Source organism: Taudactylus pleione, unplaced genomic scaffold (assembly GCF_031769625.1).
Source record: "Taudactylus pleione unplaced genomic scaffold, aTauple2 ptg000006l, whole genome shotgun sequence".
In the NCBI taxonomy this organism is placed as follows: Eukaryota; Metazoa; Chordata; class Amphibia; order Anura; family Myobatrachidae; genus Taudactylus; species Taudactylus pleione.
Genome location: NW_028284409.1, coordinates 21,310,001 through 21,381,353, shown reverse-complemented (window position 1 = coordinate 21,381,353; position 71,353 = coordinate 21,310,001). Strand labels below are relative to the sequence as shown.

The 71,353-nt window shown below is 44.0% G+C and overlaps 1 protein-coding gene across 1 annotated transcript; it reads left to right on the top strand.

The window, feature by feature from the left end:
- The first annotated feature begins 47,722 nt into the window (after nt 1–47,722).
- LTV1 (LTV1 ribosome biogenesis factor) lies at nt 47,723–67,084 on the top strand. Its single transcript, XM_088454543.1, has 11 exons — nt 47,723–48,077; nt 52,277–52,408; nt 53,682–53,870; nt 55,040–55,127; nt 56,039–56,168; nt 61,547–61,799; nt 62,557–62,684; nt 64,647–64,777; nt 65,406–65,458; nt 65,667–65,867; nt 66,611–67,084. Exons 1-11 carry the CDS (start codon nt 48,075–48,077, stop codon nt 66,722–66,724), a joined length of 1,422 nt encoding a protein of 473 aa, XP_088310669.1. The 5' UTR covers nt 47,723–48,074; the 3' UTR covers nt 66,725–67,084.
- Nucleotides 67,085–71,353: the final 4,269 nt, after the last annotated feature.

Below are 71,353 nucleotides of genomic sequence, written 5' to 3'. Positions count from 1 at the left end.
TCATTCTCCTCGTGCAATTCCACAGAAGCATCCTCGATTTCTACGTCAGAAGGCACACAAATGGTGGAAGGATGATCCTCTTCAAGTACAGTTTTAGAAAGGTCAGGCTCACACATGGCAACCGCGGACACACTTGGACTCTCCTCGGGGATTTCTGATTTTTCCGAGGACACAGTTGGTTCTGGTGTCTTACTCGTTTTTTTTAAATTTTTTATTTTTTTTTGTACCTCTCCTGCAAGCAGAGGGGCTTAAATTATCACTAGCACCACCAGTCATAAATAATAAAGGCCTTATCCTTTCCTTGCCACTTTATGTAGTGAATGGCATATTGCCAATTTTTTGTTTTTCTACAGCTGACTTAGCTTTAAAAATTTTTTTTGCATTAACAGGGTAAAATTTGATAGTTTTAGCCTGACTTTTTGGCATGACTTAAGCCCTGGTCATGACTGCTGCCAGCAGCTACAAGACTGGTATGTGGAGCTTGCTCTCTGGTCATGTGCCTGTCCTCCACCTCCATACTCACTACGCACACAACCACACACACAAAAAAAAAAAACTATTTTTTTGGGGGAAGCAGCCCTTGACAGACAGCAGCACAGCACCCCTGCTCAGTTACACCAATGACAGTGACAGGTGTGGCTAACATGCACACAAAAAAGAAAATTAGGTTTTTACTTTTTTTATTTATTTTTTGGGTAGCAGCCCTTGACAGACAGCAGCACAGCACCCCTGTGCAGCTACGCCGATGAAAGTGACAGGTGTGGCTAACATGCACACACAAAATATTTTTTTTTTCTTTTTCTTTGGGAAGCAGCCCCAGCACAGCACCCCTGTGCAGCTATGCCAATAACAGTGACAGGTGTGGCTAACATGCACACAAAAAAAATTGTTGGTTGTTACTTTTTTTTATAGATTTTTTTTTATGCAGCGGCCCTTGACAGACTGCAGCACAGCACTCCTGTACAGCTACACCGATGACAGTGACAGGTGTGGCTAACACGCACACAAAAAAAATGTTTGTTTTTATTTTTTTCGGTGAGCAGCCTTTGACAGACAGCAGCACAGCACCCCTGCGCAGCTACGCGATGACAGTGACAGGTGTGGCTAACACGCACACACACAAAAAAAAAAAATATATATTTATTTTCACACTGGAGGTGGATGAAGACGAGCAACCCTGAAGGACAGAGCACCCCCCTGGACAACACAGCACCACAGTCAGCCCCTATGGACTGGACAACAGCCAGCCCCTCTATAGACAACAGCCCTCATGGACAGGACAACAGCCAGTCTTTATGGATAGGACAACAGCCAGCCCCTATATGGACAACAGTAGCCAGCCAGCCCCTATATTGACAACAGTGGCCAGCCAGCCCCTATAGTCAGCGTCAGCAACAGATCCCAGCTCCCTCCCTGTGCATGCTCTACAGCCGGAAAGAAAAATGGCGGCAATCGCAGGACCTTTTATAGAATACAAAACCCACGAGAATCTGACAGCGGGATGATGACGTTATGCCTTGTTCTCAGATCCGAGCCAAGCGGGAAAACCCGAGCTGGCTCGGATCTGACTCGGATCCCCGATGTTCGGATCTCTGAGATCCGAACCCGCTCATGTTTAGTATTTCAGATTTACCTATTGGGTGGCTGCCTTATATAGTCTTATTTGTTTGATAGCATTCTTATGTACATTATTGCGTATTATTGCGTCTAGTATTGATTATTTTTATATAGTGACACAGAAAGGGTCGATAGGAATGAAAGAGCATGAAGTGGGTTAGGATTAGAGCTGGAAGGCCTTGTTGAAGTAGTGGGTCTTGAGAGCCTGTTTGAAGATTTGTATAGAGGTGGAGAGTCATAGGGAGAGTGAGAGAGTTCCATATACAATAAATGCACACATCCAGCCCATATAGCAGTGTTTCTTAACTCCATGCATCCACAACAGCTCATGTTTTCTTTAATCATGCACAGGTGAATTAGACTGGATCGGTACTTTCCTATTTTCAAAGACTGAAATCCTGAAAATGTGAGCTGTAGTTAGGAAACACTGCTATATAGCGTTATTGTATGATCCTCTAATTCCCAGTGTCTGGCTAAAAATGAAGCCATTATTTCAATTTACTCAAGTAATCTATTATTAAGTTTTGATGCTTCTATTCATTTCCTAGCACACATGGCAATTATTCTATATAATAATACCTCAAATTTAGCCAAAGCGAATGATAAAAACACGAGCTCATAACAGAGCACAGAATACAATAAAAAACAGATGTACTCACACCAGAATTAGGATGTAAAGCAGCATCAAATACTAGAAGATGGCTCTGGAATCTCTCTCCTTAGGACTTTGCTATAAGGTAACACAGGTACTGTAGGAGAACAATAAATTAAAGATGATGTAGCCCATGACTGCCAAAGCGTTTAGAGTTTTATGGCTAAAAAAAAATTTGTTTTCAGGGTTATACTCTATCCCTTGATTTTTCCTTTGTTTTTTTTTTTTACTCTCTTTGGAGCTGAATTGACATCCAACAGCCAAAACAATAAAACCACCTGCCCAATATTGTGTAGGTGCCCCTCGTGCCACCAAAACAGCTCTGACCCATCGATGCATGGACTCCACAAGACCTCTGGTATTCTGTGGTATCTGGCACCAAGTTGTTAGCAGAAGTTCCTTTAAGTCCTGTAAGTTGCACTGTGGCGCTTCCATGGCTCGGACTTGTTTTTTAGCATATTACACCGATGCACGATCAAATTAAAAACTGGGAAATTTAGAGGCCACAGGCCTGATTCAGAGATGGATGGTATGCACAGCCACAAGGAAGTGGCTGTGCAATACCGTCCAACTAAAATGCAAATAAAGCAGGTGTCTGTAGGATATAGACATCTCCTACCTGCATCTGAGATCCATGTGCAGTTCCATAGACGCTGCCTCAGATCACCATCACAACCTAGTCACGATGGTTACTCCTTTGGCCAGGCTGCATAAGCTGAGACTTACTGGCTCGTTCCTGGCAACTTGTGAGGCCAGTAGATCTGCGCCCACCGAAGCAGACCCTGGTCTCATTCTACCCAGAAAACAGGGGCAACATGTCCAGGAACACTGGCCAGCTGTGCCCTTGCTCCGCCCCCTAAATGCTACAGCATGTCAAACATGCTGCGGCTTGTCGGAACTGTGATCGAGATCGCAGTATCCCTTCTGCACATGCGCAGAAGGGGTTCAGCGCATGTGCAGACCCCAAATTATCATAGATGGACGCTAATCATTGGGTTTGCATATATCTCTGAATCAGGCCCAAAGTCAACACCTTGAACTCTTGGTCATGTTCCTCAAACCATTCCTGAACAATTTTGCAGTGTGGCAGGACACATTATATTGCTGAGTATCAATGGCATGAAGGGGAGTACTTGGATTGCAACAATGTGTAGGTAGGTGGTACATTTCAAAGTAACATCCACAAGAATATCAGGACTCAAGGTATCCCAGCAGAACATTGCCCAGACCATCACAGTGCCTCCGCCAGCTTGTTTTGTTCCCATAGTGCATCCTGATGCCATCTCTTCTCCAGGTAAATGACACAGAAGCACCCAGCCTTCCTCATGATGTAAAAGAAAACGGGATTTATCAGACCGGGCCACCTTATTCCAGTACTGACTCTCACATGCCCATTGTAGGTACTTTCAGCATGGTCACTCTGACTGGTCTGCGGCTACACAGCAGCTGAGATGCACTGTGTGTTCTGTAACCTTTCTATCATAGCCAGCATTAACTTTTTCTGCAATTTGTGCTATAATAGCTTTTCTGTGGGTTCAGACCAGATGGGTTAGCCATCACTCCTTATCCTGTCGACTGTTCATTGGTTGTTTTTTCTTGGACCAAAATTGGTACAGACTACTGCATACAGGGAATACAGCACAAGACCTGCCATTTTGGAGATACTTTAGCCATCATAATATTGTCCTTGTCAAAGTCGCTCAGATCCTTACACTTGCCCATTTATTATGCTTCCAACACAAACTTCAAGAACTGACTATTCACTTGCTGCCTAATATAGCCTATCCTTTCGCAGATGGCATTATAATGAGATAATCGCTGTTATTCACGTCACCTGTCAGTGAATTTAATGTTATGGCTGATGTGTAAAAGTCGTTATCATTAGATGTGATTTCATATTTTTGTTGTTGTTTTGTTTTGGATCTGGGTCTATCTCTCATTCTCATTACCACTACCTACTATTCTCACTACCTCCCATTCTCCTTACCACTACCTCCTATTCTCCTTACCACTACCTCCCATTCTCATTACCAATAGTAGTGTTAATGAGAATGGGAGGTAGTGTTAATGAGAATGGGAGATATTGGTAATGAGAATGGGAGGTAGTGGTAATGAGAATGGGAGGTAGTGAGAATAGGAGGTAGTGGCACTACCTCCTATTCTCACTACCTCCCATGCTCATTCTCATTAATAATACCTCCTATTCTCACTACCTCCCATTCTCATTACCACTACCTACCATTCTCACTAACACTACCTCCCATTCTCATTAACACTACCTCCTATTCTCATTACCATCACCTCCTATTCTCAATACCTCCCAATATCATTACTACTACCTCCCATTCTCATTACCACTACCTCCTATTCTCATTAATACTACTGTACATCCTATTCTCACTACCTCCCATTCTCATTAATACTACCTCCTATTTTTACTAACTTCCATTCTCATTACCAGTACCTCCTATTGTCAATACCTCCCAATATCATTACCACTACCTCCCATTCTCATTCTCACTACCTCCCATTCTCATTACCACTACCTCCTATTCTCACTACCTCCCATTCTCATTAATACTACTGTACCTCCTATTCTCACTACCTCCCATTCTCATTAATACTACCTCCCATTCTCATTAATACTACCTCCTATTTTCACTAACTCCCATTCTCATTAATACTACCTCCTATTCTCACTACCTCCCATTCTCATTACCACTACCTCCTATTCTCACTACCTCCCATTCTCATTACCACTACCTCCCATTCTCATTACCACTACCTCCCATTCTCACTACCACTACCTCCTATTCTCACTACCTCCCATTCTCATTAATACTACCTCCTATTCTCACTACCTCCCATTCTCATTAATACTACCTCCTATTCTCACTACCTCCCATTCTCATTACCACTACCTCCTATTCTCACTACCTCCCATTCTCATTACCACTACCTCCCATTCTCATTACCACTACCTCCCATTCTCACTACCACTACCTCCTATTCTCACTACCTCCCATTCTCATTAATACTACCTCCTATTCTCACTACCTCCCATTCTCATTAATACTACCTCCTATTCTCACTACCTCCCATTCTCATTACCACTACCTCCTATTCTCACTACCTCCCATTCTCATTACCACTACCTCCCATTCTCATTACCACTACCTCCTATTCTCACTACCTCCCATTCTCATTACCACTACCTCCCATTCTCATTACCACTACCTCCCATTCTCACTACCACTACCTCCTATTCTCACTACCTCCCATTCTCATTACCACTACCTCCTATTCTCACTACCTCCCATTCTCATTACCACTACCTCCTATTCTCACTACCTCCCATTCTCATTACCACTACCTCCCATTCTCATTACCACTACCTCCCATTCTCATTACCACTACCTCCTATTCTCACTACCTCCCATTCTCATTACCACTACCTCCCATTCTCATTACCACTACCTCCCATTCTCACTACCACTAGCTCCTATTCTCACTCCCTCCCATTCTCACTACCACTACCTCCTATTCTCACTACCTCCCATTCTCATTAATACTACCTCCTATTCTCACTACCTCCCATTCTCATTAATACTACCTCCTATTCTCACTACCTCACATTCTCATTAACACTACCTCCTATTCTCACTACCGCCCATTCTCATTAATACTACCTCCTATTCTCACTACCTCCTATTCTCACTACATCCCATTCTCACTACCTCCCATTCTCATTACCACTACCTCCCATTCACACTACCTCCCATTCTCACTACCTCCCATTCTCACTACCACTAGCTCCTATTCTCACTACATCCCATTCTCATTAATACTACCTCCTATTCTCACTACCTCCCATTCTCATTACCACTACCTCCCATTCACACTACCTCCCATTCTCACTACCACTAGCTCCTATTCTCACTCCCTCCCATTCTCACTACCACTACCTCCTATTCTCACTACCTCCCATTCTCATTAATACTACCTCCTATTCTCACTACCTCCCATTCTCATTAATACTACCTCCTATTCTCACTACCTCACATTCTCATTAACACTACCTCCTATTCTCACTACCGCCCATTCTCATTAATACTACCTCCTATTCTCACTACCTCCTATTCTCACTACATCCCATTCTCATTAATACAACCTCCTATTCTCACTACCTCCCATTCTCATTACCACTACCTCCCATTCACACTACCTCCCATTCTCACTACCTCCCATTCTCACTACCACTAGCTCCTATTCTCACTACATCCCATTCTCATTAATACTACCTCCTATTCTCACTACCTCCCATTCTCATTACCACTACCTCCCATTCACACTACCTCCCATTCTCACTACCACTAGCTCCTATTCTCACTCCCTCCCATTCTCATTAACACTACCTCCTATTCTCACTACCTTCCATTCTCATTAACACTACCTCCTGTTCTCACTACCTTCCATTCTCATTAACACTACCTCCTGTTCTCACTACCTCCCATTCTCATTAATACTACCTCCTATTCTCACTACCTCCCATTCTCATTACCACTACCTCCCATTCACACTACCTCCTATTCTCATTAACACTACCTCCTATTCTCACTACCTCCCATTCTCATTAATACTACCTCCCATTCTCATTAATACTACCTCCTATTCTCATTAGCACTAAATCCTCTTCTCACTGCCTCCCATTCTCATTAATACTACCTCCTATTCTCACTACCTCCCATTCTCATTACCACTACCTCCCAGTCTCATTCTCACTACCTCCCATTCTCACTACCTTCCATTCTCATTACCACTACCTCCTATTCTAACTACGTTGATATTGGTCTGGACTATGATGTTCTTTCCCTTGTGTACAAAATTTATGATGTCGCACTTATTTCAATTGTTTAATAAAAAAAAATAGTCTTGAAGAAACAGCAGACAAGCCTTATTGCAGTCATATTAAAATAACCATATTACCAACGGTGGCTAGTTACCCAGAACACCAACAATATATTTTATCATTCTGTGGAAAATATTAAAATATGCTTTGTTATAATTGGATGTAGTCAAAATCTCAGCTGTCAGGATGCCGGCACCAGAATTCGGACACCTGTCAGAATCCCGGCGACAGCATCCCAATGGTTAGTAGTCGGGTTAGGGGGAGGGTTAGGGTTAGGCAGCGCGAAGGAAGGGTTAGTGTAGGCGAGGGTAGGTTAGGATACTTACCGACAGGTGTCGGTATCCTAACCCTCTTGGGATGCCGGTGTCGGAACTCTGACCACCGGAATCCCGAGCACTGGCATCCTGTACCCAACCCATTATAACATATGTTTTAAGATATTTGAGGGTATCATATAATTAATTGTGAGCTTTCGCCATCTGCATAGCCACAATTTAATAAGGAAAGTGTTATTTCTTTTCAATATGGGCCTGATTCTCAGGGAGAGGCTGCAGCGTCCATGTCTGCCTGTTTTGCCAGTATTATTATGTAAATACCACTACAAGCCCTTCCCTGGTGTACAGCCGCACATCTGACTGTGCAAGGTCTGATATGCCCACTTTCAGCGTCCGTACACACAGCAATACTGATTGGTGCAGACACCACCGAAACTTGCACCAGCCTCCTATATGAGCAGTTGAGCACCTGTGTACGTACAACCACTTTCACCGACACACCTGCAACATGCCCATAGGATGGACCACCCACGAACACACACTACATTATCAATAAACTTCTCATCCCTGTGGCCGCCTGAAATTAGATCACAATAGCCCCTCCCCCACCGCGATGTGCCCAAGATCAATACAGTGCTGCTTCCCCACGATCACACGTGCCCGATTATCACAGCAGCTACAAACTGCAGGTAGGTGCTGACACTTTAACCCCCTTACAGTGCTTAGTTATGTGTGTGTGTATATATATATATATATATATATATTATATATTTCGATAGTAAAAAAGGAGCCAGCACATCCATTTAAAGGCTCCATTTTTAGCGAGTAACCAATTTTTATTCCTTATGGGCCCTTAAATTGACCGCTTAAACACTGTTGTACCCAACGGGCTTAATGAGGGACAATACTTGAATTGCTTTCTTTAAAATAACCTATGCGGTGATATATGGTTCTAGATTTCTCCCATCATTATTTGTATATGTGCACATTTTCTATGCCACATTTATGTTCTATGTTTGTTTGTCTGTATTATCATGTGCTTATCGTGGCATCATCTATATCCCACTCATTGACTAACTCACTGAGAGCGTTGTTTGTTATAATATTCTCAATGGTTAATATGTATGCGGCTGTGCTTCTGGTTGCAGCGCATTTTCTGACGTATTCTTTGTTTATACAACGCTGGTTGCTATTGTATTTGGTTGTCATGACACCCGTGACGTCACTTCCTGTTATGACGTCCGGTGTTCCGGTTGTTTACACACGACATGTTGCACGTGTATTAAGCCGCACTTCCGGATTGTGTGGAGAAGGCTGTGGGTGCGCGCCTCTCCGCAGGTGAGTGAGATTGTCATATATGAGGTTGGGTATATATGCTGCCGCCATATGTCAGTTATGATGTCCTTGATGAAGGCGCTGGTTGCGCCGAAACAGCTGTTGGACGGCTAACTGAGTTCATGTTCCCATGCACCATGACGGCTTTGGCAAGTGTATTTGACCACCCTGGCTTCTTTTTCTTGGTACCTGACCGTCTATATGTACATGTGCTATTATGGTGAACTTCATCATGTCTTTTACTGCTATTGAACATTAATAAATTTTGTTGCATTTAAATGGATGTGCTGGCTCCTTTTTTACTATCAATACCAATGCTTATGTGCCAAGCACTCCAGCCTGTGGAGAGTTTGTTTATGGAGTGCGACCAGGACTTGTGTGTGTGTGTGTGTGTGTGTGTGTGTGTGTGTATATATATATATATATATATATACATACACACACAGTATATATATATATATGTGTGTGTGTATATATACACATACATACTGTACATTGAGTCAGGTGTTTGAACCCTTTAGTAGCAATGCCACGATTAAAATGTTTCCACATTTGCTAGATCATGATGCAAAGTGTGTGTGTGTGTATATATATATATGTAATGTGTGTGTATATATATATATGTAATGTGTGTGTGTGTGTATATATATATATATATATATATATACACACACATCTCGTTACCGCTAGGCTGTTTTAGCGGGGCACGGCACCCTGCCCTCACAGCCTACGGGTGCCGTCTTCACCCGCGGGTCGCAGTGTCCCGCGGGTGGAGAAATGTGCGGTGACCCGGTCATCGCCGGAGAATAGATGCCTGCCGCCGGAGCTGGAGTGAACGCTATATATATATTATATATATAGAGCGTGTGTGTGTATGTGTGTGTAAATATATATATAATTATATAAAGCCTGGTGTTTAAACACTTTAGTTACAATGCCATGATTAAATTTAAATTTCTAATTGGAATAATTTGTTGAGTGGTGAGCTTCAGGCTTTAAAGAATCTGGCTTTATACTCTGATATAATAATTGTTATTCAAGACCTTACAGTCTATAAAGCTGAGATTGAACGCCAGTTACAGGATGTTAATGTGTAGAGATGTTTACCTGAAGATCCTACAGCAGCGTTTTTCAACCGCTGTGCCGCGGCACACTAGTGTGCCACGACCGGTTGTTAAGTGTACCAAGCGGTCAGGTCTGACCGTCAGAGCTGTCGGTCAGATCTGCCGTACTGCAGACCGGGCAGCGCTGAGCTCTTCTGGGAGTCTCAGGCGTGCCCGGGCCACCACCTACAGTATGCAGACGCAGCAGCGTGACATCGCATGTCACGCATGTCGCATTTCCAGTCAGCCCACTCGCCCGCAAGCCAGCTCTGCGGCCTGCCCTGCATGAAGGCCACCAGCACCCCCAAGGCACTCAGCCCCGCAGCCACCAGCACCACCAGCCAGCCAGCCCCGCGGCCACCAGCCAGCCTACCTGTGTCACCAGTCAGCCCTGCAGCCGCCAGCCAGCCTGCCTCAGCATCCAGCTAGCCCTGAAGCCACCATCTCTACCAGCACCCCTAGCCAGCCCTAGGGCCACCAGCCTGCATGCTGCACTCTGCTGACAGGTAGGGGCAGAAAAATGTATATTAATATTTTATGTGGGAGCCAGTGTTCTTTGTTTTTTGGGGGGGAGCAATGTGGTTTCTTTTCTCTTTGAAGACCAGCAATGTCTTTTTTTTTTGTTTCTGTGGGTTTTATTCCTGTGGGGCCATAGTGTGTGGGTTTTACTCCTGTGGGGCCATAGTGTGTGGGTTTTATTCCTGTGGGGCCATAGTGTGTGGGTTTTATTCCTGTGGGGCCATAGTGTGGGTTTTTCTTTGTGCGAGACAATAGGTTTTTTCATACTGCCAGTGTTTTGGCAGCCCTGCTGGGATAACCCATTACCAAATGTCTAGTTTCACCTATGTGTGTAATGGCCATTATGGTGTACGGCATAATATGTAAGGGCCATCACGGTGTGTGGCATAATGTGTAAGGGACACTACTGTGTGCTGTAATGTGACTAAGGAGCATTACTGTGTGGCATAATTTGAATTGAGGATACTATTGTGTGGTCACGCCCTTTCCCAGCGACACTCTACACCCTGTTTATTTTCTAAGCATGCCTATGGTGAGATTTTCCCCTCCTTTAGGTGTGGAGGGGAGCACCAATGCTCTTTATGTACACAGAGCACCACAATGTGTAGTTATGGCTCTGCTTTGGTGTGCACAGGTGTGTCCTCTGTGTTCAGCTACCCTGCCCTAAAAATTCCTACAGTGATCACTATCTAATCCTCTACAACTGCTAACCTAGGGATTGGTCAATTGGGAAGATGCCTTCCCTTATTTTTGTGTGTGACCTACACCAATGAAGTGCCAGCTTTACATATCCGAACCAACCAAATACCAAATGTCTGACTATGGCACATGTTTGTGGCAGCACAGATGGTGTAATGGTTAGCATTACTGCCTCACAGCACTGAGGTCATGGGTTCGATTCCCACCAAGGCCCTACCTGTGCGGAGTTTGTATATTCTCCCTGTGCTTGCGTGGGTTTCCTCCGGGTGCTCCGGTTTCCTCCCACACTCCAAAAATATACTGGTAGGTTAATTGGCTCCCAACACAAATTAACCCTAGTGTGTGTGCGCATGTGATAGGGAATATAGAGTGTAAGCTCCACTGGGGCAGGGACTGATGTGAATGCCAAATATTCTCTGTAAAGCGCTGCAGAATATGTGTGCGCTATATAAATAACTGGTAATAATAATAAAAATAATAATAATGTTTGAATCCCATGCAGGATGAGCTCTGTTGTATGTATTTTAATACAGAGAATGATGTATACTTGTATGTTGTTCTATTATTAATTATATGTGTAAAAGCATAGACTAAGAAGTGGGAGGAGTCAGGAATAGTAAGAGGAGGAATCTATTCCAGGAGCCAGATTTTGATGCCAAGGTGGGCCTGTGTGTTCTTTAAATGTCAGGGCCTATTTTTAGTCCCAGTCCGGCCCTGCCTATTACTGCATACAATGCTTCAATAAAAAAAAAAAAGACTCCACTACGTCCAGCATCAGTTATTCATGCACCTCTGAATCAGGCCCACAAACAACAGCAGAAAACTGAAAAAGTTCAAAAAATGATGTTTGATGTTTGCCTGTATTTGACTTGTAGTATGCCAATGACAATTTATTTTGTCTTTTCAAACATTAATCTGGTCTATTTATTAACATATAAATACAGATGTTGCATGTTATAAAGGATGCTAGCGTGATGATCATTGGTTTTACGTCATTCTGCACTATCTTCAGAGTTTCTATCATGAGGTGGCAAGTGCATGCATCGCCCAACCTCTGCATCTGGGGTTATGGATTGATAGATCTTAAGTAAAAAGTTAGACAATGTCTAGATAGACACCAGATGTTAGACAGGCAATAGGTTGACAGGGACAAAAGGTCGACAGGGACAATAAGTCGACACACTAAGGGTAGACATGTAAGAAGGTCGACAGGTCCAAATGGTCGACAGGGTAAAAAGGTCGACGTGCATATGGTCTACATAAAAATGGTCAACACATGTTTTGTTTTTCTAACCCTAATCTTCACCCTAACCCTCTCATTGGTGTCTAACCCTAACCCTCCCTCCTGGTGCCTAACCCTAACCGTCGTGGTAGGTGCCTGACCCTAACTGTCCCTTCTAGTGCCTAACCCTAACCCTCCAGTAAGTGCCTAAGCCTAAAATTTTTTTAAAAATCATGCGACCATTTTCACGTTGACCATTTGCATGTCGACCTTTTGACCCTATAGACCATTTATACCTGTCGACCTTCTTACATGTCTATCTTTAGTGTGTGGACCTATTATCCCTGTCGACCTATAGCCTGTCTAACATCTGGTGTCTATCTAGACATTGTCTACCTTTTTATTGTAGATCTATAGACCAGATACCGCATCTGGCATCCCAAGGAGGTGACTTGTACATATGAAATGATGAAACAGATCTATAATATATTGAAAGGTGATATTTGTGCACGGTACCCCAGATAGTACACAGTACATGGCCCTCCCCCCTCTCGCCATGCATGCGCCGAGCAGACTCTGATACTGTGCCAGTCTACTGCGCATGCACAAAGCTCTGGCAATTGCTAATACGCCACTATGAGTTTAGGTGAGCAGTTATCCACAGTACAGAAAACATGTATATTAAATATAAACATTATATTATACAAGTAAAGGTTTCTAACTGCAAAAGGTTTCTAACTGTACATAAACTTCTGAATAAGAATAAATGAAAGCTGCATTAGGTTGTATGTATTACAGTAGAGAATGTGTATAAATATCTATCCCACTCTACAACTTTGCTGGCATCCTAAGCAACCTTCTATTGATTGTTTTATTGGAATTTTTTTAAATGTTTTATCTATTGACCTATTAATATAAACTCGTTAATATATATGTGAGCAACTATTATTGATTGGTAATCAAAACTATATTTATTTTACTATGGATTTTTTAGTTACAGATACTTATAAAATAGCGTTTCTTGGAGATCCTTCTCCAAACAAGAAAAAGGAATGACTAAGTGCCAGGTTAGTGACTCAAAGGCATCACAATTATCTTACCCTGGTGCAAAGTATTAGAGGAATGTAACAGAACTGGATAAAGTCAATATAATTATTTGCAATTTATCACATTCATGAATGAGTGCAGGTAATAAAAATAGTTTAAAAAGTTCATTTTTAGGTTAAATGCTAAGGCAGTAACAACCTATTAAAATTCCTAAAATAATGTGAATAGTAAAATATTGAGCAAGAGCTTTGATAATTATCTCTAGATGAGCAGGTTTAAAAGACATACATAAAGAATGTCAAACTGAGTTTACATGTATTAAAAGTGAAGTGAAATCTGCATTAGATTTGTAGTGATGTATTTAATATTTTTTTGCATAGTTTACCTGTTTTAAAGCTCAAACCATAAATATAAATATGTAAAGCTATACATTTTGCTTTATTTTTCACCTGTGATACTCTTTAGGACATTCGTGGGAGAGACGGTGTCTCCCTTCAACCCCAACTCAGAGAGGTGAAATTTCTCAGCCAGCATGACGTCCCAACAGACAGACACTTTGAAAGGAAAGGCTTACAGGGTAGGAGGTAAGAGAGAGTGAGAGCAAGGAGCGATACTTTGGTGGGGAATTTAGATTAAGCCTTTAGCACTATAATGAAGGACATACAAATATAGATTTATTACATGAACATAATGACGTTCTCATGAGTTCTATTAATTTATAGAATCAGTTTTGTTACACTATGACAGGGATGGGGAACCTCAGGCCCAGGGGCCGTATAAGGCCCCCAGAGTCATTTGATCTGGCCCTCTGAGCTTTTTTCTGCTAGCCCTATCTGGATAGCAGGGTGCATATAATGGCACCCTGCATCCAGAATCTATTCAGTAGTGCCAGCTGGAGCGTCCTTAGGACACTTCAGATGGTCACACTGCTGCCCTTACAGCTCCCCGAAGCATCCTCAGGATGCTCTAGGCATTACTGTAATCACTGGCGATTGTGGTCCCATCCTCGTGTGACATCACACGGAGGGGGTGTGGCCTGCACCAGGCCCGCGAATAAGGTTATATATTTCAAAATGGCCCTCGGCAGAAAAAAGGTTCCCCACCCCTGCACTATAAGGAAACCTGTAAATTTACATCTGTAGTCCGCTTTGTGTTACTTATGCTAAATTTATATAAAAAATCATTCTTGTTAAATAAGCCTGATTCATATATGTACAGAAACCCGATGGTTCATGTACATATCCAATGTTTGTGGGTCTGCGCATCTGCAAAACAAGTCTTGCATGTCAGCACGCAGTGCCCCCTAGCTGTAGCATGACTGGCGGCCAGTAGCCAGACAGGGTGAGTAGTGGCATATCTAGTGGGGGGGGCGGTGTGTCGAGCAGGGTACGTGCCCTGGGCGCCATCGGAACGGCAGCATGGGGGGGGCTCCGCCAGCCACGGTCCAGGACCACAGTGAGGCCCTGATTCAGAGCCGGACGCTCTGACCACCCACAGCTATAGCGAGCGGCCAGGAAGATGGTCGCGATGGTCAAGACCATCGCGACCATCGGGCTTGCGACGAGACCCTTGTGGTAGGGTCTCGTTGCCGCAAGCCCTGGAGTGCTTTCGGCTCTATCAGAGCCGAAGGCACTCCCACTGACATCACTTGTGATGTCAGTGGGGCCAGCCCTAGACAGTAGGCGTTCCATAGGAACGCCTCCGTCTGGGCAGCCACGCCCCCAGTACGCCCACCAAGGAGGCGTGCTGTCGATGGTCAGTGACAGCACGCCCCCTTTGGTACGAAACCCATAGCGATGGCTTGGCCGTCGCTATCCGGGTCTCGCGCATGCGCACGATGGAGCCGGGTCCGTCGTGCGCATGCGCACTGGGCCAACATCGACCTGCTTGTGAGAGCTCAGCGCTCGCGAGTGGGTCTGAATCAGGCCCTGAGTGCGGTCTGCACTACACAGCAAACACACCACCACCACCAGAACACTCATACTACGGGTGCAGTGTGTTTGTTTTGGCAGCCAATGAGAGTCAGACTCTCATTGGCTGCTGCGCCCACTGCCGGAGCTACGCCTTCCGGCTACTGCAGTGGGTGATGGGAGAGACATCATGGCAGCACTATATAAGGGGCACTACTGGGGGCACTGTATACGGGGCACTACTACAGGTAGCACTGCTACTGGGGACACTGCATAATGGGCACTACTACAGTGGGCATTGCAAGAGGGGCACAACTAAGGGGGGCATTAAGTTGCATATGGAATGGAATGTTCCCAGAGTGACGAGAAACGGTGGTGTATCATGTTGCCATGCCCCCATTACCCAGTGGTCACGCCCCTTGTGGCATGTGATGACGCCCACTTTTTTGATGCGCGTACATACTTGGGGGGGGGGGGGGGGCGTTTTTTACTTGCCCTGGCCTCCAAATACCCTAGTTACGCCTGAAGAGAATAACTGTAATGATCTCGCACCAATACATACATACATACACATATATATAGATCTCTATATCTCTACTCCAGTGAGTTCCCCTAAAACCCCGAACGTTCCCCTAAAACCCCGAACGTCTCCAAATGTTGTAGGATATAATATAAATGATTATGGAGGTGCTACCAGACTATCTTATGTTTAGCATAATCACAACAACAAAAGAAAAAGATAAGACTTGAGGCTGGTGCACTAACAGGGTGATGCTTCGCATCTAATTATTTCTCCGGATTGATTATTACAATAAAATATAACGTTTATTAAATTATTTAAAAGGTTTCAATTAGATCCAAAAAGGAAAGGCGAAATGTTAATTAAAATATATAGAAATTAAAGAAGAGAGTGTATACATATGTAGAAAATTTATTAAAAGTGATTTGCTAAAAAATGCCACCTGTCATCGATCTATTCCACGTATTATTAACTGATACTCGGTACTGATTGAATGTAGTTTACATACCACGGATTTGTATTAGCATATCACATATAATTATTACTACATTCATCTATAGATGTTATTCAATGGGGATATCTAGTATCGGGTGTTTCAAATGAAATCTATATTTAAATGATCTTTGTATATAAGGGAGAATATTTATTCTCCTTTCAATTTTATTGTTTTTGACCACCCCTCTGAAATGATACACCGTCTCAATAATACTCTTTGGAATCCTACGTTCCCTCTGCAAATATTTGTTGCAGTTTTACAATTGTAACATTATTGAAACAGACTACGTAATAAATGAATTACATTTTAGGGCTATCTCCAGTGTCAGATATCTTGCATATAGTTGTTAATATATTTCCATTGTTAACTATATTATACTTGTAGTTCACTGGGTTCCCTAAATGTTATTGGGTTGGTTGGTAGATATATACAATATGTAATATTAATCTCACTCTCCGCACTGCCTTGAAAAAGCAGCCTACTGGCGAAACGTGCGTCGGCACACCACGCTGCCACGATCTATGGCACAATTGTATGCCAAACACGCTGTATAAAATGTCTGATGTAATATAATATGTGATACCGGACTATTTGGGGAATCGATGTGCAGTGAGCACGAGTTATGTGCACTGCGTGCTGACAGTATAAGATGGAGTATCGCATGCACACGGGGATACCGTGGGAAATGAGACTAACAGTATATATTATACATACCCACGAGTTAACCCGCTAATATTTAGGAGAAACAGTAATCTCTGTATATTTAACAAAGTGCCACACATATATGGGAATATATCTACCAACCAGCCCAATAACATTTAGGGAACCCAGTGAACTACAAGTATAATATAGTTAACAATGGAAATATATTAACAACTATATGCAAGATATCTGACACTGGAGATAGCCCTAAAATGTAATTCATTTATTACGTAGTCTGTTTCAATAATGTTACAATTGTAAAACTGCAACAAATATTTGCAGAGGGAACGTAGGATTCCAAAGAGTATTATTGAGAAGTTGTATCATTTCAGAGGGGTGGCGAAAGACAATAAAATTGAAAGGAGAATAAATATTCTCCCTTATATACAAAGATCATTTAAATATAGATTTCATTTGAAACACCCGATACTAGATATCCCCATTGAATAACATCTATAGATGAATGTAGTAATAATTATATGTGATATGCTAATACAAATCCGTGGTATGTAAACTACATTCAATCAGTACCGAGTATCAGTTAATAATACGTGGAATAGATCGATGACAGGTGGCATTTTTTAGCAAATCACTTTTAATAAATTTTCTACATATGTATACACTTTTCTTTAATTTCTATATATTTTAATAAACATTTCGCCTTTCCTTTTTGGATCTAATTGAAACCTTTTAAATAATTTAATAAAGTTATATTTTATTGTAATAATCAATCCGGAGAAATAATTAGATGCGAAGCATCACCCTGTTAGTGCACCAGACACAAGTCTTATCTTTTTCTTTTGTTGTTGTGATTACCCTAGTTATGCCACTGAGGGTGAGTAAGCTTTGATGGTCACGATGGTGATCCGAAGCAGAGTCTACGGACGCTGCACATGGATCGCAGATGCATGCAGGAGATGTCTATTTCCTATTGCTGTATTTGCCTTTTAGTTGTATGACATTGCACAGCCACTTCCTTCCTCTGAGCCTGATTCTCAGTCGGACGCAATGTTGTAGCTGCACACAGTTGAGTGATCCATTTTCTACTGCATCTAAGTCACAGTGAGCATGCTCCCAAAGTCAGTGTGCATAGAGTTGCAGTTGCGATTGAAACGCCTGGTCTTAGAAATGTCTTGCATTGGGCACTCCCAGGCGGTGACTGGAAGCTGGCAGGGAGAGCATGCACAGAGATGGTCCATCTTATGGGCATGTTGTGGATGTGTCCCAGGCGTGTTGCTGAAGTAGTTGCGAACTCAGATGCATAAATGCCCTATTTGGAGGCCATATGCTGACGGAGAATCTGCACAGAGCATGGGGCTGGTGTAAGTTTGAATGGTACAACTAATGGTGACATCTAAACCGACACCATGTGGTATTTCAGCATCTAAAGTGCTCAAAGTGGGTGCCCCATTCCTTTCACATTCAGGCGTACACTTTTACACCAGGAAAGGGTTTGTAGCAGTATTTGCATAAAGTAGCAAAACAGCAGAAAACGCAGTCATGGATGCTTCAGCCTCTCACTCAGAATAAAGCCCTCTGCTTCTACGTGCCCTATACAGCTTTTTTTGGGTATTTAATAGATCCACTTAGGGATTTCAGTAGTTAAGATTTTAAACCGACACTGGGCGATATTGAGCAGTAGCATGTAATCTCCACCTGTCCAGGGATTGTTTGTGGTAAGTGTAGCATGGTCTGTAGCATACAGTAAGTGAGCAGATGAAATTAGCTGTTTGGCTGGATGTTAGAGCAGACTCCTGTGGTGACCCCATCCCCCGATTCCTGGGGTCCAAATGGTAGACTAGAATACAGTTACGATCACGGCAGGTCTCACCTTGTAGGTGAAAGCTGAAGGTTTCAGTCTTTTGTCCTTACTCTGATGTTTAGCTTCTCCCACTAACGTCTAAGGATTTTCCAATCAATCTCTTTCTAAATGATCTTTTTTCCACTCTTGCTCCCAATTTACTTAATTATTAATATGCTATCACTTATATATGGCATTCTTTATCTATTTTACCCTGACATTCTGGGTTGATGCAAAAAATGGACATAAATTACGTCTTCAGGACGAGTTGAACGCCGGACGAATGTGCATTGAAACTCCTCCTACCTCCTGTCCATCATGCTGAATTAATCCTGATTGGTTCCTGTCTCTACTTCCCCCATGTGTGGACTCTGCTCCGGTGATAGTGTTTCACGTGTTCCCGGTTCTAAGCGTGATCTCCTGTATCCAGTTGAGTTCCCAGTATCCAGTCAGCTTTATTGTTCCTGCCGTTTGTGTCATCTAGGCGGCACGGTCCGCATTTGTACTACCTGCTGTTTGTGTTATCTTGGTGGCACGGTCTGCATTCCTGCCCTCTGCCATGTGTCATCCAGGCGGCACTGACCGCACTCAGTGTCCAGGGGCTTGTGTCAACCCGGCGGCACAGGTCACACTCCAGCATACGCGATTGTGTGTACTGCCGCTAGTGTCATCTCGGTGGCATTAAGCGCACCTCAGCGTCCTGTGTATGCAATCTTGTGTACTGCCGCTAGTGTCATCCCGGCGACACTAAGCTCATCTCAGCGTCATCTTGCCAAGTCTTTCAGCCCTCAAGGCCCAAAGGCTGCTACTCTGCCCAGAGACATATTTTGGGCCAAAGACCGCATCAAGCCAAGGTTTTTCAGCCCTCAAGGCTGCTACTCAGCCCAGAGGCTGCTACCGGCCCAGAGGCCGCACCTCAACTTACTGGCCCTCAGGCCACAGCCAGCCAAGTCACTTCCAGCCCTGAAGGCTGCTGCACGGCCCGAAGGCCACATCACATCCTACAGGCTCACAGGCTTCCGTCACTCTAAATCTTATCAGCTGTTTAAGCTGCTACACGGCCGCATCTAGCCAAGGTATACCAGTCCTCAAGGCTGCTGCGGCACTATACTCCTTGACTAAACCTCCAGATCCTAACAGAAACGCACACTTAAATATATCATATTTTCTCCTAAATACAGAGATGAATATGCATTCCGGTTAGCAATATTAAGCATTCTCAAAAGCACAAGCTACTGTATGTCTGAGCAAATAAAAAAGCACCAGTCATGTCAGGGGAGCATTTGCAAACGGCCAAATCACAATTAGTTTTCTAACATCGGTGACAGTCATCACCATCAACCCTATTAGCACCGCCTCCCTTGACCCACAATATGTCTTAAATGCAGAAACATTTTTTACTGTATTTGGCCTATGCTAGAACGCCTCCATCCTGCATCATTCACTCTCATCCCGGTGTAGGCAAGACTATGGCAGAACCAAGCAAATCTGCAGAGACACCAACTGGCATAGTCCTCACTGTGAGTTATTCTCTCTATGATGGCCTCCTCCTCAATCACTGTTACCTCGCCCTTTCTTTAACTGTACTCTATCTCTCCCTTACCCCTCTGCTCTTCCATTCCTAATGTTTCTCACTAATCTGCTTTCTTGCAAATATTTAGACTGTGTAGTGCAGCTTTGGTTCATTTTTGGGGCGTGGGTCCCCCTGGATTGCTTTTGCTTATCTGTTTCAGGGCACCGCATTATAACACATTTTTCCTTTATAACACATATTAACTCTTCACTGTTTGTTTATTATATATGTATTTCACTTTTTATTTTCATTGTTTATATGCAGCCTAGGCTGCTCTTAACTATCTCTTTTACATTGCACTTTTCTTACTATGGTGGTGCCCTGGGGCGGCTTAGCTGGGCCAGTTTGGGGGTGTCCTGCGCTCTGGATTTGAATCCTAGTATGTTAGGGACCTACCCGACAGAGGTTACCCGGATGCGGTGGGTAGGCCCATAACCTTGGCCAACATTATGCTAAAAACCTCTATTCATTGCAAAAATGTATTCATTGATATACAATTAGTTAATTTGGAGTTGAGCACCTGTACTTCTTTTTTTGTGCCTATGCGAGAATGTCCCATCACACCTGTTCTATTTCTTCAGGTATAAGTATAAATGTGACTGAATTACGTACGATTCTGCATCCTCCATACCTGTATGTGCCCTTTTTCTGATCTTGTGTAGTGCAAATTTACTTTAAGATATGCTCTGGAAAGAGATGTACACCGTATCAGCCTAAAACCCAGTGGTGGAATTACTGAAACTGCAGAGCGTGGCACTACGGAAGGAAGAGGATAGGCCAGCAATGCCTGCTGGGGTCCATTCTTTGCTCTTCTGAGCATGAGAGATGACCGAAGCCTGTGTAGTGTATATCTGTTTGTATATCATATAAAAAAGCACTTGTTATAGGAATCAGTTATGTTTATGGCTGATTATCTGAATACCTGTCAAAATGTTTTGGGGCCCAGGATCATTAATCCTTCTGATCCTGGGCATTCTATAATGGAAATATGATTTTGCTGCAAATAATATTTTCAATGGATTCTTATGAATTAATGGCAAATGACCCTAAATTAAGTATAAAAAAAATGTATAAGCACTCACTCTACAGCTGCTGCAAGTGTGAGATCAGTAAAATGTTGCTCCAGAGATTATTGGCATCTTGTATTGCACAATCAGGCAAGAGCACTGGTTCCTCTGACCCATTCTGCACATGGGCGTGTAGGTGCAAGACACCAAATGCAGGCCAGTTTCCTCATCGCCAGGACAGGCCCCTATTGCGTGGACTGTCCCAGCAGGTAGCTTTATATAAATACAGTGCATAAGAAATCACAAACACTGAAAATTTGTAGCTGAATATCGCCGTTAGTCTTTGGTTAGGTTAACCCAGAAGTTCCCAAACTACGGCATTACAATCCACATTTTAAGGATATCCATGCTGAGCACAGGGAACGATTTTGAAAATAGTTTGGCACAGAGAAAGATCAGTTCAAAAAGAGAAAGGAATACAAAGACTTATTACTGCTCAAACTGGGACTAGTTTTTTTTCTTTTTATAGCAAACTATCAAATAGACTGGCCAAGCTAAGAGGGTTTCCTCAAACAGCTTAGCCCAGAAAATGTTTTCCCAAACATTACCATCTGCCTAGAGCCAAGAACTGTACCTGGGCTGGGGGGTCAGTGTCGCCTACAGAGTGTCTGCTCTCTGTGTGACGGCACCGGTCACCCATAGCAAGTTACGGCCCTGTACGAGAGATTAGTGAGCCAAATTTCAGATCAGCCAATGACTTTCCTGTAGCCAAGAAGCACAGAGTTGCCATCAGTCTCTCCTCAGCAAGAATGGTTCTCCTGAATTTAGTAACTTGCCTCTTTACATGTGGACTACCATATGAAGCAAGTCTTGGAAGGTGATGTCATCCACATGCAGGAAATTTCTGTAGGAATCAGGATTGTTTTCACAAATCTCCAGGAACAAGGTCATGTGAGAGAATGAATCTCTCTGCAGCAGCCACTCCTTGGTCCAGCAGGATCTCCTATGAGTTCTCCTCTTCAGGGTCTTCTGGATAGCAAGGAGCGAAACCAGATTCACACTACATGAAGCCACGGCTTCAAAGAAAAAACATCCATCATCTCAGTAACGAATAATCACTTTGTAAAGCAAAGCAAAGCAAAACAAAGCAGTAAACCAATGTAGAGCATTCAGTTGGTAAACAAACCCAAGAAAATAGCATTTTCACCATTTCCCCTTCACACAGTACAAGCCCAAAGTTTAAATTTGCCAGTAATCTATTTAAATTTGCCAGTGATCTTAAAGTTGGTTGTATAGTGTATAAAAGGAGCAACAATTAATCATATGTGATCCAACGATACAGTATATTGTGCAGTCGTACAGAACATTGCACAGTGTGTATGCTCTATATCATGTGTTCTGGGATGAAGGGAAATTGGAACGATCATCGTGTGTTACGTGTACATGTACCCGGCCTTAGAGACTCTACTGCATTTTCATATCATGCTTCACTTCATCTTCATTCACATGGACAAACAAGCATAAACATGTTGGAGAAAACACATTCTCACAAACTATGTAGAGAAGTCCGAGATCTATGATATGTCAGAAAGACTTAACTATTAGCAGTCGCTTTATCCCATTTAGTCAGACAGATGTAGGTATATTTGCTTTTTCCAACAATGGCTAAGACCCAGAGGTTTATCTTGCATACCTGGACTGGAACAGCTTGGAAAATGGATGTGTGTACAGTAGAGATGAGCGGGTTCGGATATCAGAGATCTGAACCCACCCCAATTTTGCCTATCCGAATCGGATCCAAGCCGGCTCGGGTCTTCCCGCCTGACTCGGATCTCAAAATGAGGCAAAACATCATTATCCCGCTGTCGGAGTCTTGCGGGTTTTGGATTGTATAAAAGGTCCCACGATCGCTGCCATTTTCATTTTGGCTGTGGAGAGTGAAGAGGAAGGAGGGGGCTGTGATCGCTGTGTTGTGCTGCTGCTGTGTGTGCATAGGGGCTGGCTACTGTTGTCACTTGTCATAGGGGCTAGCTGTTGTCCACTAGTCCATACTAGGGCATACTAGTATGCTGTGCTTGGCTCTGCTGTTGTCCATAAGGGCTGGGTTACTCTATACTAGGATCTGTGCTGCAGACAGAAGAGTGGGGCTTCGGTGGCTCCTGTATCACTGCAGTCCATAAGGGGTGCTTCTGTGTTATCCAGGGGGTGTTCTGTCCATCAAGGGTGCTCTTCACCCCCAGTGTGAAAAAAATAAAAAAGAAAGTGTTGTTTTTTTCTGTGTGTGTGTGTACGCATTAGCCACACTTATCAGCAACATAGCTGCGCAGGAGTGCTGCCTGTGTCGTTTATCAAGGGGCTGGTGTCTTGTTCAGGGGTGCTCTCCTTCCCAAGTGCAAAAAAAAAAAAATGTTTTCTCTGTGTGTGTGCACGTTAGCCACACTTATTAGCAACGTAGCTGCGCAGGAGTGCTGCCTGTGTTGTTTATCAAGGGGCTGCTGCCTCGTTGTGTGGTTGTGTGTGTTAGCTGCACTATATTTGCTTGTGAAATGTCACAGATCCCCGAGGAGAGTCCAAGTGTGTCCGTGGTTGCCATGTGTGAGCCTGACCTTTTGAATACTGTACTTGAAGAGAATCCTCCTTCCACCATTTGTGTGCCCTCTGCAAATGTGGGGAAGAGCAGCACAAGTTAACATGCTGATGTAGAAATCGAAGATGCTTCTGTGGAATTGCGCCAGGAGGATATTTATGTAGTTGGCGGTAACAAGGATGAGGAGGCTGTTGATGCCGAGGATGTTTGTGTAAAAACTGTAAATCAGGCAACAGTTGCTGTCCATGGTGGGAAAAATCCCATTGTTGCCATGCCTGCGCAGAGAAAAAAAAAATCCACCTCTCATGTGTGGAATTATTTCCACCCAAATCCGGACAACCTTTGCCAAGCCATTTGTAACCGTTGCCAAGTAACAGTGAGTAGAGGTAAGGATCTTAACCACCTAGGAACCTCCTCCCTGTTACGTCACTTGCAGAGCATTCATCAAATTGGAAAGGGTATATAAAATTCGGAAACTTTGGCGACAAAAAAACGAACAACAATCAGTCCAGTGTCACATAGCTGCTCCCTTCTATCTGGATCCAAGAGCTTGCAATCTCCACCACCAATACCTGCATCATCATCAACATCCTCAATCGTGATCGGAAGTAGACCTGCATCCAATTTCATAAGCATGACTGACTCCTCTCCGTGATTCCTCAGAAGGATCCTTGAGTGCTACACCTGTTGCTGCTGCTGGGGTGGATCTTCATCCCAGAAAGGGACCAAGAAGACTAGTACTAGTAGTAATTTTAAAAAACAATTGACTATTAAACAATCCTTTGATAGAGGAAGTAAGTATAACAGCTGTCACCCAGTTTCTCAGCGGATCACTGACGCCATGACGGCTGTGCTAGTATTAGATGGTGAAATAATAGAAAATAAGGATGATAGTGTGGAGGAAGTGCAAAAGGAGGAAATTTGTGTCCTATTTAACACTAATAAAGATGAGGATGTTGTTTGCGGAAATCAGCCACCAGTGGCAGCAGTTCTTGATCATGATGAAAATAAATCCAGAAAAGCCACGTCTTGGATGTGGAATTATTTTAATCTAAATTCTGACAACAGTTGTGAGGGCATCTGTTCCATTTGTAAAGCCAAAGTTAGCAGAGGAAGGGACGTTAACCATCTAGGCACCTCCTCCCTGTTTTGTTAAACAAATTGCATGAACTCGCTGCAAATGACATAAGTATAATAATTTGTAAATTAATAACAAGCAGTCCAGTGTCAGCTACTAGCAGTTTGGACCAGCACATGCAATCTCCACCACCAACACTCTCATCATCAACCTACTCCTTAATAATTGAAAGTAGTCCTTCCAAAAAGTGTTTTGTGGGGGGCCCATACAAACCAAGGAGTTCAGCCACGAAAGTGTCACTCCTAGTCACTAAAGTGCTTGGATTGTTAAACTGTGCATGTCCTTTTTAATATCCCACATAAGAGTGGGTGGGAGGGACAGTTCCATCTTGCACCTCTTATCTATACAGCACATTTTGGGGCATTGCCGACTGACATTATTATAGTTTATTAAACTGCCATCCTGTCTGCTACTGCTGTGTGGCAATGTTTCATAGATGTCCTATATTTTTTTAAATTGCAATACATTTGTGCCTCTGCTCTGTTGCTTACTTTAGCCAGCCAGCTCGCTGCAGCCTTTGGCCTATATTGGTGAAAAATAGTGAAATCAATATTGTGAGCTGTGAGGTGGTTAAAAAATGCATGGAAATGCCTGAAAATCATTGTTATTAAGGTTAATACTGTAGGAACAAAAACAGGCACAAGGTATGTAATTTTAGCTGTTTATATAATTTTTGGGAAAAAATACAGATCCAAAACCTAAAAACAAAACACCAAGGATAAAGATCCAAAACGAGATCCGGATCCAAAACACAAGGAGATACAGATCCAAAACCAAAACACTGGGGTCGGCGCACATCTCTAGTGTACAGTACATTTAACAAACAATATTTAACAAAATACTGTAAGGTACTTTGCAGGTCTCTACAACAAGTTCCCATTTTACAAATAGTGGACATCAATCATTTTATTTACCTTCTGTATTGTACACCTGCTAACCACTTAAAGCACTGCTTATCCAGTGATGTTATAAGAAATAGCGGATGTCATAAACGATGTCATAAGCAAGCAAGTGCTCTAATATTAGACAATATTTAATAGAATTTTTTTTTTTTTTAGCATGATTGCATCCAATTGTATGGAAAATGTGTACAAATTAACAAATCTATAAATTGTAAGAATACTAAACAATGTTATTAACTTATTTGAATCCTCAAGAAATGTATATTTTTTTCTTAGTTCTCTGACTAGTTAGTTCTCAGTTTTTCTTAGTTCTCTCACTAGTAAACAGTTATATATGGCCTCCTGGTGGCAGCCACAGTGTTGTACATTTAAAAGATAAAATGTGAAGTATCTGGTTTAAACTGAATTAAAAGACAACTGTTGCAAGAGCAATCATGGCAACATTTTGCATGCACTGAATTTGTGTTGAAGATATTTACAGGTTTACCATATGTTTATCAAAACTGATGGAAAAGGGGTAATGAAATAATAATAATGCCTCAAAAAAGTACACAAATTCTGCCTGACAGAGGGCCTGACTCAGCGTTGAACGCTAAAGGTCCCCACACATGGTACGATTTGCTAACGATTCAATCTCGTTTGTGATTTCCCTTGAACTCCTGAACACTCCCAGACAAAAGATATTGACCCTGATTCAGAGCCGGACGCTCTGACCAGAGCGCTTGCTCTGAATCAGGGCCCACCTCCATTAATATGGAGCGTCCTCCTGGACGCTCGTATAGCTGTGGGTCACCACCCACAGCAAATACGAGCGAGCAAAATGATGGTCGCGATGGTGTTGACCATCGCGACCATCGGAACTGCGAGTAAAAGCCTGCGGTTGGGTTTTTCAACTGCAAGGCCAGGAGTGATTTTGGCTCTATCAGAGCCAAAATCACTCCTACTGACATCCAGTGGCGTAACTAGGGCAGGGCGAGCGGGGTTCGTGCCCTGGGCGCCATTGGACCGGCGGCGCGGGGGGGGCGCCGCCGGTCACGGTACTGGCCCGCCCGCCCTAGATAGCCAGTGTAGCGCCGACCGCAATGAGTGCGGTCAGCGCTACACATTTGCACAGGACCGGCGCTAGGCTTCCAGCGCCGGTCCTTTGCTGCACGCCTGAGCCCGTTCCCTCCCCCTGAGCTCTTGCCCAATAGCGCCAGGAGGCGGGCTCAGGCTGTGCATAACACACGCATCGCCGCCAGCGCTGGCGGCGATGCGTGTGTTAAACAGCAGCCAATGAGAGTCAGATAGACTCTCATTGACTGCTGCAGCACCCACTGCAAGAGCCGGACTTCCGTCCGGCTCCTGCAGTGGGTAATGGGACTGACGTCATGACATCAGTCCCATAATGCTGAGCGCGCCAGTCCGGGCGGACTGGAGGGCGGGAGCGGCATCAGCATCGCGGACAGGAGCAGTGTGGAATCAGGTAAGTATATTTTTAGATATATTTATTTATTTTTAAACCTATCTGCACAACGGGGGAGGGGTTGGCTACTACTGGGGGGGACATCTACTGGGGGTGCCATTGGGAGGACCTCTACTGGGGGGGGGGGCTACTCTACTGGGGACTACTACTTGGGGGGGGACTACCACTGGGGGCATTCTAAAAGGGGCCTAGTATTACTAGAGGCACTGCACTCGGGGGACCACTAATGGGGGCAATAATAGGAAGGGCCACTACAGGGACCACTGGATAGGGGGGGGGTCACTACTGGGAGCCTGCATCAGGGGGACCACTACTGGGGGCACTGCATGGGAGGGGGGGACACTACTGCTAGGGGCACTGTGGGGACCACTACAGGGGGCACTAGATAGGGGGGATCACTACAGGGTGCCTGCATAAGGGGACCACTACTGGGAAAACTGCATGGGGGGGACTACTGTTGGGGGCACTATATAAAAGGGCACTGCATAAGGGGATACCGCTACTGGGCGCACTGCATTGTGGGGACTGCTACTGGGGGCACTGCATAAGGGGGAACACTACGTGGGGCACTGCATTTGGGGGGGCCACTACTGGGGGTACTGAGTAAGGGGAACTAATTGGGGGCTGTATAAGAGGGACCACTACTGGGGATACTGTATAAGGGGCACTACTATGGGCCTGCATGAGAGGGACCACAACTGCATACTGGGGTTAAGGTGCATATGGATAGGAATGTTCAGTTTGAAAATAAAGGGGTGTGTCATGTTGACACGCCCCATTTTTAAGTGACCACGCCCATTTTTTTGCCGCGCGCGCCTTTGGCGCGCACACATGGGGGGGGCGGCTCCCTTTTCAAATTTGCCCTGGGCTCCAAATACCCTAGTTACGCCACTGCTGACATCACTAGTGATGTCGGTGGGGCCGGCTTCAGACAGTAGGCGTTCCCTTGGGAACGCCTCCGTCTGGCAGGCACGCCCCCGGCACGCCCACCAAAGGGGGCGTGCTGTCAGTCACCATCGACAGCACACCCCCTTTGATGAGACACTCCGAGCGAAGGAAAGTCCGTCGTGCGCATGCGCAGTGGGGAACATCGACCCACTTGCGAGCGGACTGCCGTTCGCGAGTGGGACTGAATGACCCCCATTGTGCCTACACACGGAACGATTGTACAAACGATATAGATCAGTCGTTAGCAACTGCAGATCGTTAACGAGATTGTTTGTAGCAAACAACCTCATGATGCTGTAATTTAAATAATGGGAGGAAAAGTGACAACATATCGTCCATCGCATCGTTCATCGTGCACACACATGAAACGTTGTGTGACAAATCGTGAAAGGTAGGTCGATATCTATCTGCAGGTTCAACTAATCAGTGACTACGATAAGCAACAGCGGGAGCGCACAACGGCATCGTTATGCCCACACATGGCACTTTTTAAACGATTGTCGTTCCAATCGGTAGAAAATGAGCAAATCATTTTGAAAAAATTGCACAGTGTGTGGGGGCCTTAATACTGCTGCATATGTGCATGCAGAGCATATGCTAATGTCGCAGACACCAGTATTCAGGGGCGGATTGGGAATTGAAAGTGGCCCTGGAAAAATCTGTGAAAGTGGCCCTCGGTGTGCGCGGTGAAGGCGCGCGCCGAAAAAGTGGGTGTGGCCTCGTGAAAAGGGGTGCGGCCTAATGCGAAACACCATGCCCGCAAGCCACTCCCCCTGTTTCAGTCATAGTCATACTGGGGCCATGCCTACCGCTCCAGGAGCTGATGGGTATGCCCAATCCCTCTCTCCAGTGACTAAGAACATCAAGCATGTGAATGAGTATTTTCTTACCTATATGATTTCTCTGCAACGGGGAATCTCTGAAGAAATTGTTCCTCCCTGGACAGGCAGTGTCTTGAGTTGGTATATGCTATTCATGCACGAGATCCCATGGTCTGGAAGCCGTCTATATGTGTCCCAATAAAACCAATGTTATTATCATGCAACAGAGGTTCAACCAGATAATAAATGTGGGTTTCCCATATCAAACAATTTTATATTAATAAAATATATTTGCTCCTTTGGTTCCATTTACATCAGAATATGGTTTCATTAGAATTGTTATCTTACTGAAGATTACTGTGCCCCAGTGTTTTCTTCTAATAGTATCAGCATTCCTACCGTCCTATATGTGTGTCTCCAGCACCACCGCCTTGGTGTGTCTCCAACCTATCCCCTCTCGTTTGTTTATTCAACGCTATCACCCTGTGCCTCTCCAGTGCCACCCCCAATTCGCTCCGGCACCATCCACCCACAGTGCCATCCTCCTGTGTCTCCCGAGCGACATCATCCTGCGTCTCCTCAGTGGCATCCTCCTGCCCTAGCACAGAATAGCCCTTCTTTCTCACACACAGATCATCTCCCCTTAGAACAGAATACCCTCCCTCCCCAGACAGATCAAACCGCCTCGTCTCCACAGACAGATCATCATTTCCCCCGCCCTTAGTGTAGCAGATCCCCCCTCCCCCAGACAGATCATCTCCCCAGCCATTACTATAGCAGACCCCCCTTCCCCCAGGCAGATCATCATCTCCCCTGCCCCTAAAACAGCAGACCCCCCTCCCCCGCAGACAGATCATCATCTCCACCCCTAGTATATCAGACCCCCCCCTCCTCCACAGTCAGATTATCACCCCCTAGACTGCAGCCAAACCCGATTGTCTCCTCTCCACTCTGCCCCCTCCCCAGGCTGTGAAATGAAACTTAAACATGACACTTCACAGCCTGGGGAGGGGAGAGTGGAGAGGATGTGATCAAGCTGACAGACTGCTCTGACCGGCCCCCCATCCCCGCCGCAACTTACCCTCACCGCAGCCACGCTGTCACCCGCGGTCCCACGCCACTTCACCTCACTCCTCCTTGTTGACGCCGACTATACGCTGGCCTCTCTTCTCGCGAGAGAGGCTCAGACGCGCGGCCAGGCAGTACTGGTAGGCAGCCGGGCTCCTTTTGTAAAACACATAGGAGCCGGCTGAGTGACGCGAATCGGGGGGCGGGGCCTCAAATAACAAGCGGCCCCACAACCAATCGGCCACCGGGATTTTCCCCGCAAAATGTAATGCCCAATCCGCCCCTGCCAGTATTGTACAGTTTTGAGATGCCCACAGATGCCATCACAAATCCAAGCAACTCTGTACTAGTACACAGCCGCATACACAGATACTTTGATAATCGGTCTCCGGAGTGACTCTATGGTCGCACAGAATGGCTGCCTGAACTCAGACTTCAGAGCCATGTTTTGTGCTTACAGAATCGCAGACGCAGACAGTGACACCCCGTGAAAAAGGTTGTGACACACCTGCGTGTTTGGTGGCACACCCCATTCCCTCACCTAAATGGTCCTTAACTGTCAGTCTCTCTGCGAATAGAAAGCCGCTACTAGCGACTATGGTAATGGACTTTGATGCATGTGCAGACTACCAATAATCGCTCAATTGCGAAAACATCGGCATAGCGTACAACTCTGACTCAGGCCATAGACCCAAACCATGTGTAATTACACTTACATTTAGCACTGAAATTATGGGCACGACACTGAGCAATGCAATGCCACATACTTCAGTGATTTTTTTGTCACATCACGTGTCCGAAAATCCCTAAAAGCTTGCACGGTGCTTGTGTTACACATGGTGTACGCACAAAGGCGCTGTAGAGAATGATATGGATGGTATCAGGGGCTGGCTGGCAACTTTTAGCCTGGGGGGCAAATGCATGCAGGCGGCCCTGGCAGAGGAGTAGCGTGTAGGCAGGGTGCCAGAAGAATGTGCGTGCTACGGCGCCCCCCTGCCCTCAAGTGTTCTAGGGAGGAGACGGGTTCATATGGGATTAATGTAAGGTAAAAATAAAGATTAGGGGCAGCCCCCTGTCGTAGTGCCCCCGTGTGCCACAGGAGAGAACACCCTTATGCAGGCCTCCAGTAGTGCCCCCAGTAGTGATCCCCCCTATGCAGTGCCCCTTGTGCCCCCAGTAGTAAGCCCCTTATATAGTGCTCCCAGTAGTGGTCCCCTCTGTGCAGTGCCCCTTGTGCCCCCAGTAGTAAGCCCCTTATATAGTGCCCCTAATAGTGGTACCCCCTATGCAGTGCCCCTTATATAGTGCCCCCAGTAGCAGTCCACCCCCCATGCAGTGCCCCCAATAGTGGTAACCCTTATGCAATGCCCCTTAAATAGTGGCCCCAGTTGTAGTCTCCCCCTATGCAGTACCCCCAGTATTGCCCTTTATATAGAGCCCCCAGCAGTGGTCCCTCGATGCAGTGCCCCCAGTGGTAGTCCCCTCCCCCTATGTAGTGCCCCTAGTAGTAGTCCCCTTCCCCCTATGCAGTGCCCCTAGTAGTAGTCCCCTGCCATTGTAGTGCCCCCAGTAGTAGTCCCCCCCCTCAGGGCCGGATTATAGGAGGGGCAAACGGGACGATCGTCCAGGGGCCCCCACACTGACGAAAATAATGACTGGGACCTGGCCACCCACCCTGGCCGGGTTCTGGTCCCGGCAGCATCACAGCAGTCCACTGCCTCAGGCACTGATTCACCCGACAGTGTCTGTCTATGGAAGACCCGCCCCCTTGTTGACAATGCCGTGATTCGTGGGTGCACGGGTAGGGGGCGGGGCTTAATGCAGTGAAGTGCCTGCCCCAGCAGGAGGCTGATGGGTTGCCTGCTGCAGCTGCAAAATGTTAGTGTGTGCGCTCCCTTCCTCCATCTCTCTCTCTCTTCCTCTATTTCCCTCTTTGTCTCTCTCCCTCCCCCTCTCTCCTTCCTTCCCCCTCCCTTTCTCCTTCTCCTAGTTCTCTCTCCCCTTACTCCCTCTGTCTCTCTCTCTCTTCCTCCCTCCCCCTCTCTCATATATATATATATATATATATATATATATCTCCCCACTCTAAATCCTGCATTTTACCTGGCAGTGGCCATTTTTTTTTATGGGGCCCCCACAATCCTTAATCCGGCCCTGCCCCCCCTTGTAGTGCCCTCAGTAGTAGAAGCCCCCCCCTTGTAGTGCCCCCAGTAGTAGTAGTCCCTGGTAGTAGTAGTCCCCCACCCCCCTTGTAGTGCCCCCAGTAGACACACGTAATATAAAAAACAAAATAAAAAAAAACACTTATCTGAATCCCCGCTCCCGCCGCCGCCATCTGCTCCTCCGTCTGTCCTCCCGGGCCGGGCCGCTCTGCATTATGGGAGAGACCTCATATGACGTCATGATGCCTCTCCCAGTACCCACTGCGGGAGCCGGAAGATAGAGCGGCTCCTGCAGTGGGTGCAGCCGCAGCTAATGAGAGTCTGAAAGACTCTCATTGGCTGCTGATCAAAACAAACACACAGCTGCCGAAGCCGGCGGCTGTGTGTTTGTCACTTGTGTAGCGCTGACGGAACTCCGTCCGGTCAGCACTACACACGCGGTGCAGTCTGTGTCACAGTGACGCAGACTGCCCGCGGCCCACATGACGCCCGCCCAGCCCGCCACTGGACGGTATAAGATATGTATTGGAAAAGTAATGGGAGTGTCTGGCCAGTGACTGTGAGGTGGCTTAGTGCACATACGGAGATGGACCGTCTTGCGGGCGTTACAGGTGTGTCGGTGAAAGAGCTTATGTACACAGACGCTCAACCACACACACAAACACACACGAGGCCATACAGGGATGGAGAACTGCACCTGGCGCAAGTTTCGAAGATCTAACCTATGGTGCATCTAAAGACACACCAAATGGTATTTCAGCGACTACCGACGTGAACAGTGGGAGCAGTGGCGGAACTAGAGAGTGGTGGGCCCAGGTGCAAGAATATGCTTTGGGCCCCCAGTAGTGATCCCCCTATGCAGTGCGCCTTATACAGTGCCCCCAGAAGTGGTCCCCCCTACGCAGTTCCCCCAGTAGTAGTCTCCCCTATGCATTTCCCCCAGTAGTAGTCCCCCATATGCAGTGCCCCCAGTAGTAGTCCCCACAATGCATTGCCCCCCAGTTGTAGTCCCCCTTATGCAGTGCTCCCTATGCAGTGCCCCTTGTAGTAATCCCCCCTATGGATCGCCCCCAGTAGTAGTCCCTCCTATGCATTGCCCCCAGTAGTAATCCCCCCTATGCATTACCCCCAGTAGTAGTCCCTCCTATACAGTGCCCCCAGTAGCGGCCACCCCCCCCATACAGTTCCCCCAGTAGCGGCCACTCCCCATACAGTGCCCCTAGTAGCGGCCCCCTATACAGAGCTCCTAGTAGCGGCCACCCCCCCTATGCTGTGCCCCCAGTAGCGCCCCCCCTATGCTGTGCCACTTAACATGCCCCCTTATACACACACAAAAAACCACAACTTAACTGAATCCCCACTCCTGCTGCGACTGCTTCTCCTGGCCCGCTCTTCTGCACGATGGGAGAGACGTCATGATGTCTATCCCATCACCCGCTGCGGGTGAGGGGGGGGGGGAGAGTAGGAAAGGCGGAGCTCATGAGTGAGCTCCAACGGCTCCCTCCGTGGACGCAGCAGCCAATGAGGGTCTATGGGCCCCTGCACCACAGCGGGCCTCGGTGCAAGCCACTGCTAGTTCCGCCACTGAGTGGGAGTCTTATTCCTTGTACAGTTGAACGCAGGGATGTACACCAACGAAGAACTTGTAGCCGCATTTACAAAAAGTCGCAGACAGGCAACTGCCGATTGACGCAAACACAGATGCAGTATCAGGCCATAAATGTGCACTAGTTTTACTAAAAAAAAATGTAACTGAACAGCCCATACTCACAACTACATCCATCACTCCAACTTGTCATATCGCTAAGTCCCTCCCTTGGAAAATGCTCAGCACACTTTAAACTTTTTCTAGTACTTATTTGATTGAAGCTAACTCTATAGAACTTCACATGCTAATCAGGAAATCCCTATTATACAATGAGCTTCAAAAGAGTGAAACAAACTGTCTGTAAATGGGGTCCTTGCTCAGCATGTCTTTTCTGTGCTCTAGATAACTATTGGTTAAAGCATTTATAATAATAATATTGTTATTATTTTTTCAATTAATTGAATTGCTCTGCTGGGTGCCCATTAGTTAAGGGGCCTGATATAAAGAACTGAATCGCCCATGGGCTACATGCAAATGCATCCAGTATTTACCCTGCATACAAAACAAATCAATATATTTGCACTCCTTGCATTGCATCATGTTTTTTTCGAGATACAATGTTACTTTTTTTTGCTTTGCTCTCAACTCAGAATCAGACCCTTTATACCAATTCCTTTGCAACAAAAGTACAAATCTAGGGCCTGATTCAGAGCCACTCGTAAGCGGCAGCTCGTTTGCTCCGAGCGATGTTTGCCCAACTGCGCATGCGTACGGATCGTTATACGCATGCGCGAACCAGTCAGTGCGGCCGAAATTCATGTGCTTGCAAAATAGCGAATGCCTGATAATTTGAGTGACAGAATGAGGCGTATGTGGGTGGTAACAGGGGAAGGTGCTTGAAAACGGGGAGTGGAGATCCGATCGCAGGCGTGCTTAAAGGTCAAAACGGGCGTTTTATGGGTGTGCATAATTAAAACAGCAGCGTCATTGACCACGTCACTGGGTTATTTTATAGCCTGAACTGCTCGCAAAATTGTGGTAGCAAAAACCAACCACAAGAATAGTTAGCAGCTCATACCCTAGTCGATGTACTCGATTAATCTAATAAATAGCGGACATGACATAGGATGCGAGCGGCCAGGGGGCGTAGTTTCCCAAAAAACGACCGCAAGTTTTGTTCGCTTGTTCAGACCTAGAGGCGTGAACAGACCGCAAACAGCGAACGGTTCATTTGAATAGCCACCCCTATTTTCTGGACGAGCGAGCGCTAATTGCGTCCGGCTCTGAATCAGGCCCTGAATCGCCCATGGGCTACATGCAAATGCATCCAGTATTTACCCTGCATACAAAACAAATCAATATATTTGCACTCCTTGCATTGCATCATGGTTTTTTCGAGATACAATGTTACTTTTTTTTGTTTTTACTCTCAACTCAGAATCAGACCCTTTATACCAATTCCTTTGCAACAAAAGTACAAATCTAGGGACTGATTCAGAGCCACTCGTAAGCGGCAGCTCGTTGGCTCCGAGCGATGTTTGCCCAACTGCGCATGTGTACGGATCGTTATACGCATGCGCGAACCAGTCAGTGTGGCCGAAATTCATGTGCTCGCAAAATAGCGAATGCCTGATAATTTGAGTGACAGAATGAGGCGTATGTGGGTGTTAACAGGGGAAGGTGCTTGAAAACGGGGAGTGGAGATTCGATCGCAGGCATGCTTAAAGGTCAAAACGGGCATTTTATGGGTGTGCATAATTAAAACAGCAGCGTCATTGACCACCTCACTGGGTTATTTTATAGCCTGAACTGCTCGCAAAATTGTGGTAGCAAAAACCAACCACAAGAATAGCGAGCAGCTCATACCCTGGTCGATGTACTCGATTAATCTAATAAATAGCGGACATGACGTAGGATGCGAGCGGCCAGGGGGCGTAGTTTCCCAAAAAACGACTGCAAGTTTTGTTCGCTCATTCAGACCTAGAGATGTGAACAGACCGCAAACAGCGAACGGTTCATTAGAATAACCACCCCTATTTTCTGGACGAGCGAGCGCTAATTGCTTCCGGCTCTGAATCAGGCCCCTAGTGTCCCCGGTACACTAGAATAAGTACTTTAAGTTCCCATTAGTACAATGGTCCTTTACTGTGTCTAAAGGGGCCTATCCATTACCCGACTTTGTGAACAATCCGACCAAAACCAAGAGGTTTTGGTCACATTGTTCACAAAGTTGTGTAATGGATAGCCGGCAAGGACCAGCGATGCGGGTGCACGCTGTTTCCTTGTCATCCCCGACTTTCTACTGAGCATGCCCGTCAACCTGACGACGCTTGTCAGGTTCGGCATGTTCAGAGATAGGAGGTCGGGCTCCTTCACTGAGTGATGTTCAGTGAACGCCGTTCAGTGCGGACACCACACCACGGCGACCTGAAGGTCTGAACGCTAGACGTTCAGACTTTTAGGTCACCTAATGGATAGGCACCTTAACTGTTATTCCGCTAGTCTCATTAACTTTTTTTATTCACAGCACACACATAAACAAACATTTAGAGGATTGTGTCTGGGTACACAGTGGAGAAAAAGGCTGATGTGCATTCGCTGTTACCCTGCTTTGTCAAAACATTATAAACTAATGAATGATCATTTTTCTAGTGCATAACTGCAGAATTAGAGGAACCCCGGAAAATACTGTGTCAACAAGCAGTTCTTGGAGCTCTACTAAAAGGAAGCAAAAAATTAGAGTTCTGGTAGACTTACCTAGAAAATTCCTTTTCTTCGAGGTCCATAGGGTCCACAGGGAATATTATGGTTAGAGACCAGGCAATAAAAGGTTCAAAGCGCTAATCAACATATGAAAAATATGACAGTGATGATATATAAACATATTGTTAATACCACTGTGTATGTTTATAGCTTGTCCCTGTATGTGGATTTAACCCCTATACGAAATGGGGAGTCACAATTACTGACTGTATAGCCTGCATAGTTCATTCCATTCCAACAGGAACAAGCTATAAACATACACAGTAGCATTAACAATATGCTCAATGGACATTATGGTCTTTTATGCTGTAGTTGATATGATTTATTGTTTCTAGATCGGAATATCTGCAATTGTACTCAATCACGTTTTATAGATATATGTTTTATTAAATTTATTATTTTTAATTAACTAATATATCATCACTGTTGTATTTTTCATATGTTGATTAGCGCTGTAATTCTTTTGGTATTGTTATCTCAGTTGGGAGAAGACTACTCCCTCATTTTTTAGCAGCAGCTCTTAGAACAACATCCCTATTTGCGCCTAATCATTTACCTTGGTAAATATTTTCTTGCTACCAAACAGTTAAAGCTTCAGTTCCCAGGATGCCTCGGGTCCTCCTTCATATATACCCCACCCCTAGCCATAGGATTTCAGTTTAGTTAACAAGCCTCAAGGCAGAAGGAAAGAGGAGAAGGAAGAGCAACCGTACACCAGAAACACTTTTACACAAAATGAGGGAATCTGTGACCGAAATAATATATTACCCATGCAGCCAGGTGCGTCTGGGTGGGTACCCTGTGGGCCTCAAAGAAAAAGGAGTTACAGTATCTGGTAAGTCTGCCATAACTCTACTTTTCTTCTTCAGGGTCCACAGGGATCCACAATGATACCATGGGGATTTCCTAAAGCAGTTTCCCTAGGGTGGGGGGCGCTCCGGTTATGGTTCACGCATGGTTGTGTAAGACCTCTAGAGCCAGGGAGAGGATCTTCAACCAATAACAGCCACCCGGTGTTCCCTTAGTGAATTATTTAGACACCGGTACTTAGGTGGCCGCCTGGATTTACGCCTCCAGCAGTGGAGGCTTACACAACTGGCAAGAGACCGCAGGACTGCTGACTAGGACAAGACAGGACAGTGATGTGGCAGTCCTTCCACAACTGGCTAACTGGAGTGAGGCTGCAGGTAATGGTATTGAAACAGGCGTAATGGACAGGATACACCAGCAGCAACAGATAACAGGGTCTCAGGAATGTCCAGGGACAGTGGTGCAGCTGTATGAAGAATGGTGGTAGCACGGGAGCTACTTGGTGCGGCTGGGAAGCCGTATGGAGAATGGTGGTAGCACGGAAGCTACTTGGTGCGGCTGGGAAACCTTATGGAGAATGGTGTAGCACGGGCGCTACATGATGCAGCTGGGAAGCCGTATGGAGAATGGTGGTAGCACGGGAGCTGCATGGTGCAGCTGGGAAGCCATATGGAGAATGGTGGTAGAACGGGAGCTACTTGGTGCAGATGGGAAGCCGTATGGAGAATGGTGGTAGCACGGAAGCTACTTGGTGCGGCTGGGAAACCTTATGGAGAATGGTGTAGCACGGGCGCTACATGATGCAGCTGGGAAGCCGTATGGAGAATGGTGGTAGCACGGGAGCTGCATGGTGCGGCTGGGAAGCCATATGGAGAATGGTGGTAGCACGGGAGCTACTTGGTGTGGCTGGGAAGCCATATGGAGAATGGTGGTAGCACGGGAGCTACTTGGTGCGGCTGGGAAGCTGTATGGAAATGCAAGCTATGATGTGTCTGGAGCAATATGGCAAGACAGGTGAACTCTGGCACGACAGGAACACAGGCAGGAAGCAGGCTGAAATGGCTTGGCTGGACTCTGGAATAAAAGTGCCCCAGGCAGCAGCAGTGTAAATTTCACAGGCTAATACTAAACAGACAGATAGGTGCAGTGGAGCTTGGGGAGACCGGCAAAAGTTCAGACTTCAGAGAGACCTGCATACACTGGTTGTCAGACAGTATAACCGGCATGGAGTGAAAGGATGGCTGAAACTTAAAGGAAGCAGGGTCCAATCAGAACCAATTCCTGGAGAGAGCACTTCCTAATCAAAGGCATGTGTCCACCTGAGCTCTGCACACAGACAACTAGTAATTAGTGAGCACATGATACAAAACACAGACAGACATGAATGACAGGCTATGATTTAAACACAGACAAGACAGGATTTCCAACTACCTGCAAAAAGCCAGAACAAGGACAGAACATGATGCAGTATCCCAGTAACAACTATGACTGGGAACTGCCACCAAGATGATTTGCTAACCACAAATCCTAACAGCTCCTGAGCAGAAAGGAGAACTCATCGCCCAAAGGAAGCATCCTGAGAGGCAAAAGTATCAAAAGGCATAAAATCTAAGAAAAGAGTAGACAGAAAACCACGTGGCTGCAGATGCACCACGTCTAAATGCACAGGATGGTCCTACAGACAGAGTAGAATTAGAATGTGCTGTCACCATGCTTGGGACAGGGAGATCAGCCTGTGTGTACACCTGAGAGATAGTGATCCGTAGCCATCTAGCCAGAATCTGCTTATTAGCTGGCCATCCTCGTTTGTGAAAACCATATAATACAAAAAGAGCATAGATACGGAGAGTACGAACTACATCCAAGGAGGCTTCACCTACAGAAAGATCTGGAGCCTGAAAAGCAGGAACTACAACTTCTTAATTTACATGAAAATGGGACACTACCTTAGGAAGGTAACCCTCCTTTGTACGAAGAACAGCTTTATTCTGGTCAAAAATCAAAAATGGAGAGCAACAAGAAAGCGCTGCCAGATCAGAAAATCTGCGAGCAGAAGAGATAGTGAGAAGAAAAAGTGTTTTCGCCATCAACCACTTCAAATCTACAGAGTCTACTGTAGAGGTTCAAATGGGGGAGCTTGTAGCCCCTTAAGAACCAAAGACAAATCCCACGGTGCTACCAGTGGAACAAAAGGAGGCTGAACTCGCAGAACTCCTTGGAAAAAAATTCTAACATTTGGTAATGAGGTAATCTTCCTCTAGAACCAGACAAACAGTGCAGAAACCTGCACTCTCAAAGTAGCCAGGCGGAGAACACGGTCTAAACCTGCCTGGAGAAAAGCCAGTATCCTGGAAATCGTAAACACCTTAGTATCATACTTTCTGTGGGAACACCATTGACCAAAAGAATGCCAAACTCTGTAATAGATGCGGGCAGAAGCAGGCTTAAATGCCCTAAGCATTATTTGAATTACAGAATTGGAAATACCTTTTGGTCTTAGGACGGAAGATTCAAAAGCCATGCTGTCAAAGCCAGACGAGGCAAGTCCGGATGCCGGCAGGGGCCCTGCATTAGCAGATCCTGCCATAGAGGAAGAGGATATGGACTGTCTATTCACCGATTCTGTATGTCGGTGAACCAATGACATCTGGGCCAAGCTGGAGCCACCAGTATTACTGTTCCGCCTTTCTGCTTGAATTTCCTGAGAACTCTTGGGAGGAGGGAGATCTGAGGAAAGAGCCTTTGAGCTTGAAGTCCCATCTTACTGCCAGTGCATTCACGAAGGTTGCTGATGGGCCTCTGGACCCGTACCTGGGGACCTTGTGGTTGTGACATAACGCCATGAGATCTATCTCTGGTAGACCCCATTTGTTTACCAGGAGCTGAAACACTCCAGTATGGAGAGACCACTCTCTGGCGTGTATGTCCTGGTGACTTAGGAAGTCTGCTTCCCAATTGAGTACTACCAGTATGAATATTGCCGAGATGGCAAGAAGATGACGTTCTGCCCAAACAGAACCCTTGTCACTTCTTTCATGGCTGAGTAACTTCTTGTGCCTCCCTGATGATTGAGGTAGGCCACTGTTGTCGTATTGTCGGACTGTATCTGGTCCAGCTTGCCCTGGAGCAGGTCCTGTGCCATGACAAGTGCTTTGTATATTGCTCGCAGTTCCAGAATATTTATTGGCAGATAACTTTCCTGATTTGTCCATCTACTCTGAAAGTTGTGATGACCCATCACTGCTCCCCATCCGCGAAGACTGGCATGTGTGGTAAGAAGCACCCAATTTGGAATCCAGAATGGGCATCCTTTGTTCAGATGATCCTTTCTCAGCCACCACAGGAGGGAGTGAAGAACCTCTGGAGTAAGAAGAATCCTCTGGGACTTTATTTGATGATGATGTCCGTTCCACTTGGAGAGAATCAATCTTTGCAGAGGCCTGGAATGGAACTGAGCATACCCCACCATGACAAATGTGGATACCATTGATCCCAGGACCTGCATTGCTAGCAGAATGGATACCCTTCGCTTGCGAAGCAGCAGCTCGTGTTCTCTGGCAGAAACACCGTCTGTGCCCGAGAATCCAGAAGAGCTCCCAGATGTACCATCTGCTGTGTTGGATAAAGTAATGATTTCTTCCAAGTGATGATCCATCCGTGCTTTTGTAAGCAGGCTATGGTCAGTTGAAGATAGTTTTGTAAAACAACCAGAGTCTGTGCCATTAACAGGTCATACAGATATGGCAAAATTCTGACTCCCTGACATCTGAGATAGGCAGTCATGACTGCCATTACTTTGGCAAGTACCCGGGGAGCCATAGATAGGCCAAAGGGTAGAGCCTGAAATTGGTAATGTTGCAGAAGGACAGCAAACCATAAAAATTGCTGGTGGGATGGTAGAATAGGAACATGCAGATATGCATCCTGAATGTCCAGGGAAACCATGTAATCCCCCGGCTCCATTGCCAAAATAATTGATCGGAGAATTTCCATATGAAACTTGGGCACATAGATAAACCTGTTGAGGGTTTTTAGATTTAGTGTAGGGCGATAAGCCCCATTCGGTTTCTGAACCAGAAATAGATTGGAATAATAACCCCGTCACTGTTGCGACACAGGAACCGGGACTATTACTCCTGCCTGCAACAGGAAGTGAATGGCTTCCTGAAGGGCCAAAGCCTTTACTGCATCTGCTGGAGGATCTGTGCAAAAACATTTCTGGGGAGGATGCCTCCCTGAAAGTGAGGGCATACCCCTGAGAGACCACTTCTCGGACCCAGGCATCTGTTGTAGTTTGACGCCAACAATCCCCAAACTGAAGAAGTTTGCCTCCCACCCTGGGATCCCCCAGGAGGAGGCCCGCCCCATCAGGCAGAGGATTTGTCGTCCGGCTCAGAAGCTGGATGTCTGGCCGGGCCAGACCTCTTAGTTTGTAGTCTTGATATTTTGCAAAAATTAGACGTCTTAGAGTAAGGCTGTTCCCTTGCTCATCCCTGAAGGAAGGACCGAAAAGAATCTTGTCTATAGTCGCCGTAGATGGCAGACCTGCTGACTTTGAAGCTGCCAGAGTAGCTATTATTTTATCCAACACTGCTCCAAAAAGTACTTTTCCATAGAAAGGTAAAAATTCCAGCGCCTTCTTTGATCCAGTATCAGCTTTCCAGGATCTTAACCAAAGAGCCCTGCGTGCCACTATTGAAGCTGCAAATGCTTTAGAAGCTAAAATTCCAGCATCTGCAGCAGCTCCTCCCAGATAGGAAGCCGCTTCCAGTATATGGGAGATATACATCATCTGTTCTCTGATAGCATTTGATAGAGAATTTTCCAATGCTCCCATCCATTCTTCAACAGCTTTGGCAATCCGGGCTCCAGCCATAGCTGGACAGGTAACCGCTCCAGATGATGAAAATATTGTTTTAAGACCGGCTTCAATCTTTTTATCTGTGGAATCCTTCAGGGAAGATGCTGACGGAATAGGCAATGTAGCATTTCTGAATAAATGCATCACATGAGCATCCACAGTAGGAGGTACCTCCCGCTTAGTACATACAGAAGCCGGGAAAGGATACAACGATGTTATTCTTATTCACATAAAAACGTTTGTGAGGGTTACCCCATGCCTCATCCATAAGCTTAGTGAGCTGTTCAGATACAGGAAACTCTGTTTTGACCACTTTCACAAAAGAAGGAACATCCACTGTGGATGGATGGTCAGTTTTCTCCCCAGAAATTCTTTCCAGCCAGGTGGCATCAAAAAGTAGCCAGGTGGGGGCCTTCGCAATTATGTGCGCTGGGAAAAGGGGTATCTCCCTTACCAATCCAGCCCGACAGGTCTCAGGCTGCTCCCCCACTGGCTCTCAGTCAAAAGTGCCCATTATGCAGTGCCCCCTGTAGTTTTCCCCTTTATGCTTTGCCCCCTGTAGTTTAGCTTTGCTCTTATGCAGTGCCCCCAGGCTGAAGTAGTGCCACTATGTAGTGCCCCCCAGGTTTAAATAGTGCCCCCAGACTGGCCCCTTATGCAGTACCCCCAGGCTGGCCCCTTATGCAGTGCCCCCAGGTTTAAATAGTGTCTCTTATGCAGTGTCCCCAGGCTGGTCCCTTATGCAGTGCCCCCAGGCTTAAATAGTGCCCTTTAGGCAGTGCCCCCAGACTGGTCCTGGCCCTGGTCCCAGGAACTTACCTTTACTTGCTCGCCGCTCGTGCTCCCACTCCCGTTGCCTCGCTCTGACTGGATCTAAATAGATCCAACAGGCGCGCGGGGCAGGCTCCTCACGTCGCGGGTGACGTCATCCGCGCAGTGCATCACTGGGAACGCTTGCCTCTGAAGTGATCGGCGGCTTCTTTAGCCTCAGGTCACTTCAGAGGCCAGCTTTCCACAGCAGGGGTTGGCGGGGGGAAAGTGCCGGGTGGTAGGCTGTTTCTGCCAGGCGATGCGCCCATAGAAAACAGCCTGGGGTGAACACTGGTGGTCCTGCTCAACCTGAGCTAGATCCTGGAAAGGAACCTTGAGCATCCTCTGATGATGCGTCTCCATATGTTGAGCAGACTGATAAAAAGCTAACGTGCGCTTAGGCACCTTAGTGACTATCGGTCTGCTATCAGCATTAGATGGTGCCATACTCTGAATAGAATGGCCATAAACATCCTTCCAGAAAGGATGCATAGGAGGTGCAAACATAGCACACTGTGGACACCCCATCCAAGGAGGCATAGTGGGAGCAGCCATATGATCCAGAAACTGCTTCATTACCTGAGACAAAGAGGATACCAAAGAAGGCTCTTGTCCAGGGACAGGTAAACAGATAACACACAAACCATCCTTAATGTCCTGAGGGGACAAATAAGCCATTCATGATTTACATGAAACCAGCAGAGGGCTCCCCATATCTTTTGACATGTTCAATATAAAGGCAATAGTTGCAATGTTATGTGAAAGCCTTCACAAAATCTTAATGAATGCAAAGTACTCAGAGAAAAACCTCCACCGCAAGATGATGGAGAGAAAGACAGTGATAGTTATAATTGACAGTCAGAAATAAAAGACAGTGGGTCTGATTCAGAGCCGGACGCTATTTGCGCTCGCTCGTCCAGAAAAAGGGGCTGGCTATTTAAATTGACCGTTCACTCTTTGCGGTCTGTTGACGCCTCTAAGTCTGAACGAGCGAATAAAACATGCGGACGTTTTTTTTGTAAAAAACGCCCCCTGGCCGCTCGCATCATACGTCATCTCCGCTATTTGTTAGATTAATCGAGTACATCAAAAGGCGTATGAACTGCTCGCTATTCTTGTGGTAGATTCATCCTACCGCAATCATGCGAGCAGTTCAGGCTGAAAGACAACCAAGTGACGTGGTCGATGACGCTGCTTTGTTAATTATGCACACCCATTAAACGCCCGTTTTGACCGTTTGGCACGCCTGCGTTCGGATCTCTACTCCCCGTTTTCAAACACCTTCCCCTGTTACCACCCACAAACGCCTCACTCTATCACTCAAATTAGCAGGCATTCGCTATATTTCGAGCACAAGATTTCTGAATGCACTGACTGGCTCGCGCATGCGTACTAAAACCCATATGCATGCGCAGATGTGTGAACATCGCTCGGAACGAACGAGCGGCCGCTTACGAGCGGCTCTGAATCGGGCCCAGTGTCAATACAGCAGCTAGCAAACAGTCACATGAGAAGCGTGGTTCAGGTACCATTGGAAGGGTAAGATTCTCAGCTTTCGGATGGTACCAGTTGTGAGGTTCTAGGTGCGTGGGAACTGGGGTCAAAGATGAAGTGCCCCACTCTTGCTGCTGACTCCTAACACCCTGCTGTTTGAAGTCTCTAGCTCAGCTCCCCACAGTGTCCTGGAACTAGTTATATGCTTGAAATTTAGAAGGGGCTCGCGGCTACCAGGTGGTGCTTCCAGCTTGTCCCTAACCCCAGGGAACCAGAGATATCGAGGTTCAAAGTTACCAGTAATTGGTAACTGAAAGCCTGTCTGGAAGCTCCAAACACCCCAAAGTTTGAAGCCTCTAGCTCCGCTCCACAGTGTCTCCTGGAGCCGTTTCTGGGCTTGCTCTTTAGAGAGGACTCTAAAGAGCAAGCCAAGCTACCGGGAGGTTTTTAAAGCTTGTCCCTAGCCCCCAGGAGACCGGAGATATTGGGGTTAAAAATGTTCAGTAATTGGGAAGGCACACAGCAGCGGCAGAGCGCGTGAAGGGTTTCAGATTTACGAAAACCTGCCTCCCCCGAAAAAGCAGCTTTTCGGAAGTTATACTTAAATAAAGGAGGCATTATGAATGCCTCCGTAATTCATTTTGAACTCCCAGAGTTCAAAACATAATTAGCACCTGTCACATTTTTCCATGATGAACAGATCCCATAATTACTAATTTGGCATTTAGAATTTTTAAATTAGCTTAATTGCCCCAATAATTACATGTCATTTTTGGGGTGTTAAAAAAAAAATGGCCTCAAATTACCCCCAAAGCAACATTTTCGTTAGTTTAGGCACCCCATATGTAATTACAGAATTTTTTAAAATGAAAAAGAATTGCTTTTTATATATTTTTTTTTACAATGGGTTTTTTTTTTTTAAACGTTAAAGTGGCCTCAAATTAGCAAAAAAATCACCTTTTTTTTCTACTTTTTTTTGTTTCATTCGTTTGAGATTAAATGAAAAGTTTGCTTTTTCTAATTTTTTCAAAAGCGCACAAATCAGCCATTTGACATCATTTAAAAACCTCCAGTACTTTCCTTATGCCCAATAACAGCCTTCTATATGATTCTGCTAACGAAGCTCTCACTTTTTTGGGGTACGGGATGGTTTCCTCACTTTTTCATGTGCTTCTCCCATGTTGAATGCTATAGAAAATTTGCACACCACGAGTTGTCATTTCTAATTGGATTGAGCGTTTCTTGGGAGCGAGCAAAATGTGCAAGTTTCATGAAACTAATGTGACATGCTCATGTCATAATAATTTTTCTTCTTGCCACGTTTTTTTCTTTATAGTTTATAAGGTAGCAATTATTGTGGTAGCTTCAACTCCAAATATGCTTCGGGAAAGTAAACTGTGGAAGATAACCTCACACCACATTTTTGTGGTTTTTATCATAAAGTTGTTGATAACCAACTGTTAACACAATGGCCTGTTTTCCTGCAATGAAATTGGGGAGTCAGAAAACACTAACACAACAATTAAAGGTAAGAGACATAGGGCCGTATTCAAGTAGCTGCGATAAGTCCGTTTCTGCGGAAAAGTATCACCGGTGACGTCATTTCGCCATGCGAAAAGTTTCCTCCGTATTTAATTCCAAAGACTTTTCGCCGATGCGTAAACTCAATGCAATGGGACCTGCGATAAATTTTCACCTATGAATAGGTGTCAAAAAAAAGTGCAGAATTGGGGTTTTGGGGTGCAAAGCTGCGGGAACCCCCCTGCACCCTTGGGACAGTCCCCCAAAGGTAAACTGCATTTAAAAAAGTTTATAAAAGTCCTTAGATCACCCCAAAAAACTACTTTCGTTTTGGTGGTGAAAAAGTCCAAAGTTGGGGGACAAACTTAAAAACTAGCGAAATAGACTCCAGGGGGGGTCCCCAAGTATGGAGATGTTTAGCAACTTAAAAATATGCTAGCACCCATTTTCATGTACCCCAAATATACTGGGACTAATTATTTTCTACAAAAAAAAAACCTGCTAAATGCTATTCTTCACCACTTCTAGAGAGATGCAAAATAGCAGCTATTGAGACCATTTAAGTACCCCAAATACCTTCAGCAGGGCTATTCGGGGGTAACTAGAGTGAACCCCAATGTCAGTGCATCTTTTGGGGGGTGCCAGGCTGATTTCCCCAAATCTGACAGCACATTACGCATATTACAGTTTCGCTGGCTCCAGTTTTTCGACGATTTCTAATTGAATACGGCGAAAAGCGGGCACACGTGCGATACTTTGCGTATTTAAAACAGGCAAAGTAGTTGAGAAGTCCAGCATGCTAAAAGTACGAGACTTTTCGCCGGGAATTGAATATGCTCCATAATGTAAAACCATAAATGTTTACCATAAAATGACGACCCTTTCATAATTCCTCTTTGAACATACTTTAAATATATTGAACAGCTGATAGTGTTTCGTGTATGTGCAATCTGTAGATCTCCAGCCCATATGGAACTAAAAGACCCAGCATGCCAACCTTTAAAATGTCGGCATATACTGGGCCATAAGTTCTCAGAAGACCCGGAGAACCACTGCCTGTCCCGACTCCCTGCTGCCAACCGCTTATCTGGGACATACAGTACATTGAGGGATGCTATTAGGGATTTATTATTACAAGTCACGCTGTAACAGAGCTAGGCTAGCCTGTCAGTCACGTAAACATTGGTCGCTAATAGTCACATCACATCGAAGATCGCACACAACTCAATATCTCATACAATCGGTCTTCTCCTCAAAGTATGTAGTTTTATGATGTCGGCCATTTTATCGTAGGCCAAACTTCATTAAGATTTAAGGAAGTGCACTCACTACAAGAGGGACATCAAAATGCTCGCAGCCATCACTCTTGTATTCAGTACGTCTTTACACACTTGTTAGAGGCGCAAACCAATAATTCTTACACAGGGGTGGCCTGTGATGCTGTTGGAATGGAAAACAGTTGTTAGATTGAGGTAACGGCTGCGGTAAAGCGGCACAATGTGAGGGGTGCGCTGCTTATTTTTTATCTGAAACATTTGAACGATAAAAATGCAACTTTGCCGAGGGCCGTCCCCCCTCCGGGTTGTGCAATTGGTGTCTTCCAATGTGGCTGCGGCAGCGTGGAAGGAAATGCACTGACTGACTTGTGTGTGCGGTACATGCCTCTTCCCTAAGCGAGTCCCGCATCCCCGTCGTCTTCCTCATAGCACCGGGGTCTGCTCATCCCGGACAGCTCCTGTGTAACGCATCATGGTAAGTATGGAGGGGGGCAGCAGTCTCCTAGGTACATCACGTAACGCAGGGTGCTATACACGGGGCTGCTTGGAATTGCTATTAAAATATCCTAGTTCCCATTGATCAGGAATATATATTCCTGCCTTCCCAATTATTAGTTTTCAAATTGACCAGCCTCTAATCGTTGTCTTTACGATGTGCTCCTATACTGCGTATAATGTTAGAGCAGTGCTTCTCAAATTCGGTCCTCAGGACCCCTCACGGTTTCCAGGTTACCTTTCAGGTGTATTTATTACTCACTGACACATTTTATAAGATCCACAGGTGAAGCTAATTATTTCACTTTCGATTCTGGTAGGAGACTTGGAAAACATGCACTGTTTGGGGTCCTGAGGACCGAGTTTGAGAACCTGTGTGTATGGTATTTACCATCCAGGTTCCTCCAGAGCCTCCAAGATAACCCATGCCACCAGGTACAATATACTCTGCTCCTGGACTTCCCACCTACTGTATGATTGCAGACACCTGGCTTATCAATTACCTAGCTCAACACCGGTGTCTGCAATCATACATTAGGTGGGACGTCCAGGAGCAGAGCATTTTGTTCCTGATGAAATGGGTCATGTTGGAAGGATCTGGTTACTGTGTTCAGTAGCTTCCCAACTGTTTTTATTACAGGAGCGCTATTTGTGGCTGACAGATGGCAGTCTTCATAGCAGAGCAGGCCATGACCAATTTGGTATCCTAGGCGAGGTTTAATCTGGTGCCTCCCCCTGTACACAAGGATTTAGTGGCTGGCGCTGACATAGTCACGCTGCTGGGAGAGGTCATGTGGCCTGCGGCGGCTCCTCTCTGCTGCTGATGTGGTGGAGAGACGCACAGCGGAGCGAGGGGAGGGCAAGAAGCAGCAGTCAGAACTGGTCCCTTTTGCTAGAATGTTTTTTTTTTTTGCAGCAGTCACCCACACACTTCCACTTAGGCCCGTATTCAATTAGATGCGAAAAGCTGAGATTGGCGAAAAAGTATCGTGGATGATGTCATTTCGCCAGATGGAAACTTTTCTCCGTATTCAATTCCAAAGACTTTTTGCGTACGCGAAAACGCAATTTAATAGGCAGAAAAGTTTCGCCTCTGAATAGCTGGTGGAAAAAGGCGCTGAATTGCGGTTTTGGGGTGCAAAGGTGGGGATACCACTCAGCACCCTTGGGACAGCCCCTCAAGGGTAACTGCGTAAAAAAATCCCTTAAAAAAAGTGAGGAACACCCCAAAAAATGACTTTGAAAATGGGGGCGAAAAAGTACAAAGTCGGGGTACAAACTTTTAAGTTAGCGAAATAGACTTTTGTGGGGTCTGCGAGTATGGGGGAGGTGTTTTTTTTGATTGCAGGTGCATGTCTCAATGGGTTTTTCACAATTTTAAAAAACTTCATATTAGCGAATTTAAACCATGCTTGCACCCATTTTCAAGTACCCCAAATTTGACAGGACTACTTATACCCCTTTTCCACCAAAATTCTGTGTCTGACCCGGATTTGGAACAGTGTTCCTATGCGGATCAGACCCGGAATTTAGCCGGCTCGGCATATTCCCAAGTCTGCGCCGCTCACACCGCAGTCGGGTCTGCATAGACCCGGCTTTTCTGGCGTGAAAGTGGACGCTTGTCCAATGGCCACTGAAGCCGGACCAATCGGCCGGTTTGAGGCGCACTGCAGGTCATCAAGACCCGGAGTGCGCCGTACACACAGCAGGGTTTCACGGGTTACTCCCGTGTTAAACTCTGCTATTTACCTGGGTTGGATTGCCGGGTCACTCGACTCGGCGATCCAACCCTCAACCCTTTTACACCAAGGAGCTGCCCGAGTTAACCCTGCAATAACCTGGGTTTTAGCTCCGGTGTAAAAGGGGTATTATTTTTTCCGAAAAAAACAGCTAAATGCTTTTCTTCACCACTTGTGCAAAAACGCTAATTAGAAGCAATTGACAGCACTTAAGTACCCCAAATAGCTTCAGTAGGGCTATTCGGGGACTTCTATATTGGTCCCCAATGTTAATGCATCTTTTGGGGGGTGTAAGGCTGATTTCACCATTTTTGACAGCACTTTTTGCCTGTTTTAAGTTTTGCCCGGTCCTGTATTTGCGTCCTTTGAAATTGAATACGGCGAATAGCGGGGGCGCGCACAAAGAGTTTTTGTGACCAAACAGGTGAAGTCGGTGAAAAGTATGCCATGCGGAAAAGTATCGCGGGTGCGAAACTAATTGAATATGGGCCTTAGAGTAGATTTTGCAGTGGAAAATGGCTTCCAGGCAAGTTTTCTAATTTCTACTGACACAATGGGTTTCTACCATATTAATTAAGGGCCTTACTCTTAGTCAATGCTGCAGTGATGCAACCCAATGGTGTTCATACCGATACGCTGTATTGATCTGGACGCATGGTAGCAGAACTGTGTAGGAAGTGTTCCCCGGCAGTAACAAGGGGTTGGCTAAAAATACGCACACAGGGGTGGTGACTTATGGGAGTGTCGCAGGCATGTTGCTGAAATCTGTTGCGTACAGAGACACTTAACTGCTCACATAGGAGGCCATACTCAGACGGAGAGACTACTCCTTCCATAAGACTGGTGCAACTTACGATGGTGCCTCCAAAGACGCACCAAGTGATATTTCGGCGTCTATGGACACTGATAGTGGGTGTCTCAGGGGTCTATGTACTAATAATCGTGGTACCGCCACGATTATTATGTACCTAAGTCGCCGGGAATATTTTCCTTTTTAATAAAATATCCCGGCTATTAACTACAGGGATAGCGGTTGCGGTAACTGCTTTCCCCTCTAGTTATATCCCAGGCATTTGGGAGAAGTCTTTCACCAATGTGAAAGACTTCCGCGGGGGGAAGCTGACACTGCGCATGCACTCCACTTCTCAAAATCCGCACTTTAGTAAATATACCCCAAGGACTTTTTTTTTTTTTTTCCTGTTCTTCTTTACAATGGTGAGTTATATCAGGAAGAGGAGGATACCTTTTCATTGTCACCCTAGGATGCCCGTATTGAATTAGGCTGCGAAATGTCGGAATAATTTTCGCATGTTTCAATTATCCCCGTATTCAATTTCAAAGACTTTTTTCGCCGGTGCGAAAAGTCTTTGAAAAAAAGCGGGGATAAGTTTTCACCATGTTTTACATTGCGAAAAAAAGTGCAGAATTGGGGTTTAGGGGTGCAGGCTTTTAAAAAAAAAAATAGCCTGCACCCCTGGAATAGCACCTAAAAACGAACTGTCAAAAAAAGTAAGAAAAAAAAAATAGGGACACCTCAAAAAAACAATTTTAATTTTGGGGTAAATAAAAAAAAAATGGGTTACAGTGTTTAAAAATGGCGAAATAGGTTCAGGGGTATTCTGTAAGTATGGGGCAGGTGTTTTCTAGAATAGGCTATTAGCGGCAGGTGCATTTTTGCTGAATTTTGAAAAAATTAGTTTAGGCACTTAAAAATATGCTAGTACCCATTTTCATGTACCCCAAATTTGATGGGAAAACTTTGAAAAACAAAAAAAAACCCTAAGTGCTCTTCTGCATCACTTGTTCTAATGTCGGGAAAAAACACCTGCCACGGCCATTTAAAAATGCAGAACACATTCTGCAGGGCTAAACGGGATAACACAGTGATCCCCTATGTCTGGACATCATTAGGGGGTCTCAGGATAAATTTTCCTAATTTTCCCGATACTTACCTTTCCGCAGGCTCGCCGGCTCCAAATTGAATACGGGGATAAAGCGGGAACGCGCCCGATACTTTATCCCCAGAAAAGCTCCGATGTGGAGCGAAAAGTCCAGCACGGACTTTTCGCTCCAGTATTAAATACGGGCCAGTGTTTTCTGTCATGTCAAATTGGAGACTTTTATTCCAATTATTCTGTATGGATCACCTTGCCTGTGATGTACTTGATTATTAGCCAAGTGTCCCTGCAAAATGTGTTTAAGTAGTGGCAAATATTACTAGCTATAACCTTTTGGCATGTGGTCAGTGACATAAACTTTACATTAATACCAGTTTATAAGATCTTTATCTTTACACCACTATGTTTATTCAAAATCCTATTTCTACTACTACAAAAAATAAATTAATCCTGTGTTTAATATGATCATATTGTCAGCTTTATAACATATTTGACATCATTTTGACTGATTTATTTAGTACTTGATGCACATTTTATTTTAGCCTCATAGAAAGAAGAAACCTTTTATAGAAAAGAAAAAAGCCGTGACTTTCCACCTGGTGCACAGGAGTCAGAGGGATCCTTTAGCTGCTGATGAGACCGCTCCTCAGAGAGTCTTGTTACCTACTGATAAGGTTTTTAGATTTTGTAGAATACTGTAAATATTGTACTTTTATTTTACTCTGAAACATTTACTAATATATGTTCATTGTTGCATAACGGTGAGTTTCGTTCTGATCGAAATGAATAGTACACACGTGACCATTTGAGAGTACAAATGAACACACTTTATTTACAAATAACAAACAATTAACAAACAACATACAATTTATACAGTATACTCAACTTTTGTCTATGTATTCAGATGACACCAGTAGTTCATTATCTTCAACATAAGATGTACTTCATCTTCATCTGGGGAGCCCTCATTCCAATAATGCCCAGGTAGTTCAATTTACATTGCAGGCACCCTACTGCAGTCTCAGGTCCATGCACGAGCCAAAGAGCCTTTGTCTAGGTCCTTGATTTATATACCCTAGTATATGGGTGTTGGCGTTCTGGATATTAAGCCCATATTGGTTACAAACTGGGTATCAAACACTGATTGGTAGAACATAGCATGAACCATACTTATCTCTTGCACATGCTCTGTAAGCACTAAGATATACTACCAGACAAATACAGTAATGACGTATCCTGGTATGTCTGGAGATAAACTCTTCCAAAGCCCCTTTGTATAGAGTAACCCATAATGCATAGCGTCTCTACACATCTTACAGTGGTCACCCATTTTAATGTGGCTAACTGTTAATAACACCATATAAGGCATTAAGGGCTCATTATACATCTACTAATAGTGACAGGTACAAATTAGGGCCCATCAATTTATGTCTTGTTTGACCCCCATAAGGTGATCTGAGCAGTATGTGCATAGACTACAATGATCATCTTCAAACCTCAATGGGACCTAGCACAGGTTGTGTGCTACAACTTATATGCCTATGTAGAAATTAATTATTTAACCCACTGGTTACAATTGTAAATCCTAATATTTACATATTCACAATGTAATTAATACATACAATGCTGTTAACCTGTTTACCTACATAAAGAACATTTATTTATTTTTGTAAACTAATATTTAATTTTTCATGAAAAACTTTTTTTAAATCATTTCACTTAATCCAGCAGTAACTATTCTTAAACCCAATATTTAACATTAACGTTTATCAAAACATATTTATTACTAAACAATTTTCTAAATTTTTTTTCTAAGTAGTATACTAGTCTCAGCTCATTACACAGTAAAGGCAGCATCACTGGGAGGATAAGAGTGATAACACGAATATGACCTGTCTGTCTAATAATTGGAACCATGTCTAATGCTGTTGTGTATTGCGATCCCAGGTAGAGACACAAAAAAGGAAAGAGGAGGAGAGGAAGTTTGGTGTTTTCTTTGATGACGACTACAATTACTTGCAGCATCTTAAAGAAGTAGGTCCTGCTGAACTTGTTCCTTCTGATACTCGCCGAGCGCAAAGCCGGATCATAGTGACTGAGGATGGGAATGTAGAGGAAGAAGTTGAACGTATCCAAGTAAGACAATTATGTATACATAATTATTTTTTTTTTTTATTGTAGGGCAAAGTCTTTCAGGATGAAAATGTTACCTAATACTGTTTAGGGAACAGATGGACAGTAAAGTAAAAAAGGTCGACAGTGTCTAGATATACACCAGATGTTAGACAGTCAATAAGTCGATACGTTTATTTTTTTATTATTATTTTTTTTTTTAGCCTTAATCTTCACCTTAACTGTGCCTGACCCTAACTGTCCCTTCTAGTGCCTAACCTTCACTCCTGGTGCCTAACCCTAGCTGTCGGGGTAAGTGCCTAACCCTAAAAAAAAATAATCATGTCGACCATTTTCGCAGTGACAATTTTTTGTGTGTCGACCTTTAGTGTGTCTACGTTTTGTCCATGTCGAACTTTTGTCTGTCGACCTATTGTCTGTCTAACATATGGTGTTTATCTAGACCTTGTCGATCTTTTTACTGTCTATCTATAGTCCGGCACCCTACTGATTAATGGAGCTTTGCACAAGTGAAAAAGTGTAACAGCCTATCAAAAACATTGTTAATGTGTTTTGCAATGTCTGTCTGAGTCTTTGTTTATATCAAAACATGTTAAGTTAAAAAACTTAAGTAGTATCAGGGTGGCTGGTACATATATTACTAAACCCATATTACAATCATAGGATAATGGACAAGTATAAGGAACAAATAATCTATCAATATTATAGTAAGCGTTCTGTGGATTAATGGGTATTTTACAGAAATCGCGTAAGTATAGGAAACTGTAAGACACTACAGTGTAATTACATTTGGACCTTAAAAAAAATTCTGGTTAAAATTGTAATTGAAAGCATTCTCAAACAAAATTGGCTAAATTGTGAGGTTTCTGAAATGTATACAGAATAACCAGTAAATATAGCGAGCAACTTTTTTAGGACTAAGTAGAAGTGTTTTCAATCTTAGAGATTACATTTCATAGCACCATATATAGATATAGTCTAGTTTCATATTAAAAGTTTTTGTACTGAAAAATAGGGCCACAATGTCCACAAAATGTTAACTGGTTACTATCTGTTTTGTTTAAAGACTGGTGTACAATGTCCTTTCTATTTAATATGCTGGTGCTTGTTATAAAGACATGCAGTCACAACTGAACCTGTTTTATTTTTGTTTGGTCATTTGTTTTGCGTAGGCCCCTACCATAAATTTGCCATCTTCAGTGTTTGCTTCTGAGTTTGAGGAGGATGTAGGGCTGTTAAACAAAGCTGCCCCTGTTCGTGGTAAGTAGTATTACAGTTCAGACTCATGTTCAAAATATATGGCATGGCTTTTTTATTGTTACAGGGGTCTATTCATCGCTTTTGTTTCAAAGGCCCCAGTAAAAGTTATCATGAAAGTGCTGCAAGTTGCAGCTGTGGATACAAAAGTACTGGAGTATTTCAACAATACACTGGTGCGGGGACAGCTGAAAATCTGACCTGGTAGTATTGGTGTGCACACGTGAACTTGGTTCACACATGTGTACGGAGATAACCAACTGACTGCAGAGCGCTTTCTGATTAGGGTGTCTTTGCAACCCAGATCTCCTTTACATAGGAAGGGGCGGGGTTCTTGGAACTGTCACCATCTGAAAATGGTGGCAGTTCCTGCCTGCAGGCAGCTACCGAAAATTTTGTATTTTCGGAGCTTGATGAAGTTATGTCCAAAATACTATTGTATGGGGAAGGTGTCCTATGCCAGGACTGAAAAGCAAGCTGTATAGATAACTTGTATCTCCTGCTTTAACTTTGTAATGAATAGCCCATTACTTCATTTCTACAACTGTAAGTGAAAATTTTAATTTTCACCTACTTTTGTAGAAATGAAGGGATAATGAATAGGCCTCGCAGTATCTTATCTTGCTCCTAGTTTTCTAGATATAGTTTACTGAAACAGTTTCTTTGTAAAATAATAGTTTGGGAAATTGCTCCCTGCTGAATAGAACAATGATACTTGATTTATTTAATTTAACATTTAATTGGTATTATCCTGTACAATATATATGCATACTATAAAGTAAAATGTGTGTATATATAAAATATAGTCTGGGTATATATATCGATGTGTATGTAATTCTATACCCTTGAAGTTATTATTTGACAGAAAAGTGTATTTCTTCTACTTTAAACTCTATAAATGCGCTTGTCATTAGGTCTGTGTCTAGATTTGGATCCTGATATTGTGGCAGCTTTGGATGAAGATTTTGACTTCGATGACCCTGAAAACCAGCTAGAAGATGACTTTATATTAAAGGCCAATGATCCTGCCAGTGTCGATAATGGGTACGTAAGAATAAAATTTTCTTCTTCAGGGTCCATAGGGCTCCACAAGGAGACATTGGGGTGTAGGTGGGACCTCCTGGCGGACCGGACACCAACAGCAAAGCTTTTCAATCCCAGGATGCTCCGGTCCTTCCCCATTAAGCAGCCCATGCTTTTATTTTAGGATTTATTTTTTCTACTTTTGCTGTAATGGGCACTCAGCACCAGACTGTCCTCCGGACGTCTGTGCTGCACCCCATCACCCCTTTGCGGTGCCACGAACCCAAGCCTGTGCTAGGTACTCCCGGCGGGGCTCCCATAGGGGCTAGCTAGCAGGCTCCCCGGACCCCAGACTGCAGCCTGGAATTCAGGGGACAGGTAAGGCAGAACTCCGTTCGCGGGGACCCGCATTTTTACGCAGTCTTACCTCAGGTCTTAGGAGACAGACCAGCGGTGCTGATGTGGGCACTAGTGCACCCACGACTCCACTAGACCACCGGGGCATATAATTCACTGGCGCAGGGCATATATAGAGGCCAGGGGACCAGCAAGGGGTGAAGGCACTCTCCCTGCAGCCCCTTCCCCAGTCCAGGGCGCTGTTCCACTGCGGTCCTGGTGTTCCCTGGGCTTCTCCTCCCTCTCCCTCCATCCCCTCAAAAACGCGCGGCAGCCATTTTATGCAAGCAAGTCTCCGGGCACGCTGGGTCCAGTCTGCCTGTATACTTCCCCCACGAGCCAGGTCATATAGCGCTATATCCTACCATCCACTGCGGTCTGTGTAGTTGATTTTAGTGCCCATTTCAGACATGTAATGTTTTTATGCGTTTGTATGTGACTTGTGCTAGCGCTAATCTCTGCTTTCCATTATGTCAGCTTATACCTTTCCCTTTATACTACTATACCCTGAACATACTAAGGTATAAGGGGTTCACTGTTCCTCACATCTCCTATATAATTGTGAGGGCTATCACATACTATATAGCACGGTTACACACTACACTGTGCCATATTACACATACTGCAGGGTGTGCACGGCACTGTATTTTATTATTCTTGTGGCTGTCTCTGGCAGAGGAAAGAATAACAAGCAGCCTGATGCTGCTGCTCCTACTCTGGTGTCTTGTAAGTCCTGCTCAGTGGGCTTGGTCCCATTCAGGATGGTCTTTGTACTAATTATTACAAAGCCCCACCATAGGCTGCCTTTTCAGAGATGCTGGCAAAACTTGCAGACCACATAACAGTCCCTGTGGTAGCTCCCCCTGTGGGATGGCCACAGCAGGTACTCCCTGCAAATCCTTTGGCTCCTCCATGGGTAGACTTACTACCTCAGTACAGAGTTTGGCTAATACCTCTACTGGTTTTCAGCAAATTCTGCAATAAAAAAAAGCTGTTACCTACTAAAAGAGCTGTGTTAGATATCTGAGACTCTGTCTCAGGAGAAGAGTAGCCAGCCTCTAAAATAAATATACCTGCTCTTGTGAGAGCCGTAAAAACTATTTTACAAACAGAAGAGGATGAACTTTCTTCCTAAGAAAAAATATGCACTTTTTAAAAGACAAAAAGTAGTTTTACCAGAGTTTCCTCACTCTGACTAGCTATCTGATCACATGAGTGAAGCTTGGAATATCCCCGGTAAAAGGTTTCAAATTCCAAAACGGTTTAGTTCCTTTTACCCTCTTCCAGCTACTGATTTTACTAAATGGCAAGTTCCCCCAGCAGTGGATTCTCATGTAACATGACTGGTTAAAATGCCACATTACCCATTCATACTGCAACCTCCTTGAAGGACACTACAGATAGACGTACAGACGCTTGTCATGAATCCATATACTCTTACAGGAGCTATTACTTGTCCTGCTAGGCCTATGGCAAAAGCCATTGAGAGTTGGGCAGAGGCCCTAGAAGAGACATTTCCCCTTGATCCTTCGAGGGAACAGCTGTCCTACATATCTCACATTAGAGAGGCAGCCTCCTACTTAGGTGAAGCAGCTATGGATTCGGCTCTCCTGGCCCCCAGGATATCTACCATTTCGGTAGTGGTCTGCTGTATTATTTGGCTACATTCCTGGAAAGCAGATTCAGACTCAAAACGGGCTCTGGAGTCTCTACCTTATTCTGGTGACATCCTATTTGGTCCAGAATTGGATAAAATTGTGACTACCTTGGCAGCTTCTAAGATGGTGTTCCTGCCGTCTTCATATAATACAAAGCCGCAGACGTCATCCTTTTGGTCCTTTTGCCCGCAAGGAAAAGCTAAGGGTCAGTCCTTTCCACAACAGCAGACCTCAGCCAAGGCCTCCAAGCCTAGGGCCAAAAAGGCCTGGGCTACTAGACGTCCACCTACAAAGTCTGAGGACAACCCTACAGCCTGACTGGACTGACCTCTCCCTGAGGCTGACTTCTTCATCTTGCCCAGGTTTGGCATCAAACCACGTCGGATGCCTGTGTAAGGGAAATGGTCTCCTGCGGATACGCCCTCTCTTTCCTGAGGCGCCCTCCCCCCTCATTAGTTCTTTTGCACAGGACCTCCATCAGACCCAACCAGGGCCCTGCTGCTCCAAAAAGTCATTCAGTCTTTACTGAGTTCAGGAGTAATAATTTGGGTCCCCTCCTCACAATGGGGAAAGGGCTATTATTCTACCCTTTTCTTAGGGTTCAGAAGCCCAGTGGGTCTCATCGGTTTGTCCCCAACCTCAAGTCTCTGAACAAGTTTATCAGGGTACCCAGGTTTGTATGGAAACACTCCATTCCATTATCCTAGCTATGGAGACTAGGGAATTTTGTGGTATCTCTAGACATTCAGGAGGCTTACCTACATGTACCTATAGCGCCTTCTCATCAACAATATCTCCGGTTTGCTATACTACAGCAACATTACCAATTTCAGGCTCTGCTGTTCGGCATTGCAACGGCCCCTTGGGTCTTTATCATAATCATGGGAGTTATGGCGGCCTCTTCCTCGTCAAGGGATCAGAAAGCTCCCATACTTGGACGATCTCTTGCTGTTTGCCAGCTCCCCAGAGACTCTTCACCACCATCTGCAGGTAACCATTGCCTTTCTTCAAATGCACGGCTGGCTGATCAACTGGAAAAAATCTCAAAGGATGGTATATTTCAGAAAATCTTACTAACGGTGGACAAGATTTCAGCAATTCAGCTCAAACTACGCAGACTGCTCCACAATCGCCGAGTGTCAATTCACTCTGCAATGCAGGCCTTGGGATCAATGATATCCACCTTTGACATGGTGGAGTTCGCACAGTTTCATTCCAGGCCCCTACAACACCTGATACTCTCCAGGTGGAATGGGCTATCCCATCTGCTCAAATCTCAGACAATGGGCCTCCCCCCAGAGGTTTGCCTGTCCCTAGCCTGGTGGCTACAGACTTCCCATTTGAACAAGGGTCATCCCTTTTGGATCTCGGACTGGGCTCTCCTCCCCACGGACGCAAGCCTCCGAGGGTGGGGCGCAGTATCCGGCCAGCACTCCTTCCAGGGCCGATGGTCACCAGTCGAGACGGTGTTACCAATCAACATCCTGGAAATTCGAGCCATCTACAAAGGTCTCACTCTGGCTCAGAATATTCCGAAAAACAGGCCAGTATAAGTACAGTCCCACAAGGGCACGGCTGTGGCTTACCTCAATCACCAAGTGGGCACTCGAAGTCAGTCAGCAATTATAGAAGTGTCCCGCAATCTCACATGGGCCGAACGCAATCTCCCAGCCATCTCCGCAGTGTTCTTTTAGGGAATTCTCAATTGGGAAGTGGATTTCCTCAGCTGTCATGACGTGCATGTAGGAGAATGGTCTCTACATCCAGAAGTCTTTCAGCTTCTAGTGGACAAATGGGGTCTTCCGGAAGTGGATCCCATGGCCTCAAGACACAACAACAACTAGCTTCCACTTTATTGAGCCAGAACAAAGGACCCTGATGCAGCATTCATAGACGCATTGTCAGTTAAACATAACTTCCATTTGGCATATATCTTCCCTCCAATATCCCTGCTTCCTTGGGTGCTTCGAAAGTTCCGACAGGAGGGGTCACAGTCCTGTTCATAGCTCTGGCTTGGCCCAGATGTCATTGGTACTTCGATCTTCAAAGGCTCTTCATCTTCCCCTATGAGTAGACCTGTTGTCTCAGGGTCCATGTCTACATCCGGACCTAGCCCGTCTGTCTTTAACGGTTTGGCTCTTGAGACATCACTCCTAACAGCTAAGGGTTTCTCTAGCTCTGTGGTCCAGGCTATGCTCAGTCTCGGCAAGACTGTTGGAGGAAGGCCTGGCGTCTGAAGGGCAGCAAAGAAGCCACTTCTCTCCAGGAAAATTATCAGGGACATATTGATATTCTGCAAAAGGTACAGGGATTAGACTGCTGGGGACCGGGGTAAAGTTATTTTCTCTGCTGAATCCCCTTTCAGATTGTTTGGGGCATCTGGAAAAATGCTTGTCCGGAGAAGGAAAGGTGAGCGCTACCATCAGTCTGTGTGATGCCAACAGTAAAACATCCTGAGACCATTCATGTGTGGGGTTGCTTCTCAGGCAAAATTGTGAGTGATCCCACTCCCTTGGCTAAGAACACAGCCATGAATAAAAAATGGTACCAAAACATCCTCGAAGAGCATCTTTTCCCAACCATCCAAGAACAGTTTGGTGATGAACAATGCCTTTTCCAGCATGAGGGAGCACCTTGCCATAAGGCAAAAGTGATAACTAAGTGGCTCGGGGAACAAAACATTGCAATTTTGGGTCTATGGCCAGGAAACTCCCCAGACCTTAATCCCATTGAGAACTTGTGGTCAATCCTCAAAATGCGGGTGGACAAACAAAAACCCACAAATTCTGACAAACTCCAAGCATTGATTAGGCAAGAAAGGGTGGCCATTAGTCAGTGTGTGGCCCAGAAGTTGATTGACAGCATGCCAGGGCGAATTGCAGAGGTCTTGAAAAAGAAGGGTCCACACTGCAAATATTGACTTTTTGCATAAACTTAATGTAATTGTCAATAAAAGCCTTTGAAATGCTGGTAATTTTACTTCAGTATACCAGAGTAACATCTGAAAAAAAAAAGGTCTAAAAACAATAAAGCAGCAAACTTTGTGAGCACCAAAACTTGTCATTCACCCCAATGTCTCCCTGTGGACCCTATAGACTTTGAAGAAAGAGAGTTAACAAAGGTAAGTTTCACGTTAACTCTCCTTTTTTGTTATCCTACACAGAAAAATAATGAAAGTATACAACTAATGCAGACAGTGTGCTATATCATATAGTACGTGATCATGACTAAAGATGATCATGCCTGTCCTCTTATTTTCTAATTTATATGACGAGAGAAGAGTAGTTGCAGTTTGGGCTAAAGAGTGTTCTCACAGGAAGCCAATCCTGTAATATTATGTTACAGAAAGCAGTATGGGGCAGATGATGATGATGATGAATGGGAAGATGTTGACAGTGAGGAAGATGGGAGCCAGGAAGATGACTTTGACTCGGATGGTCCCCTATCGGATGAAGAGGAGAGACAAGGGAATGATCCTATGAAAGAGTTTATGTTTATGCAGGAAGAGACCAAGAGCCGTTTCTCACAATATTCTATGTCTTCCTCTGTCATGAGGAGAAATGAGCAGCTCACTCTTCTGGATGAACGCTTTGAAAAGGTAAGAGATACTCTTTATGTTCACACTGTATACTTGATACATATTTTATATCTTTTGTATAGGAATTTTAGGAGTTGTTTTTGTTTTGTCATTATGTTTGCCACTATAATGGAATAAACATATATTTTATATTTTAAACACATTTGTGCAGTATTTACTCATCTTGAGGAATTTTGTAAAATGTCAGACTTTGTCCCTGTAACAGTATTGGTCTGACCCACTTAGAATAAAAGATACATTTTAGATTTGTGAAAGTTTTCTGTTTCTTCCTTGTGGAGTATGGTGTGAGTGGAGAAAATGTGGGAGGACGGTGCTTGCATAGATTGGGTCATGCAAATATTGTCTGCCTCAAGGAAAGTGCCCAACATCATTTTACTGGCCAGGGGCAAAATAAATACTCCACACAGATAGGGTGCCCTCGTTGGAATCAAACCTGTGCACTGTGGGGCAACAATACTGTGCACATGTGTATACATATAACATTACATGTAGGTTTATAAATAATACTTTGTGTGTTTGTATGCATTTATATGTAATACATTGTAGCAAAAGAATTCAAAATCAGACTTGGGTGTTTGTTTTCTTCTACGAGGGCATAGGTACGCAGCTTCAAAATACACATAATCATGTTTGAAAGTGTTCTCTAATTTTAAAGACTTTTAAACAGAAATTTGAATGTTGAAACTAACTTTTATATTAGTCATTTCTAATGCACCCCTCAAATGATTTCATTTTTTGGTGGTTTGTGTTTTTACAGTTTTATGAACAGTTTGATGATGATGAAATTGGTGCCCTGGACAATACAGAACTAGAAGGGTTCATTAATGTAGATAGCACTCGTCTTCAAGAAGTTGTGAATGACTACTTCAAGGAAAAGGCTAAGGAGTAAGTCACCTCTGCTCATTGTACCTGCTGGACATGTTCCAGGCTACCCTGAGAGGCAAACTCATATTTCCTTAATGAACTTAATATTCCATTCCATTTAAATATTCTATTTTCATGCTAGTTATGTGTGTTTAAAGGCTATGGGCCTATGTATCAAGCCGTTTTTTACATAAAATGCAGAAACTGCAGCTTCTGCAGTGATTCTCTTCTGTGAAAGACTTTCACAATTTTCCGGGCATATAACTCGCAGGGACAGCGTTTACCGCGCCCATTGTCCCTGGGAGTTCCCCTTTGTAAATAGTGGGGATATTTTAATGTTTTTAAAAATTAAAATCTCCCCGGCAAAATGGGTAGACAATCTCTGCTTGTCTGCGATTATTAGTACAAAGACCCCTATATCACTTATTGAATTTAGTGAAATGGAAATTATGTTCAGACAAACTGTAACTTGGTGATTCTGTATTAGTTCAGACATGATCATCATAATCACTGTGAGATACACTGCTAAGCGATCAAATCAGAAGGATGATGAGTCAAGGACTGAGGGAGTGTGGAAATGTATATTTTAATGATGGTGCTCTAAATTATAGTAAAATATATTTTTTTATCTGAAAAAAGAGATGAGAGATTGGCTGCTTTGGGGCAGCTGGTCCTCTTTAACTCTCTCAAAGGCTTCATACATCTACCCTAGATTCTCCTGCAACTTACATATCTCAAACTAGTTTGGAGTACTTAGTACCTTTCATATATGATATTTATTAAGTAATACGTTTTCCGGTGCTCCATTTTGTGGAATAGCTTCATGAAGTTGTATTATCTAGCTAAACGTGGGATTAGACACTGAGGGGTTTATTTACTAAGTCACTTTCGTCCGTGTTCATGGCCAATATTTGAAAGGGCAGTGCTTTTTTCTAGCTGTGTCTTGCTAGTAAAAGCACTGCCCTTTTAAATATCGGGCATGAACAATTGTGTTAGGTTTTACAATCCAATACTTAAAATTAAGTAAATAAACCCCCTGAATCTTGAAACTTAAAAAATGCAATGGCTTTACCAAGACTGATTCTGATGTCCAACGAGTTTCTAGTAGGAATAATTACATTTTCTTATTGCTCTTTAATGCAAGGATGTTGCTAACATGAGGATCATATTGGGGGCGGCACTTAGTGCATTTGCTTGTATTAGCACCTGCATATATTTGTCTATGATGGCATTTCACCAGTCACTGTGTGCCCTTCCAGGCCTTTGTTGAAGATCAGAAGTGATAGAACTGAACTTGTAAATTCTGAGTCGGGACACTCTTTAATGCTAAATCGCTATGTACTGTATGTCCTTGCCAGTTAAAATACATACTAATAGGTTACTGTTTTAGATGTACAATCTACTCGGTTTATACATTGTGTAAGGAAGCACTTCTATCCAAATCTTTACAAAGTAAAATCATTGCATAGGTGCATACACCCCAAAATTTTAATGTTCGCTATAAACCATGAAAGTAAAATACATTACTTAGTGTCATGTTGACATTCAGTTGCATGTTTCACTTCTGTTAAGTATATCTGATTTATCATCTCCCTACTACACTAGACAGCTGTGCTAGCACTTCTTTAGGATGGTGCCCTGATGCACTTTCATAGTAGTCCATGAGCTGAGTCATCACTGGTCACAATCACCAGTATGTGAATCGTACAATCCACACTGTGCATTTATGCAGAGCAATTCTGCTGAGATGTCGTCTTGTTTAGATAGAGAAGCACCTCCCATTTAACATGGCATCCTGCTGCAAAGGAGTGAGGGAGATTGCTGACATATTTGCTGAAGTGTAAACATTACACTTATTTCATGTATATTATTGACTTATTGATAGCTGTAAATCTATACAAAGTATTGACTTTACTCGTTATTTGATTGTAATTGCACTAAAGGTGTTTTTTTTTTTTTTTTTTTTTTTTTTTATTACTGCAGTTGTGTGAAATTGACAAACTTGGCGCCCGGGTCAGTGTTGCATGTAATAGAGGAAGATGAAGAGAAGGAAGAAATGCAAACTATAGTAATAGAACAGCCTGGTGAAAAGTGGGATTGCGAATCTATCTTGAGTGAGTATATTATATTGGGCACATTCAGCCCTTTGTGCCCAAAACGGTGTTAACATATAATGCTGCAATAAATTGACTCTGTAAAGCATTACTACTGGAGTGCCATCTTCTCAAACATACATATGTATGTATAAATCCATCCATAAAATCCATATGTTGGCATTCACAACACCTCCAAATCATCCACTGAGGGGGCAAAATTCCTAGGAGGGATTCAGGTATCCAGTCACCAAGACTCATCGGTCTTATCTTAAATATAACATTGTGTTTATTCTCCACCTGCAGAGTATAGACAGCATTTCAAACAAGCATGATGGTGAAGTTTCTGTATTTATTTTTCGTATTATTAGTCTATAAATTGTATACACTTAAGAATCATACAGCTATATTAGTAGAAATCTTAAAGTAATTCTGATTCCTACACAAAGGTGAGGTTTATTCACCTGGAAAGTAAATATAAAATTGCTACTTTTCCATAATTTATTACATAAGCTGCTCCCAAGTCATCCATGGATACTACTTCAGAAAATAAGCCACCAAGTTGCTAAGCAATTTCTAAATAGACACTTTGATTTTTTATTAATTTATTTAGACAATGTGTTGAAACAGTGTGTTTTACTTTCAACAGGCACATACTCAAATTTGTATAACCACCCCCAAATTATCAAGGATCCACCAAAGGTATTGTACTTTATTGAGATTAATACGTCTTTGTAATACAGCTTGGTGTATTTTTTTATTTTTTTTGTCCTAAACCAAACAGTAATTTATAATGTTATTTAACTTACATGTAATTAGCTGGCTGTTAAATTGCCTGGCTTGTGTTTAAATTATGCTAGACTGTGGAAATGTTGTTGGAGAGAAAATTAGTTTTTGTTTGTTCCTTTAGATGAAGAAAATAAAGGTATCTGCTAAAACGGGCATTCCCCTGGGTGTCCTGCCTGGAAGGGGGCCTACAGCCAAGCAAGTTGAGCGCATGGAAATGATTAATGACGGAGACCTGCCCAGGGTATCCACGCAGCCACGCTCCAAACAAGAATCCACGGAGGAGCGGAAAGCTAGGAAACTAGCAATAAAGGAAGAGCGCAAAGTGAGCAATATATTTCTTATCATATAATGAACACCAGACTGATGATCTGTAGTTGATAAGGTGGAACTTTTCTGCAGATGATCACACAGTGGTGTACATTATTCTATTAATCCAAAGTGTTCATACAATTTCATTGTAACAATGTAGGGATGTCCTAAAGCAGTGGTTCTCAAAGTCTGTCTGTCTTCAAGGTACTCTAACCTTCCAGGTTTTAAAGAGATCTATGCTGTGTATTGATGGTATAATCAAACTGACAGAGGTACGAATTAAATCTGTTTAAGCAGGGATTTCTTTAAAACCTGGGCTGTTAGGGTACCTGAAAGTGAGGTTGAGAATTACTGTTCTACAGTTTACAGTATCTTCAACATGCAAATGGACTATAGCAGAGTTTTCCAAACTCTGCCTCTACAGTCCAGGGTTTAAGGCTATCCATGGTTGAGTCCATATGATTAAATTGACTGAGGCACTAATTAACTCACCTGTGCACAAGCATGAATATCCTTAAAACCTGGACTGTAATGGTTGAGTTTGGGAGTCTTTGGACTATACTTTATATAGGTTATATATCTCGCAAATCTTTCAAGAGAAGACCTTACAGAAACTTTTTAAATTAAACTGTGGTGATTACTCAAACATTGATTGGTATGGTTCTTAATCTGTTTTTAAATTAAATTTGTTATTTTAATAATATAAGTTTTATATCTGTATAAAAGTGATATTAGTGACCATGTAATTTTTCCCAGGAACGAAGGATGGAGAAGAAAGCCAATAAATTGGCTTTTAAAGTGGAAAAGAGCAGACAGGAGAAGGAACAAATGAACTTGAAACACAATCTTCAAGGACTTAAATTATCATAAACTGGTATCTCCAAGAGTATGATGGACGTGAAAGACAATGTGACCGATAATAGCAATCTCCTACAATACTCCCCAGCAGCCCTGCATTTGAGCACTGTAAGAGATTACAGAAAGTCAGCACTAAAATGACGACTTGCTGAGCATTGTTATGTAGAAATGGAAAAGAAGAAATACCTGGATTTCAATTTACGGTTTCCAGACAAAGCAGAAAAAAGGAGGCTTTTATGGCTGTATAAAAAGAACAGCATTCCCTGTACAATAAGGAAAACGAACAATATGGACACTATGCAAATTATAAATTATGGTTTTTGTTTTTGGGTCATATTGTTTACTAAATAATATTAACAATTTAATTTAGAATATTTGTATGTGTCTTTGCAAAATTTAACCTGAGGGCAGAGGGTATGCACATACTTGGCCTCCACCTATTCAGGACACTGTTTTTTCTCTATATAGGGGGGGGGACAAAAGTCCAGGAATGATGATGTTCGTCCATGTAAGATGACGTTTAGCCTCTTTCTGAGTTCTGTTTTTTTGGAGGGAAAAATCCGAACTCAACGTGCAAACTCGAACCTATCTGAGCCTGCACATCCCTAGTCCTAACTGTCACTTTACAGGCTGTTTGAAAAATGAGTTAGGAGCTGATTGGTTGGTACTTTATCACTTTACACTTTATCACTTTTCAAGGCTGAGTACAGCTACCCCTTTAAGACTAGAAATGCGATATGTGCTCATTACAGCCAAAAGTGCTCACTGCTATTCTTTTTTATATGTTCCAGATACTAAACAAGATTTAGGGAGAGATGTATCAAGTAGTGTAAAGAGGGGAGAAGTGGACCAGTGGTGAAGTTGCTCACTTACATTTGTTAGGTTTTAATTTTTGAAAACCTACTAGGAAATCCCGGCGGTAACCGCCTTAGTTATGCAGGATATTGTGGAGATAATGAGTCTGTAATTTGAGGGTATTTGTCCTAAAGAGTTCTGCTAAATATGGTGTAACAACCTCCTTGGGTAACAAAACTTATCCATTGTGACAGTCATCTGAAAAATGGCTGTTATTCTCCCCTACCAAGAAGTGTAGGTCACCACAGTTCACACATTGCATGTCCATAGGACACCACGAGTAGTATTGTGGCGATTTATGTTATGTCCAATGCAAGTGGCGTATCAGTTGATGTTTAATATCTTTGAACTGCGCACTGGGTGACCTGTAAGGGTTCCATTACGTCACCGGCCTCTAGGCATGTTTGGTGTAAACAATGCGAGGTGAAATGAATAAAGAAATAACACAACAGTCTGTGATTGAGGCCCCCGCAAGACGCACTGATATATGGAGCTGCAAATCACGATCTCCGTTTCCAGATATCCCAGCAGGTCACATGTTCCAGGTCATCCAGCAGGTGCACAGGGAGAGTTCTAGAGCACAATGGTGATGCACTGTAAATGGTGGTCGGATGTTCTGCCACATAATTTCAAAACGAAGCGCCCAATTACAACGCTAATATTTTTTTTGCAAATCTACAAACCAAGAGCCAGATTCAGTAACAATTGCAAGTGCGAATATGGACTAAGGTTGGGTGATTGTTTGCCATTGCGCTTGCATATAAGCCGCACTGTGATCTCATTGCGTTTATGGATGCACAGAGGAATCCATTGCAAAGTGAGTGACAGACTGTCAGCGTTTGGGGGGGGGGGGGGGGGGGGGAATACTGTTACTGTTTTATGAATACTGTTTTATGGACGTGCATAAGTTAGCCACTTCGATTGCGTGCGCAGCTTGAGTACTCGATACGTGCGACGAGACTTGCAGTTTCTGCGGCTGGTCAGACCTGCTGTAAATGTGTGTCGATGGTACCTATGTATGCACAGAACAGTTGAACAGATATGAGAAAGCCACACTGGGCGTCCCTATGCTGGCTTAGGCAAGCATTAGCATATTTTCCCAGGTGTGATCTGTGATCGGTACAGGACTTGTGATTTGGTACTGAATCGGGCCCCAAGACCTCTAATTTTGTATATGTTGTAGCATCATAGAAATATGTCACTCATATCAGTCATCCTTCTGCTATTAGTACATAGATATATAAACATAGGAGAACAACAAAAGCAGTTGACATATAAGATAAGTGATGCACAACAATACCAGCAATGGTAATTAACATAGGCAAGTATGGAGCAAGGATAATGATACATACAGAATAAGATGTTAACATTAAAAAGGAAATGTATGGCAAATAAGGTATAAGATGTATACATTTTGTGTATTAAAGTCACAGGGACAACCAGTGAATTACAGAAACAATACTCAAGAAGTAGAAATGTTGGATCAAGGGCATAATTAGTGGTCTGCCACAGGGACCATACTCTATCTATCTTCAAGGGACACTTCAGTTTTGTATATGACGGTGGTTAAGTAAGTAGGGTAACAAGACGTCTAATGTTCTCAATCTCATTCTAATTTCCCACCAGGCCAGAGCAGGTAGACCACTGTGGCCATTAGACTGTGCCTCATATCAGTCATACAGTCCCAACTTCAGTTATAAGATGATGGGGCTGGTGGAAACATTGATGTGCGTAGTGTGATTAGATTTCTGCGGCTAAAGGGCACATTAGCAGCTGAAATTCATCGCCAACTTGTCGAGGCCTATGGTGATTACATCATGTCACGAAAAACAGGTTTGGATTTGGTTTACTGCCTTTGATAACGGCAGGACAGACGTTCGAGATGAGTATCTGGCTGACCAAGCACGTCCACAACAGATGACAATTTATGCCGCATTGAAGGTCTGATTCAGGAAGACAGCTGCATTAGAGTTAGTGATATTGCAAACGAACTAAACATCTCAGTGGGTACTATGCACAGCATTGTTCATCAGCAACTGTGGTACCAAAGCAACTCAAAGTTCATGAAAGAAGTTCATAAAACCAATAGGATGGGATTGTCTCTCGTGTACTTGACACAGTATCATGAGGAGGGAGTGCAGTTCTTGCAGCGTATTGCTACATGCGACGAAATGTGGGTTCATCATGTGATACCATAGACAAAGCAAGCATCATGACATGGAACCCTGCATCGTCCCCACCTTCAAAGAAATTCAAAACAACTCCGTCGGTAAAGAAGGTCATGGCGACCGTGTTTCGGAACCACAAGTGCATGCTTCTTTTTCATTTCTTCACCAAGGGAGATATGTGACTGCTGCCTGCATTCACACTATTCACAATATTTAGCCAATTGCAAATGGCAGTTATCCTTTAAAAGGACCTGGCTTACTGCGAACAGGTGCCATATTGCTGCACGATAACGCCAGGCCACACTCAGGCAACCGCATGCGTGAGTTGTTACGGTGCTACCAATGGGAGGTACTGAACCATCCTTCATTCCAATGATCTACTTTCCAAAAGGTTGTTTATTTTCCACCCCCTTTAAAACAAGGAAGATTATTAACGAATGATACCTTTAAAGTACTATGACACACATCCACATCCATCATACCATAAAAATGGAGAAGTAGTGATTTAAAAAAAAAAAAGTATAATACAAATCAAATGCTTGTGTGCATTCAACTTGAAAGACTACAGTTTGTATATTGTAGAATTAAAACCACAGGTTTGTCTTGCAACCACTCCCAGGTGAAATACTTTTTTTTTTTTTTCAGGAATGCCTCTAGTAGGGAATAATCTATTGGACCTCTTCACATGTAAAGTTAGACTAGAAAATGTGTAATTTAAAAAATATTTAAAAGTAATTGAGTTCAGGAACATATTTCATAGAGGTTTGGGAATTTAAAAAATGTAAAAAGTCCTCATTTCCTACATATGCAATCATTTAAAAAAAAGACTGTTCAGGATATACTTTGTCATATACATCTCAATAGAATTAAATGGTCAACACAGAAAGAAAAAAGAAAAAATATTGATTTATAAATGTAAATAAGACAAGTAATTCTGAGGGGACCAGTCTACCGTGTCCTGCCTCCTCTGCCCTTTCCTGCACTTGCTCTCTTCTTCCTCCCCACTCTCCTCCCCTTTTTTCTCTTTCCATACATACAAAAACTACATACAGAATACTAAACATGACACACAAACTATACACAAATGCCACTCGCACCATACTGAATTACAAAACACAGACACAACTTAGGTAAAAAAAAAAAAAAAAAAGAAACTGGCAATCTGCCAAACAATAAGACCATACAATCTTTATACAGATGTGTCCTCGTACACTTTATATGCGCCAGGTCCCAGGGAGCTCAGCCAAGCGTCTTTCTCGCTCAAAATGTGCATTTTATCCGCATACTTAAATCAATTGGAAGTGACAAAACTACTGTGCTAGTTCCATTATGCTTCATCTGCAACTTTGTACGTGTTTAAAGCTGAATCCGGTGAGGTTAAAGTCATAGCCCAGCGTCTCAAGTACACTTTGAGTGGTGCTTTGCTGCATCTGCAATGCGAATAACACACAAAATTTAAAGAAAGACTGTTGGATGCACCTGTCAGGGTGGCTCGTGCTGTATAGCACATGGATGCCATATGTATGAAGACACATCTGTAAATCGCACTAAGGGCCTGATTCATTACGGATCGCAATTGCAACAGCATACGCAGATTGGCCGATGGTGCGTACTGCGC

Excerpts from the sequence above, each read along its gene's own strand:
- LTV1 (XM_088454543.1), top strand. Across the intron at positions 53,871-55,039 it reads AAGAAGTTGAACGTATCCAA|GCCCCTACCATAAATTTGCC; the intron begins GTAAGACAATTA and ends TGTTTTGCGTAG. Across the intron at positions 64,778-65,405 it reads GGATTGCGAATCTATCTTGA|GCACATACTCAAATTTGTAT; the intron begins GTGAGTATATTA and ends TACTTTCAACAG.